The 56128-nt window shown below is 43.2% G+C and overlaps 2 long non-coding RNA genes across 4 annotated transcripts; one reads left to right on the top strand and one right to left on the bottom strand.

Annotated features, from left to right (window-relative positions):
* The first annotated feature begins 19461 nt into the window (after positions 1-19461).
* LOC116092372 lies at positions 19462-42907 on the top strand. Of its 3 annotated transcripts, none has more exons than XR_004119228.1 (4): positions 19462-19517; positions 33666-33841; positions 42198-42264; positions 42676-42907. It is a non-coding gene; the product is annotated as an uncharacterized LOC116092372 (long non-coding RNA). The 3 variants fall into 3 exon arrangements; XR_004119226.1 differs by having other exon boundaries at positions 42153-42264; XR_004119227.1 differs by lacking the exon at positions 19462-19517 and adding an exon at positions 21382-21473 and having other exon boundaries at positions 42153-42264.
* On the bottom strand, positions 20038-21278 carry LOC116092371. The gene is made up of 2 exons (XR_004119224.1): positions 21166-21278; positions 20038-20179 (listed from the first exon to the last, which is right to left on the bottom strand). It is a non-coding gene; the product is annotated as an uncharacterized LOC116092371 (long non-coding RNA).
* Positions 42908-56128: the final 13221 nt, after the last annotated feature.

The following is a 56128-nucleotide window of genomic DNA, read 5'->3' as shown; positions in this document are numbered from 1 at the left end:
TCTCTCTCTCTCTCTCTCTCTCTCTCTCTCTCTATCTATCTATCTATCTTTCAGACAAGGTGTAGCTATGGCTGGCCTGGAACTCACAGAGATCGTCCTGTCTCTGCCTGCCAAGTACTGGGATTAAAGGTGTGTAGCACCATGCCTGTCCTTTAAGTATATTAGCTGAAGCTCTTCCTCCAGCAAATTAAAGGTTCGTTCACCGGTATGTGCAAAAGTGGCTTGGTTTCCATGCCAAAGGATGCATCCGCCTGCTATCAAGAGGGAAGCATTTCAGAGCAGAAGCTCTGAGGGATCTGCAATCATGGAAATAATTTCTCTGCCACAACCAAAGGTGAGCATGGCTAAGAAAAGTCCAAAGTCAAAACCAGAGGAGGGAATTAGAGGCCTAAGATATTGAGAAGGTTATTATATGAGTATCCAGACAGTCAAACAGGAATAGTGCCAAGGAGAATATTGAGAACAGAGATGTCCCCCCACAAAGAATGATGCTCCAGGGGTACATGATGGCCAAGTAGGTTTGGTTTGATATATTCTTCTGTGGACTTCACATAGAATATTTCCTGTATGCTCTTGTGTTGAATGGTTTATCTCCATTTGCTGATGCCATTTGAGATGTGATTAGAAACTTGAGTAGATGGGATCTAGCTAGGGGACACAGGTCACAGGAGGCTCATGAATGCTATTCCTGCTTCCTGTTTGCCATGAGGTAAACAGTCTGCTCCTCCCACTGCCACTATGTTCTCCCTGAGAAGGATTCCAGAAACATACACTTCCTGGTGCCCAGGGATGTGGCCAATGGGAGAGTGTCTGGATTGCATATATAAGGCCCAGGGTTTAATGCCCTGAACTGAAAGAAGAAAAAAGTCATTTTGCTGAAGATTTTGTCACAGATATGAAAATCCTGACTAACACACATTATGAGCACACAATATACAAAGTTGGGGGGTTTAGGAACAAGGTAGAAAAAATATTCCTGGGAGTTGGGTATGCACACCTAATCCCAGTATTTGTGAAGCAGAAGCAGGAGGATTGCCAGGAGTTCAAGGTCAGCCTGGGATTTGTGTGGGTTCCATGCCAGCCTGGGCTAAAAGTAAGACACTGTATAAACAACCTATTGGTATTACAAAGAGTTTGCATGAGTCCTTGGATGTGGCCTACATTCCCACTTAAGCAATAAAGACCTAACTGATGTTGAGTTTAACCACAGCTATTGCATGCTGGTGGTGCAGGAGGTCTTGTAGCTGATTAACTGAGCAGTAACCAGCTGAGCAGCTGACTAAGGCATGCTCCATGCCTCAGTTACATTCTGTTTCTCACCTCCAATTTTATAAAATGTTGTCTGATCACATTGCTGTCTAGAGTTCTTAGAACTTTTATTGATTCTAGGAACTGCCAGATTGGAGATCCTGTTTCTGCTTTATTTTGTTTTTCTTTGCTCCGATAAATGTCTTAAATTAATTGGTCCCGGGAACATCCAAAAGTAGCAATGGGAAGCAAAAAAATACACCCCTGCAGTGTTAGTCCCTGGGATGCTAATGAGGGATAGGGAAGCCGAAGGAGTCACCACTAGAGGGCAGCAGAAGACGAAGATGCCACAGGCAGAATCAAGTTCCCATAGAAGCCTTAGGATGAAATAAACTCAGATCATCTGTGGATTACAATGGTTCCATAGATACCTTTGGAAAGTGTATGTTGAAAATAATGTTTAAAAACAATACACATTTTAAAACTTTCCCATACTTTGAGAGGGGATGTGTTAGTTACTGAGGGAGCTTATTTTGGCTCAAAGCTTCATGGCAGCACAGCACTAGCAGGAAGGAGTGCTTGGAGCGGCTTGCTTCACAGACACGGAAGCCTCTGGCTAGGCTATTTCCACCTCAGCAGATCTGGAGGTGAAGATCTAGACTGAACTGGAGGTAAGAAAGCTTTCTCTGGATGTTTATATCAGCAAGACAGGTCCTATGTCTCATAGATCCCACAGCCTCTCAAAATGGTGTTATCAGCTAGAGACCAAATCTTCAAACACATTAGCCTGTGGAGGACATTCTATATTCAAACCAAAACAAGGGTCATGCTAGATTAGAAGCAGCCTTTGTATGATTAATTGATAAAATCAGAGAAACAACAGACAGAGTCTGTACCAAAAACAGAAAGAGAGAAAAAGATCTGCTTGCACAAGCAAGATGACAGGAGAACCAAAGACAGTGTAAGCTAGGGCTGCTCAGATTCAAAAGGAGACTGGTAGTCAGTCAGACCTGGCCCAGGATACAACCACAACCCCAAGAAGCCTGCTGGGGGCTGTGCTGTGTAATGCTGTATTGGTTAACTTTCTGCTGCTGTGATGAAACACCATGACCAAGGTAACTTCTAGAAGAAAAAGTTTATTTTGGCTCACAGACTCAGAGGGTATAGTAGAGTCCATAAGAGCAGTGACGCATGACAGCAAGTCACAGGTATGATGGCCAGAACAAGATGCTGAGAACCGACATCTTGAACTGCAAGTGCTAAACAAAGAGTGAATAGGAAATAGGGTGAGGCTCTGAGCTCTCAAAGCTCACCCCAGGTGACAAACTTCCTCCAGTAAGGCTGTGTCCCCTAAACTTCCCCAAGTAGTTCCCCACCAACTGGGGAACAAGCATTCAATGCCTGGGCCTCTATAGCATATTTCTCATTCAAACTACCACATATTCCAAAACCTGGAAACCCAAAAGAAATGGAAAAATTCCTAGACACATACAACCTCCCACATTGAGAAGATATGAACCACATAGATCTATAGTGAATAATGAAATTAAAGCAGTAACTTGCCTCTCAACAAACAGAAGCTCAGGCTGGATTCATTCACAGCCAAATTCTACCAGGCCTCAAATAAGAACTAACACCAGTGTTCTCCAAGTTCTTTCATGAAATACAAAGGCAAGGGATACTCCAAGCTCAGCCAATATTACCCTGAGACCAAAGCTGGATAAAGATAAAAACTATAGATAATTTTTCCTGATTAACACAGATACACTCTCTGTAAGTGCTAGCAAACTGAATTCAACAGCACACTGAAAGTGTGACATGCCCGGAACAGGCTATTCTCACTCCTGAAGGGAAACAAGGGTGTTTCAGCATATGCAAATGAAGCAGTGTAATAATGTGGTGGTTTGAATAAGTTTGGCCCTCATAGATTCATGTGTTTGAATGCTTGGCCATACTGAATGGCACTATTAGGTAATGTGGCCTTGTTGGAAGAGGTGTGGCCTCCTTGGAGGAGGTGTGTCACTGTGTAGGTGGGCTTTGAGGTCTCCTGTGCTCAGGCTCCACACTATGCCAAAATATAGTCTCCTCCTGCCTGCCTTTGTATCAAGATGTAGGACTCTGAGCTCCTCTAGCACCATGTCTGCCTGGATGCTGCCATGCTTCCCACCATGATAACAATGGACTAAACCTCTGAAATAGCAAGGCAGCCCCAATTAAATGTTTGCCTTTACAAGAGTTGCCTTCGTCATGGTTTCTCTTCACAGCAATAAAACCCAAACTAAGACAAATGGTGTTTAAATATAGAGGTAGGCCCAGGAATCACATGATCATCACAACTGATCAGAAAAGGATTTTAACAAAGTTCAAATCTTCTCACGACAAAATCCTCTGTAGAAAATAGGAGTAGAAGGAACATACTTTAACACAATGAGAGCTGTACAAACAAAGTGTCTAGCCTACCTTAGACCAAGTGTGGAAGGCACTGAAAACTTCTCCCCTAAAACCAGGACTCTCCCTTCTCATTCAACATCATGAGTGAATGCTCAGCAAGAGAAAGACAGAGAAGGGAGGCAGATGAAAAAGGAAGAAATGAAATCATCTTCATCAACACTCTACCAGAAACGTCTTAGAGGTCTGAGGAGACTGCACAGCCATCTGCCACTGCCCAGAAAGCTGCCAAGATGTGGGCACCCCCAGTGAGCAGAGGCAGGGACAGAGGCACATGGCAGCCGCTGCTCATCTGCCTGTCCTGACCTCCCTAACTCAACCCTAAAGAATGTCAGCTAAGTCCAAGGGAACTCTTCCTCATCGTCTCTACTTCAGGGTCCACCAGCATCCTCTAAAACCATGGTCAAGGAATAGGTCAAGGTCATTGTTGGGAGTCTGGAATTAGTTCTGGGTGATCTGAAGGATGTGGTCAAAGAACTTAAAGAGGTAGCTAAGCAGACTGATACCCTGACCTCTGACCCACAGGTTAAGATGATTGAGAGCTCCAAAGCAGACGTGCTGAACAGTGACTCCAGTGGCACGATGGCCTCCAGCAGAGAGAAGATCAAAGAACAGGCCAAGTCCTTGCTTCTTAAACTTCCAGCACCCCTCTGCTATTTTCTTGATTCTGAGAAAGCCAAACACGTCATTACTGCCTCCAAGGTAGTTGGGTGCATCATCCTCCTGCACCCAAACCACAGAAGGTCTGGAGGAAGCCCGGCACGAGACGTGGGAAATGAAAAAAAAAAAAAAAAGGTTTTTTTCCCGTATATATATAAACATAAAACAATAGGTAAAGAGCACTTTGCACTCAAGCAGTAAATCCCATATTCACCAAAATGGCATAAAAATCACCGGGTAAGTATACAGTATGCCGCTTCTCTCCCAGGTTGCATGCAGTTTTCGGTGTTCCATCATCAGAAACTTCAGAACAGGATGTGCTGTTTACAACTGAGCTATGACAAACTGAACCCTTAGGATTTCAAGTGTTTGGATTTATTTATTGTAAGAGGTGAGATATCAAGTATTTGATTTTGTTAATAAGGCCAAAACCAGTTCATTTCATTCATGAATGAATAAATTCATCTACACATTGATGAATTCTCTTTGGCCTATTGCTTTTTAATAATTTTAATACCAAAGGACTATTTCATTATTTTTTTCTAAAAACATCTTTTAATGGTTTTGTATTATTAGTTGCTGAAAATGATAACAAATGATGAATCATGTGTCAAAACGTGTGATAAAATATTTTGAGCGTTTAAAATATCACTGCAAAAATATCATGGTAAATAATGAGAAAATGGATCTTTCTGGAGACCAAAATGAAGTAGAGGTTTGTTATGTAAGAACTGAGGTAGGATGAAAGTTCTAAGAGTTTGGACAAGATCACAGCAAGTGGATATCAGAATTAAGTATCATAATCCAAGTGACAAATCCATATTTGCTCATTATACACCTTCATCATGGTATTTCTAGAACTGTCAAAAGCCTTGCAGGTTGTCAAACATTCTCGCAGGACATACTATAAATAAGCATATTGAAACACTACGCAAAACCTAAATATGCTTTGCCTCCTGCCTGTGAGGCATTCTCTGAGTCTCCTGAAAGGATCCACATTTATAGGAGAGATACTGTAGGCAGTTGTGGTCAGAAGATATGAGAGTCGAGAGTGTGGTGTGGTCAGAGGGTGTGGTCAGAAGGTGTGGTCAGAGGGTGTGGTCAGAGGGTGTGGTCAGAGGGTGTGGTCAGAGGGTGTGGTCAGAGGGTGTAGTCAGCAGTGGTCTTTACCTTTTTCTTTCTCGAGTTGAAGAGTCCTTTGCTGTCTTAGTTATTGGCTGTTCCACAAAAGAAACTTCTCCTTTTACTGCCAAGTAAAATTTGCTTTCCTCAGAACCATTTACCAACTTAAGAAACTTACCCCAGCAGCAGTGACTGGGTTTAGGCACTGTTTTGCCTTGTAGTTAAAACTCAAGTTTCTCTCCCCTACAATCACTATGAGGAAAATGCCTTGCGGGAAAATGTGGTCTATTAGTGGGTAACAGTGATCTTGTGTTTGTGGAAATTAGTTTACTGTGTAATTCAAAGAGTGCAGTGACCTTCTCAAATGACTGCCTTTTGACTTAATCCTTGGATTTTTTTTTTTTTTTTTGGCTGCTTCAGAGAGGTAGTCTTGTAACTTAGAATAATGTATTTAAGCAGCTTTCTATTAAAATCTTACCATGTATTTTAGACAGAATATTAAAAGAAAATAGAATCTTTTTTTAAAATCTATTTATACTATCTATAGTATACACAGTACACTATAGCTATCTTCAGACTCGCAAGAAGAGGGAGTCAGATCTCACTATGGGTGGTTGTGAGCCACCATGTGGTCGCTGGGATTTGAACTCAGGACCTTTGGAAGAGCAGTCAGTGCTCTTACCCACTGAGCCATCTCGCCAGCCCAGAAAATAGCATCTTTAAAAATGAATGATCAAATAAACAAGGACTAGAGAATGCCATGTTAATTCTTCTAAAGGAAGGAAATGCCTTAGATGTGGCACACACTCTCAGCGCAGTAGAAGGATATAAAATAAACAAAAATTAATAGTTTTTAAAAAATATGCCAATAATAAGGTTGTTGTGTAGAAAAACCTCATATATGGTAGGCTCAAAGAAGTATAATAGGTAGGAATGAACTCAAGCAAGGAGGTGAGGAGCCTTTAAATGAAAACTTAGATCGCCAGGAAGACATTGAAGAACATACAAGAAGATGGAAGACTGCCCATGCTCACTGATTAGTAGAATTAATATAACAATAGCAATCTGCAGGTTCAGTGCAATCCAAATACAAATGTGAATCATATTTGTGCTGGATAGTTATATGTCAACTTGACACAAGCTAAACTCATCCGAGAGAAGGGAACCTTAATTAAGAAAATGCGTCCATAAGACCAGGCTATATGAAAGCCTGTAGGAAAGTCTCTTAATTAGTGATCCACAGGGGAGGGCCCAGCCCATTGTGAGTGATGCCATCCCTGGGCTGGTAGTGGTCCTGGGTTCTATAAGAGAGCAGGCTGAGCCAGCCATGATGCAGCAAGACTGAGTAGTGACCTGAGACATGGCATTAGGTTTCCATCCCTAACCTCACAAAAATCAACTCAAAGTGGGTTAGAGACCTTAAACTAGAAACCGAAATGCTGAAACACTAGAAGAAAACACTTCAAGATAATACAAATTTCCAATCAGGACTCCAATAGCACAAGAAATTGCCTTCCCCTACCCCAAGAATGAAAAATAGTGTTATATGAAATTCAAAACCTTCTGCACAGCAAAGAAAATATCACCAGGATGAACAGGATGGGAGAAAATTTCTATCACCTATACTTCAGGTAGGATATGAATATCCAGTCTGTATAAGGAGCTGCAACAACTCAAACAAAAGAAATGATCAACCTGTCTTCAACTGAGTTGAAATGCAAATGGACTATAAATATTTTAGTAAGTGGTCAACATTGTTAACCCTGGGGAAAATGCAAATTAAAACTACTTTGTGACTCTAAGTGGAGGTGCATACCTTTACTCCCAGCACTCAGGTAGATCTCTAAGTTCAAGGCTAGCTTGGTCTATAAAGCCAGTTCCAGACTAGCCAGAGGTATAGAGTAAGACCCTGGTTTTGAAACAAAACAAAACTCTACTATGAGATTCCACCTCACCTCAGTCAGAAGGACTATCAACAAGAAAACAAAGAACAACAAATGCTGGTGTGGGGAAAGAGAAACCATTGTTCACTGTCAGTGAGAGTCCCAACCAGCATAGCTGTTGTTGAAATCAGCATAGAGGTTTCTCAGAGTGTCACAAATAGAACTATTCAGAGATGAATAGGTAAGAAATGTGGCATGCACACACAATGGGCTTTTATTCTGCCATAAAAAAATGATGAAATTGTGTCATCTGGAAAGCAGATGAACTGGAGATTACTATGTCAAAGAAAATGATTCAAAGAATCCAATATTACATGTTTTACTCAGATCTGTGGAATCTGTGTGTGTGTGTGTGTGTGTGTGTGTGTGTGTGTGTGTGTGTATGTGTGTGTATGTGCTTGTGTATACACAAAAAGAGGAGAATGGGAAAAAATAGAAGATGAGAGGAGAAAAGAGAACAAGATGTTGCACATTCTTTGTCCTTTGTGGAATGGAGTGGAGGTGAGCAGGTTAGGCATGGAGGAACACACCTATAATTTCAACACTCAGGAATCTATGGTAAGAGAATTACTACAAGTTAGATACTGGCCTGGGCTACAGATGAGGCCCTGTCATTAAAATAAAATAAAATACACCAAAAGCCAGACTGATACTTTGGATTTTGTCCTGTTTCTGGGTAGTGGTGGTCAGTACTCCAGTGTGACATATATATTACTGAGGCAGGATGCTTACTGCATTAGGTGTACTAAATGCATTTTGACCAATGATACTTTCAATCTATGGTGAGTGTATTTGGGCATAACACTAGAGCTAGGAAACAAGTTCATGCAACCATGGCCACTCTAGGGACAGTACTAGCCTCTGGAGCACAGGGGTAAGAAGTGAAGAGGGAATCTAAAAATGCAGGCTCTTGGAACACAGGTGGCTCAGTCTGGGACAGGGGGACCCTCGGGACCTGTACTTTAATGTACAATTAATAATGGTTGATATTGTCAACATGACAGGACCTAGAATCACCTAAGACTTTGGTTGTATTTATGAGGGAGTGTCTAGATTGGGCTAATTGAGGTAGGAAGTCCCACCCTAAATGTGGATGATACCATTGCCTGGGCTGAATAAGAGGAGAAAGCAGACTGAGCACCAGCTTCCCCCACTGTCTGCTTCCTGACCATATGACCAGCCACCTCACATTCCTGCTGCTATGACTTCCCTGCCATGATGGGCTGGACTGTGAGTCCAGACAAGCTCTTCCTTCCGGAAGCTGCTTCTTCAGGCATTTTGTCACAGCAATAGAAGGTAGTACAGGCTTTCTTGTGCAGTGTAAAGGACCAGAATCGACTTGGTTAGCGTTCCTGAGGGAGGGGTGTTTAGAGAGGTGAAGGAATGACTCAGAGTCAATTGTGGGTACAAGCTGACAGCTCTGTAGTCTGCTCAAGATAGCCCTCTCTGGTTGAGACGGCGCTCGGCTCTCTTGCTAGAAAAGAACTGTACAAGCTCTCTGAATAGCACATGGGTTTTCCAACCAAAGTCAAAAAGGCTGCTAGGAAAGATTCTTGGATTTTCTGACCAAAGTCAGAAATACTGCTAGAAAAAAAAAAATTCTTGGATTTTCCAACAAAAGCCGGAAATACTGCTAGAAATTTCTTAAAAGAACTGTGTTCATTCTCCAAGCAGTTCTCTCTGGGTATCTCTTTCTTGCATACCAAAACCTAGCCTTTTATGTACATATCAATTCAGTCAGTTATTCAAGGTTCCCTTTTGATTATCCCATCAGTCAGCATCTTATGACGTTAGCCACTTGATTCTTAGGAAAAGACAGTAAGTACATTAAAAACATAATAAAAAATTTTAAAAAAATGACAATTTTGAGATCTGCCTGCCTTTGAAAACACAGACAATAAGCTAGCTGGGTGGATTCTTGCTCTATTCCCATCATTTGTGGATCCAAATTGGATCTGTCCCAGGCTGTCCTTGAACTCAGGAATCTGCCTGCCTTTGTAAGCACAGGAAATAAACTTAGCTGGGTGGAATCTTGGTCTGTGATCACTACTCCTCAAGTCTTTTTATCTCCTTCCATAATATCTTTCTAACAAGCTGGTTCATAGTGCAACTGCCTCTGTTCTTGTAGGTCCATGAAGCCCCTCATATAATTCATATTGTATTCTTATATCTTGCATAGTTGAGAAATTATACATTCTTTTTGTTTTGTTTTGTTTTGTTTTGTTTTGTGTGTGTTGAAATTCTTTTTTTTTTTAAACTTTTATTGCATGAAATTATACATTGTTAAACTAATGTTTTCACAGTTCTTTCCCACAACCTTAAGGGCTGTCCTGAAGGTTACAACATTTACCATTTTGCTTAAGGACATAGGATATACCCTTGCCTCCTGGACCCACACTGTTTTATCATGGAGTTATTAGTCTTGGCAGGGAGAACATTCCCTGATAATTTTGTTAGGGAAAACGTTTCCCAAAAGAGGAACATAAAGTAAATTCTGTACATTATTATAAGAACAAGCCTCACACCTAGCAACTATCAATACTCATGGAGGCCGACACTCTGCTAGCTCTGCTCCAGGAGCAGAAACTGTGTCACACCATCCCTTTCTGCATGACAGGATTTGGCAGTGCAGGTGGAGCAGTGTCCCTTAGACACTGCCACAGGGATTGTGGAAAGCTTGGGCTTTGGTTAGATGAAGTTTCTTGAAAGAATAGTTAACCTCTGTTAGTTTTAACTCCTTGTTAGCAAGCTTGGCATCTAAAAGACCACTGGTTTGTCATAAGGGTTAAAAGAGTACACTTACAGGCCTTGATGGTGCCTTACTGTGGGGAGCCGTGAAGCGGGACAGGCATTCACCATGGCCTACACCTTACAAGTGTTAAGCGTAGTGTGCAAGTTTTACATTCCATGCTGAAGTGGGAATTTCTGGTTTCATTGGAGATTCAGCTGTGTCAAGTGATTTTTTTTTTTCTGGAAACTGCCTTATGAGAGGATGTTTTGCTGAGAACAGACACTTGGTGTTTTTTTCTGGAAGCTGCTTGGTGAAAGGGCATGTGATGTTCTGCTGGAGAGGAGGCCTGAGAGGACATGTGATGTTTGGAAGGAGTATAAGTGTAACCAGCAGACAGTGGACAACATGCTGGCATTGGTTCGCCTTGCTGGTCTTCTCTGATGATGCTCTGGCATTGGTTTGCCTTGCTGGTTGTCATTGGGCTTTGCTGATGACACTCTTGCATTAGTACCTTGCTTTCTTTGCTAGTCTTCGCTTATGGTGATATCATAGAGAGAAATGCACCAAAGAACTTGTGGTGGTGTTCTGGCTGCTTCTTGCTGCTTTAGCAGTCTCACGCCTATTGGTTTCTTCTGAATCAAGCTGCTGCTGTTGATTCGTGTTTGGTATTTTGCTAGTGGTCTAGACTGCTGACAATGAAGATTGGAATCATCCCAAAGAACTACTTCTAAAGAGGTCTACATTCCACTTGTCCTATTAGCCATCTTCCTCCCCTGCCATTGGTCAGTGGGCTATATGGGGAGGTTGAAGCATTTAAGAATCCTTAGTAAAGTAGGTTTGAAAAATCCAAGCCTACACCTGCCATTGCTTTTGGTTATGAGAATAGAGCAGTGTGCAGTCAGAGTCCCAGAGAGACCACTCTGAGGTCCTGGAGAACACCAAGTATCTGCCAAACTCAGCCTAGACGTCTAGAAACCATCTGAAAGACAGAGCTGCTTGGATGGCATGGCTGCCAGATGTATTGGAGGGGGAAGCGTGCAGTGCTTGCTTAAAGAACCCTCACCAGGAGCTGGTGGGATGCTCAACAGGTAAACCCTCTGCTGCATACACCTGCTGAGCTGTGTTCAGCTCCAGGAACCTGTGTGAAAGTGAAAGGGGAGGATCCACTTCACAACGTTATCCTGATTGCTATGTGTGCACCCTCTCAGAGAGCGGATGTATGCCGTTTGATGGCCTTATTCCTGGGTAAGCCAAGATGAGAAAAATATGTCAGAGGTCTGTTGTTGGTTAAAATTCGAGATAGGATCAAAGAACTCAGTGTAAATGTCCCAAGTTCAAAGCTGACCCCGGCATCACCAGTTTCGGAGAATGTAACATTGAGAAAATCATTCTTGGGCTGGAGAGATGGCTCAGCCATTAAAGGCTGGGCTCCCAACCAAAAATATAAGAGAAAAATCATTCTTGCCCCTCTGTAGAAGGCCAGGTTTAAGTTCCAGCCTGTCCTAGAATATCCTAGGATGCTGTCCTAGAATCACTGCACACAGCTTACCTGGGCTCTGGCTGTGTAAAGTAGTCTACCATGGAAACCCATGGTCATGGAGACCACCACAGTCTGCAGGAGGAACTGATGATACCTTAGTTTCCCATATTCTTCCATATACCACCAGAGGAACTGAGAAACCCAGAAAAGCCAACTGTCATTCAGAAGTAGGCAAAAATGGGCGGAGTCATATCAAGTACAAACACTGTATGTGGGCTGTATGGCTCACCATGAGCATGACAGGAAAGCAGCATGCCCCCCCCCAGCCCCCAAGGTGGTGTCACTCAGGGTGGAAATGGCCTTGCTGGGGAGACAAAAGAGGATGAAGAGGCCCAACTGTTTCTGTGGCTTTTTATAGGACAGCCAAGGATGGACTTCATTCATGTGTGGAAACATGCCAACCAAATTCCACGTGCTGATTGATTCTCGAGTTATTTTCTGTAATCTGTGTTTGACCCATCATTTAATTGAAAAGAAAAGACAGGCTTTTCAGCACCAGTTTTGTCTATGGTAACTCATCCCTCCCTCCTTCCTTCCTTCCCCCTTTCCTCCTTTGGTGCTGAGGTTCAAAGCCAGAGACTTCTGCTAGGTTAGCATAGGTTAGCATTCTGCTACTGGGCCTTACAGCAGCTTCTTTAGTTAGCAGAGCTTTCCATAAATAAAAAGGCTGTACTCATAAGGCAGATTTAAATGTCCACCATATGTGTAAAGCACTTCTTAAGGGGAGAGGGGACTGTCCTTGGTGGGGGGGTTATGTTTTCTCCTCTCTGAGGAGAAGCTCATCCTGTCTGCCCCTTGGAGTTATAACTTGCATCAAATTAGGCAACAATTAAGAAAACAGCTTAAAAACAACAAAGAGATGCAAGCAAGTTGGCAGGAAGAGTTATTGTTGAGATATGAGCCCGGGGCTTCATTTATTAGCAACATCAGTAGCATCAAAAACAAAGAGGAGGATAGATAAAAAAGAAAGAGGAAAGGAAGGGAGGAGAGAGAGAGAGAGAGAGAGAGAGAGAGAGAGAGAGAGAGAGAGAGAGAGAAAGGAAGAAAGACCCAGACTGCAGGCAGCCAGAAAAATAACTACACTTCTCAGAGCCTCAGTTGAGGGAAGTCTTTCAAAGTAATAGAAATTGAACTTTGTGAAAAACAACCCCTGTGGTCATTGCCATTGGAATGTCAATCAATATTTATATGGCTTCCCATGGTGAGTCAAGGACTCTTTCCATAGAAGACACAGAGCTTTGATTTTCAAGGTTTAAATAATAGACACAGAGACACCGCCAAAGAGGCACTTATTAAATATCAGTACAGAATCAACTTTAAGAGAAGAGGCACACTGTTCCCTCTTCTGCAGAGACTCCCACAGAGACTCTGTTCTGCAAACCCTGGGGGATCCGCAGGGATTGGATAGTTCCTTGCGGCTCAGGTTAAACTCAGTAGGTTGCAGCCTTTCTGGGACAGGAACAAGTCAATTTCTATTCTGCCAACCTCACACTGCCTAAGAAAAACCTAGCTCCATCCAATGGAAGCTTTGTGGGAGGGTTGTTAACAGCATAAAAGAGTACTCAGAAGTTCACCCACTGAGACTTTCTGGTTGCTGGTGTCAGGGGTAGCAAACTAAATGCACAATGATTGTGGCAGTTAACCTGGCCCTCTGACTCCTCCTCTTGGTCCCATCCTTTGCTCATTGACCCAGATTCCTCACCTCTTACCATGCTCAAAGGTACCAGACTTTACAGCTCAGCTCATCTATTGGACACCACCAACAGACTCAATGTTTCAGAGCCACTGTCAAATTAAAAAGAGTGGCTTGGCTTGAGGGTAGGTAGGGGAGCTCAGTGTAGTATTGGTATAGAATTAATATACCTTCGAATTGAGGAATCACTCCATCACTTGGAGATCAATAAAGGAAGAACTCTTCAAAGGCTGATGCACCAAAAGGAACCAGTTCTGAACAGAAATCCAGATCAGCTTATATAGTTCTACAGCCCCGGGGTTACACTTGGAACAATTAAACATTTCATAGAGACAGAAATCCCAGAGTTTGGTTGCTTGGACAGACGGAGATTTACAATGTAAAATATTGTGGTTATCCAGAGACCAGGGCTGCGCTTGCCGGGCAGCTGTTATGCAGGGTAGTCCTGTCTGCCCGTCAGATTCCACTCTTCCTAATCAGAGAATCAGCTAAATTCTGTTTTGTGTAACTTAATATTTCCTAAGCAAGTGTAGTTAATCCTCTACAGCATCAATTTATTATTCTCAGTTTCTCCTCCATCAGTACGAGAGCCTTGCCACCTGATGAACCAGGATTTGAGTATCTGCACATGACCCCAAATAACCCATTGCTCACTTTGAGTCAACTACCGACTGCCAACCTACTCAAACTAAGAGATTATGTTATCATTGTTCTGAAACCTAAATTTTGGGGTAAAATGTTTCATATACATATTAACAAGGGAATCTGCAGCCCTCAGGGGCAATACTCTTTGGAAACTATGCAGCTATAGCAGGTGTTTAATATTTCTGTGCTGCTTGTGAAAAGAATTAGATTAATTCAATCCTAGATTACTAATTCCCCAAGAGTTACTCCCCAAAGCAAAGCAACTCCTCTTCCAGAGAGGGTGACAATCTTGAACACAAACAGTTTCAATGGAGAGTTTACAAATGTTATGCTCGGCACATGATAAAATGAAGCAGACATAAAAGCAAAAGCTAAATTTTCTACTGACTAGAAGACATCCCTCACCGGGGGCTTATACCAAGAGAAGCGTCATGCAGATGGTGGCTATGTGTATATGTGTGTACGAGGGTGGGGTAGGGGATCAAAAGTTGGAAGACCATAAATGGGCCAAAGGAAAGGGCCGTCTACCCTTTACCGAGTCTGACTCGGCTCTAGGAATTTCAGAGATCAAATTCCCTCCCCTTGATGTTCTCTAGAGGAACCTGGACTTCATATAAGGTAGCTGGGGAGTGTTACAGTCCCCGTATACTTTTCTCAGAAATGCTGTTCATGGACTTGGCTGGAAATCACTCTACTTGCATTTTCAAAGTGGTCAGAACTGAGGACATGTAAGGGGTTAAAAGTGCTCTGGGTAAGAGGCCAAGCTCCCTCACTCCCTCGTAAGTTCTTGATGTTAGAAACCCAGGAACTCCTGGAATATAAAAATAGGGGGAAAGCCTCCCAGGAGAAGGGAGACTCTTAACAGCTATCTCAGGTTTGGGAGAGGACCAGACAGGGCAACCCAGTGGGACCCTGTCTTAAAACTTTAAAAAAAAAATTGAAGTGAGTAAGGATATAGTTCATTGTTAGAACAATTGCCATTTACATGCAATGACCTTCGTTTAACTCAACTACCACACACACACTCACACATACACACACACTCACATATACACTCTCACACACACTCACACTTATACACACATTCACATACACACACACTCACATACACACACACTCACATACACACACACTAACATACACACACATACATACACATTCACATACACACACATACACACACTCATATACACACATACACATACACACTAACATACACACACACTCACATACACACACATACACACACACTCACATACACACATACACATACACACATACACACACTCACATACACATACATTCACATATACACACATACACACTCACATACACTACACATACACACACACACACACACACACACAGAGGTAATGAATGCCGAGGAGCCACACTGGCTCCAGCACAAAGTCCCTCAACAAACCAGGACCCTCTGTAGCCTGGTCAGCGGCTTTATGACTTGGTGATCTCCCTGTCTTTCTTTTAACTGTCTCAGGCTCCTCTATCTTTCCCTCAGGCACTAGATCGTCCACATGGGTCATAGCCGCTCTAGGAACTCATTACCCAAACCCTGCTGCTGTGGGTGCAGAGTGGCTTGGCAAGATGAAGCCTCCAGCAAGCTGCCTGGGAACAGATATCCCGATGCTGAGTTCCTAGAATCCAGTTGCAGTGTTAGCTTTCCTTGACATTTTCACAGGGCCGTTTCTGCTTTTGCATATATCAGAATAATTGACAGAGACAGGCAAAAAGTCACTGGGGATGGAAGCACTCGAATTAAGGAATATTTTATTTTCTTTGGGGTTCTGAGAGCTTAGGGGGAAGTGGAAGAGATAGCAAATAACAGAGACCAGGCTGCTGCAATTAAATGTGATTTAGCACAGCTCAAGTATCACTTTCAGATAGTGCCAAATTAAAGCATTTAAGGAGATCGCTGGAAAGGGGACTTTTTTCTTATCTAAGTGAAATGCTGGCACAGGAGGCCTCCAAAGGGAAACTGCCTGCCAGAAACTGTTTTATTGGGTTGGCATGTTTGTACCAAGCATGTCCTTAGTGTTTTTGAATCTTATATTGTCTGCAAAATTACCACTTTATGAAAATATCCTCAGAAATTCCCTTGCAAAGAGCAGAGGTAGTTAGCAGCCTGCTTCCAAAATAGTTTGTCCACATTTTAGAAACATAAGGAATGTTTTCAAGAATACTTTCATGAAACCTTGCAGTGTCTCTTCTAAGGAAAAATCCTTATTATTCCTGGAAATCAGAGAGATGGCTTTTAAAATTCAATTTATTTAACAGTTCATTTTGTATAACTATTAGGAGGTTTAAAAAAATCCCCCCCTTTCCTTTCTTTCTCTCTTCTCTCCTGCCCTCCTTCTCTTCCTTCCACCCTTCCTCCTTTCCTTCCTTCCTTCCTTTTTTGTTCCTTCCCCCCTCCCTCCCTTCCTCCCTCCCTCCCTTCCTCCCTTCCTTCCTTCTTTCCTTCCTTCCTTTCTTCCTCCCCCTTCCTTCCTTCCTCCCTTCCTTCCTTCCTTCCTTCCTCCCTCCCTCCTTCCCTCCCTCCCTTCCTACCTTTTTTCCTTCCTTCCTTCCTTCCTTCCTTCCTTCCTTCCTCCCTCCCTCCCTCCTTCCTTCCCTCCCTTCCTACCTTTTTTCCTTCCTTCCTTCCTTCCTTCCTTCCTCCCTCCCTCCTTCCCTCCCTCCCTCCCTCTCTTCCTTCCTTCCTTCCTTCCTTCCTTTCTTCCTTTCTTCCTTCTTTCCTTCTTTCCTTCTTTCCTTCCTCCCTCCCTCCCTCCCTTCCTTCCTTCCTTCCTTCCTTCCTTCCTTCCTTCCTTCCTTCCTTCAGAAAGGAATAGATTTGAATTGGAGACACATCTCCCTCAGCCTCTCAAGTGCTGGGACTGTAAGCATATACCCGACTTAGAGATAAATACATCTGAAGTTTGATCTTGTGGCACTGATATATGCCAGAGTCTCCCAGTATAATTTTTACTCTTTTGTTTAAAAAAAGGTCCTACCATAGAGCCCAGGCATGGAATTAACAATCCTTCTGCCTGAGGCTTCCAAGTGTTGAGGTGACAGGCAAGGGCCACAATGCTTGTTTTCCAATGTGATTTTATTATAAGGTCGGGAATGGTCTTAGAACTTGGATTGAATGAGATTTGTGGAATTGTGGCTGACACTACTATAGTTATATACATGTAGGGGAAAGTGCGGGAAATTTTTAGTTTAATATGTGAATTTTGAAAAGCAGTGCACACATACAGAAGGAAGATTAAGCCAGATGACATGTACTTAGTGGGGATGATTGGAGGTGGTGGGGTAGGATCAGTGTGGCTCAAATGTCTAAAGTTATATTTTCCTGGAAAAAAGCAATGGAGAGATGCAAAAAACAGTTGTCAGAAACCAAAAATTCCCCTAGGAGGTAGGTCCTAACATGGATCATAGTTGACTGATTGTATGAATAGTATTAGGCAAGCGTCATTTTTTTAAAATATAAAAATATTTGGAGTATGGAAAGCTTACTGATGACATTTTATATTAGGATTTTTCCTTTTTCTTTAAAAATTAATAATTAACCTTTAATTTAAATAAGGTTAATAGAAAAGTGCTCATCTTACTGTTATGTAACATTTTCCTCCTAATTGAAAAAATTTCTCTAGGAAGGAAGGATTATGAATCTCTAGAGGTAAACAACTCACAAATCTCAGGAACTTCCTGCAATTACTAAGATTTATGAAGTCTCTCCCCAGGTTATAGATGTAATAAACACCTGCTAAGGGAGAGTCTCTGACCATTTGCACTACACAGGGTGGGTTGTGGCTAAGGCAGGCTTTTCGGTGATATAGCTGTCTTTGATTTGCTTCTATAAGGAATCCCTTACACATACTCTTATAGATAATCTCAATATCTCATTGGTTTACCAAGTTGGATTTTGGAGTAGTCATTACTTTGGTGTCTGATTCATAGTAAACATGCATTTAGTTGTGTCTCCTCAGGAAGACTCTCCCACAACAAGTACATATGAACTTGGATCATTGAGTTTCATTTGATAATGGTTTTATGTGTGTCAATGTGAATAAAAAGTTTAGAATTATTTTAACATGAAATATTTTATTTAGGTATTTTGACTAGCTATAAAAAATAAAATAGCATTATTTATTATTTTAGAATTTTAAAATTTATTCTTTGATAATTTCATACATGCATAACAATAGACCTTCTTCAGCTCTCCCTCCCACTTTCTCTGGCCCCCTTAATATGGCCCCCTCCCTTAAGATCCTCTTTAATGCTGCCTCCCCGTACATGGGTATAGCATCAGCCACCCGAGTTTGGGCAACCTACAAGTGACCACACTCTTAAAGAAAATGACTTCTCCCTCAGCACCCCTCAACACCATCTTAGTTAGGGGGAGGGAGGGCCTCAGGAGCCTCTCCCAGACATACTAGAATGTTGACTCATCTCAGAAAAGAATTTCAGGACAAGGGACAAGTCAAGATAAAATTAGTGAGGTTTTTTTTTTTGGCTGTTTGTTTTGTTCTGTTTAAGTACAGTTAACTTTAAGCTAGGGAGAGAGAAGGGGAGAAGGAGGGAGGGAGGGAGGGAGGGAGAACCACAGATGCCTTCAAAGGCAGTATCCTAATGTATGAATCTATGGTTTTCTAAGTTATGCTCTTCAAAGGCCGTAACTTATAACAAGTAAAGACTAAGCAAAATTTAAAATAAAGTAAAAAAGCTGGAGAGATGGCTCAGAGGTTAAGAGCACTAGCTGTTCTTCCAAAGGACCCAGGTTTAGTTCCCAGAACCCACATAGCAGCTCACATTTGTCTGTCTGTAACTCCAGTTCCAGGGGATCTGACACTCTCAGTTACAGGTTACAAGCAGGCAGAACACCAATATGCATAAAAAAAAAAAAAAACCAAAACAAAACACAGTATACATTTATAAACCCACAACCAGACAAACTTATTCCTCTTGAAGAATTTCCTTCTGTTAATGAATTCTAAGTTAGGTTTATGAAGCACATTCTTTAGATTTAGGGATGAGAGAGGTGTACAGGCACAACTAAGATCACCAGCATTCTGGCCCTAGGAAGCATAGTTGTTGTTGTTGTTGTTGTTGTTGTTGTTGTTGTTGTTTTGTTGTTGTTGCAATTAGCATCTTTGTTTTTGACATCTTTAGGAAAACTGTGCATTTTCTCTGTGGACAATCCATTGTGTCCCAGGTGTCAGGGAATATAACCAGATTCTATAGCAGGACTTTCTCAAACCCGCCAGCAATATAAATAATGACACAGAGGCCTTAGCGGGGCAGTCTACCCTAACCCTATCCTCCCTGCATCTCTCTCATGCTCTGGAAGTTCCACCCTCCACTTCCTGTCCAGCTATTGGCTGTCACCTCTTTATGACAGCCAATCCAATCCAATTCTAGATTGCAGAAGGCAAGCGAGGGAGGAACAATACCAAGGTCCTGCCAGTATTTAGCTCTTTGCAGGTACAGAATTAACATTGAATATACAGAGACATACCCTCACACAAAGTACCCTAAAAAGATTCTGGAGTGAGTGTCCTCCTCTTTCCATGACCCTTCCCTTTCCCCGTTGATTTTAGCTTTCCTTACTACTATGGTGTTTTAGCAATCTGAGTCTAAATTAAGGTGTAACAGTTTATGGAGTTGCTTGTCCTAATGGCTCTTAGATACAGACCTGGAGGAGGAGGACTCGGTCCAGAGTCTAGGACTCAGTGTAGAGTCTATATCTAGGATCCAGTCTCGCAAAAGCTCTTTAGTAATATAAATCTGACATTCAGACCAAGTGGCAAAACTCAAAAACTGAACAATTTTAAGTCTACCCTCAAAAAGGGAAATTGCTAGCAACTTCCACCTTTAGTGGGTGGAAGGGACGATAAGGCTGGGGAGTACAAAATTCAAGAAAATTGTCCTTGAATTTTGCAGGTCTGGAAGAATGAGCCCCATACCTATATGGTTTGGGAAAGAAAGGTACAGGCTCCATTCCTGGGCTCCACGTTTTGACCTTTTATCATTGAGTACAAGAGATGTGTACGATTAGTACCAGCATTCCTGGGCTCCAACAGCCATGTCACCTCTTCATGGTCTTTTCCTTTGGTTGTTTCTCTTCTAGTTTGTTCAGGAGAATGCTGTGAGACACAGAAAAGGAAGTTCAATCTTTTTCATTTTATATATTTTGGATAGACAGTGGTAGATCTTCTGATGATGAGGCTGGGGATAGAAGAGGACACAGTAGATGGTGAGATGCTAAGTCATGGCATCAATACTTTTTAGGCATCTAGACAAAAGATGTGTGGTGGTTAGTCCATGGCAGGGAAGTCAGAGGGGTTGGATGAAACAACTGTGTGGCGTCTGTCTAGGTCTAGACAGAGGAGTAAAGTGGGAATCCTGCCCCTAATACTCCAGTGACGCCCTGGTGAGAACAGAAATGGTCCCAAAGTTGCCCCACACATGCTCCCAACATGACTTTTTGTTTGCTTGTTTGTTTGTCTTCCAGGCCAGTAAAGATTGTGTCTCAATAGAGTAAATGCCAAGAGAGAAGATGGGGAATTTCATGGAAGTTCCTTTTAAACTTTTAGCACAGTGGTTCCCAACCTTCCTAATGCTGTGACCTTTCAATACAGTTCCTCATGCTGCAGTGATCCTCAACCATAAAATTATTTCATTGCTACATCAGAATAGCAATTTTGCTATTATTATGAACTGTAATGTAAACATCCGATATGCAGGATGGGCCGATATACTACCCTTATGAAAGTGTCTTTTGCCCTCCAGGTCATGACCCATAGGTTCATTAGTCATGCTTTAGCAATATGTGTCAGCATTTGGCGTGAGATGTCTAGCTTTCTTTTGCTTTGAGTGCTGTGGTAAGTGTACACCATCACAGGGTAGACAGGGCAAATGCTCTCCTTCCCACCAGTTACCAGAGAGTCTTTCTCAAGTTTCCCATTCTTTCTCATCTGGTGTTTGTAAACACAGTATGGAAAAGCAAAGTTCCTTGTAGACTTCAAGTGTCTGAAAATGAGGATTCTCTGTGAAAGCATCTTGGATTATCAAGGAGACAAAGCGTAATAACTATTCTATTACTTTAGTCTCTAGTAAAGTCAACTCTTACATTCAAGAGTCCCATTGTAAGTAAAATACAGGCTGCCACAGCAAGACAAGACTCGGGCAAACTGCCCAACAGATGGCTAAGGTCTATGTGTAGCAGCCAAGGGCCAATGGAGCACACAGAGGCTTTTGTTTGGGTTTTAAGTTGGAGTCGTGGATACAGAATAATGACAGAATGATAGGAATTCTTACTACAGTTCCATGTGAGACAAACTTATGACTCTTCTCAGGCTTGAGTGCACAGTCTTCCCTGCTAAGCCTTCAAAGCCTTGGTCACATCCACTGACTGGAGAGAAAGACTGGGGGCCCAGAGTAAGGATTAGGGAACGTTCTTATGCGGTTCAGTCTAGCCAAGATCTTGATTCTCTCTGACCAGCAGGCAGCCAGAGAAATAGCAGAGGAGAGTCAGTATAGTGAGCAATTCATGCTCGATTTTATGTTACTTTGACTGGGCTAAGGGGTGCCCACATAGCTGATATTTGGGGGGGGGTGCCTGTGCTTCTAGGGGAGATCAGTGATTGAACTGGTAAAGTAAGTAAAGGCTATCTACATCTTTTTTGGTGGGGGAGTTTCTCTGTGTAGCCCTGGTTGTCATGGAACTCACTCTAGAGCAGGCTGGCTTCAGACACAGAGATCTGTGTGCCTTTGCCTCTTTTTTTTTAATTGGATATTTGATTTATTTACATTTCAAATATTTTTTATCCCCTTTCCCAGTTTCCCCTCTGCAAACCTCCTATCCCATCCCCCTTTCCCTGCTTCTATGAGGGTGCTCCCCCATCCACCCACCCACCCACTCCCATCTCCCTGCCCTGCCAAACCTTTAAGGAAGGAAGTAGAGTAGGTAGGTAGAATTGTCTTTGCTGTATTAACTAATATTAAATGAGAATTTTATTTATTTATTTTTGTTTTGTTTTGGGGGGGGGTTGTTTGTTTGTTTTTTGAGACAGGGTTTCTCTGTGTAGCCCTGGCTGTCCTGGAGCTCACTCTGTAGACCAGGCTGGCCTTGAATACCAAAATTAGTTAAATACTTAAATTTTTCCACATATAAAATGGAACTATAATAAGCCTTATCTTGTGATAGCGTTTTATATAATGACCTTGAGAAAGAAATTTTACTTTCTTAAGATGTAAGCCCCAGTGATTTTAGCACATCTCCAGGATTATGGAAACATCAATGCTTAATTTTAGATTATGGTCATCAAATTCAAGAAACTCCCTGCCATTAGCTAACAACCTTGCTTTCTATTTATGTGTGTTTGCAATTCCCAATTCTTGCCTTCAGTATAAATGGAAATATGAGAAAATCACACACTTGTGTCTATGATGATGGACCTCTGCCTCTGCCTCATGAATGCTCAGATGAACGGCATACACCAGCTCTGCCATCTGTCTTTTCTAGCATGGTAGGCATCGTCCAATCCACTGAAAGCCTGAAGAGAACAAAACAGTTGTAAAAGTAACCTTTATTCTCCTGTAATAATTGTTGTCTCAGAGGCTTACTGCCTCAGTCTGCTAACCTAGGCATAATCCTGGAAGCTTCTAGCCTCTCTACAACCTTGTCTAGGCCTAGAATGTTATCAGCCTTTGAAACTTACTGCTGAATAAGCTCACCCTTTCTACGTATTTCTGGTCTCTGCCTGGCTGATTCAACTCATCTGTTCCAGCTCAAACTTCTCTCCATGCTGACTGATTCATTCTGGCTTCTCCTGAATTGCTCTGCTTGACCTCAAATTATCTCTGTCAATCTGTTCTAATCTTGGGGTTCCTTCTTATTCTCTGACTCATTCTGCCTTCACCTGTGTCTAGCTTCTTTCTCCAACCCATCCCTGTAAAACCCTCCTGGTAAAACTGCCTCCATCCTTTTTTTCTCTGCACTGCTCTCTTAAGGAGCTTCCCTTTCTTTGCTGTTCTTGTGAGAGTTGGGCATATCCTATTCCGTCAAATGTTTCTCTGATTTGTCTCTTTGTCTGCTACTCAATTAGACATCCCTTTCAAATGTGGTGCTTCCTTCTGCAGATTAACTTTTATCTCCAATGTTTGGGATTAAAGGTGACATGTCTAATTCCAGCCAGAGTTCCATACTAAGGCTGAACAGGTTGTTGTTTTTTGCTTTTTGTTTGTTTGTTTTTCAGTAAATAACATAATCTCAGGGTTCACAGTGTAATCAAATAAATATCCTGTCACAAATGGTGATGGAGGGGGATATTTGCTCTCTCTGCTTGAGCTAAGATCTAATCTTTGAGCCCTGATACTTTTGTGCCCATTGGCCCTCAGGTCAGGGACTTACACCATCCATCCCCTAACTGTTAGACCTGTGTACTTAAACTAAATGACACCAGTGGCTTTCCTGATTCTGAGGAAATAGCACAGAGGGGAGGTGGTTTTGCAGATGGAGATGTGAACCTTGCCTGGTTCTTTAGTTTGGGGCATTATTATATTTCTGGAAGCTGTCATTTCCCACATACATGGTATCATAAAGAAAGGGTCTGCCCACTCTAGTGCTTGCACCCTAAGCTCACAGTAGGTCAGCCCTTGACTCTCACATTTTTCAGTCACCACTGTCACTCTTGGATGATGTCATCCTCTGTGCCTGTAAAGTTAGGTCTAATGTGTCTAGAAAAGGCTCCCTTTGTAGATCTCATTGTCTAGAAGCCTGAGAAGGGCTACAGTCCTCAAGGGGAGCTTCTCTCTAGCTGGCCCACCTCACTCTTCTCTTGCTGTAGGAGTTGGCACCTTTGGAGCCATAGCTCCCTAGGGAAGACCTAGACACCTCAACAGATAGTCAGCATGGCAGTAGAAGAACACAATTTGTCAGTTAAAGGTCTGCTGTTGCCCCCTGAATGGAGCCTTTTCATCAATATTCAGAGTGTTTCTATTTAAGAGGTGGAGTATATACCAGTAAAAACTCCCCTACTCTCTTTAGGCTCTACAAAACCAACAAGCCCACAAGCATAGTGTGATTTACTTTATTTCTGTTAAAATTTAAATTTCTTCTTTTTTAAATTTGTTTTTTTCTTTTTTCCTTTTTTTTCTTGGATATTTTCTTTATTTACATTTCAAATGTTATCCCCTTTCCCAGTCCCCCCACCCCCGAACCCCCTCCTCCCTCCTTCTGCTTCTATGAGGGCGTTCCCTGACCCACCCACCCACTCTCGCAAAATTTAAATTTCTTTATTTTTATTTCCCTTTTTTTTTTTTTGAGACATAGTAGCCTCATGTGCTCAAGTTGGCCTCAAACTCACTCTACAGTTGAGGATGACTTTGAACTCCTGATTTGCTGGATTCTAACTTCTTAAGTGTTGGCATCACAGCAAAGTACCATCATACCAGGTTGGCTAAATTAAAATTTAAAATTTATTCCCAGCACCATAAAAATAATTGTCTAAGAGAATGTACATTGTAGATGTTGTATCTTTAAATACATCCTTTAAAAGTATTTATTTTAGGTGTATTGGTATTTTGCCTGCAGGTAAGTCTGTGCATTACTTGAATGCTTCATGCCTGAGGAGACTAGAAGAGTGTAAAGTCTGGTTATGGACTGCTATGTAGGTCCTAGGAACTGAACTGGGTTCTCTGGAAGAGGACCAGTGCTCTTAACCACTGAGCCATCTTTCTAGTTGGCATAGTTCTTTTTTTTATTAGATATTTTCTTCTTTATTTACATTTCAAATGTTCTCTCCTTTCCTGGTTTCACCTCTGTAAAAAAACCAAAAACCAAAAAACAAAAACAAAACAAAACAAAAGACCCAAAACCCTATTCCCTCCCTCCTGCCCCTGCTCACCAACCTACCCTCTCCCGCTTTCTGGCCCTGGCATTCCCCTACACTGGGGCATAGAGCCTTCACAGGACCAAGGGCCTCTCCTCCCATTTATGACCAACTAGGCCACCCTCTGCTACATATGCGGCTGGAGCCCTGAGTCCTACCATGGCTTAGTTCTTAATTACATCTTAAAGAATTGAATTTTCCTTTCTCATAGACTCCAAGAACATTTTCCCCAGCTCCCCTACCCTCCTCTCTTTTTCACTGCTCCTAACTCTCACCATTGTTCTAAACAATATTATTTCTGTTTTCATTTTATGAGAACACAAATAAAAGTAGCTTAATTAACTCAATACTTTTTTTTACCATTTTAACCTATTGTCATGCAAATAGCATAATTTATTCTCTGTATAGCTGAGAACTTTTCCATTGAATTTATGGCACATTTTATCCCTACTTCTGTTGCTGGATACCTAGCTTCACTGGTATGAGCAGTGGGGCTAAAATGTTGATGTGTAAATGTCCTTATAATGTGTCATTTTAGAGTCCTTTGAGTTAATATCCATTAGTGATATAGCTGGGTCATGTGGATCTACTGTTAATTTTCTAATAAGTGTCCATACTGACTTCCATGATGGCTGGATTAGTTTATATGCTGTACTGGCTGGTTTTGTGTCAACTTGACACAGGCTGGAGTTATCACAGAGAAGGGAGCTTCAGTTGGGGAAGTGCCTCCATGAGGTCCAGCTATGGGGAATTTTCTCAATTAGTGATCAAGGGAGGAGGGCCCCTTGTGGGTGGTACCATCCCTGGGCTGGTAGTCTTGGGTTCTCTAAGAGAGCAGGCTGAGCAAGCCAGGAGAAGCAAGCCAGTAAGGAACATCCCTCCATGGCCTCTGCATCAGCTCCTGCTTCCTGACCTGCTTGAATTCTAGTCCTGACTTCCTTTGGTGATGAACAGCAACGTGGAAATGTAAGCTGAATAAACCCTTTCCTCCCCAATTTGCTTCTTAGTCATGGTGTAGTACAGGAATAGAAACCCTGACTAAGACACATGCCCAGTAGCTCAAGTGCTCTCTTTTCCCACATCCTCTCCAGCCTTTATGTCTGCCTTTATGACTGGGGAAAGATGGAATCTCAGTGTAGGTTTGGTGGCGGTAGTGTTTTTTATATATGGGTATTTTGCTTGCATGTATGTCTATGTACCACATGTGTGCTTGGTGCCCAAGGAGTCCAGAAGAAGAGATCAGATCCCCAAGAACTGGAATTACAGATGATTGTGAACTGCCATCTAGCTGCTGAGAATCTAACCCAGGTTCTCTGGAAGACAGCCATTGTTCATAGCCACTGAGCCATCATCTCTCCTGGCCCCTCAATGAGGCTTTGGCTTGCATTTCTCTGGTGACTGAGTGAGGCTGCTCCCTCTGCTATTCAGAAGCTATTTAATTTCCCAGGGTCCCATTTGTCAGTTGGCCTTATTTCCTGAGCAGCTGGAGTCCTGTTCAGAGTCTTGTTTCTTAAAAATATTCTCCCTGCTTTCAGGTCTTAAGTGAAAGTCTTGCGTGTTTTTGGAGTTGATTCTTGATGGTGAGAGCTAAGGTACTAGCTTTGTTCTTCTATATGTGACTTTATGGGTCCTGAAGCACCACTGGTTGGAGAGGCTGTCTTTTTTGGCAATGTGTATTTTTGGCATCTTCGTCCAGTCTGGATCTTCTCTTCTGCTCCATTGGTGTGCATGCCATTGCCACTCATGGTCCTGTTGGTGGCAGATAGAGGGCTGCTCCCTAGAGAGCATGAAGTGGGGGTGGGGATCTGAGCAAGGGACCTAAGGAAACCACACCTTCACGGGAGTGAAAGGTTCCTTCTCATTAGAGGGTCTGGCTATAATGTGATCCCTTTTCCTGTGTTGTACAAAAAGAATCAAGTCAGAAGGGGCATTTTTTTTTCTTTTAACAATCTTGACGAGCAGCAGTTATCCTTCCTTCTTCTTGATGTTAAACATTGGCTCCTGAAAGACAATGGAGCCAATGCGTGAAATGACCTCCGATGCCCCACAGTCTCAGAGCATCTGTATTGATCTGGTGCATGTCCTCAGATGGTTTTTGTTTAAAAGAGTATAAAATAAATTTAAATGTCCTGTTTTTCTGAGAATTCAGAAAAAGCCATGATATTAGCTGGGATCAAGGGCAGGTTGATAAAACCAGCTAATTGCCCTTTGGCATTTGTATTTCCTTAAATTTAGTTTCAAAGAGCTCGTTATCTTTGTGAGTATCTCCTGAGAGTGTGAAAAACTGGGGACTGAGCACACTGTGATGGTTGCATGTGATCATTACTAAATGTGATGTTGTTCTTTAGAACTTGTGATTCCCCTTTTTTCTCTGATTTTTTTTTTTTTTTTTGAGACTGTATGGCTCAGGCTGGACTCAAACTCACTGTCTTTTTGCCTCAGCTCTACCCTGTGACCACATCTAATCCTACCATCTCCTACAGCTCTTGCTTCTAAATACTATGAGCAGTCATTTGGGGACTAAGTGTCTAACATGTGAACTCTGTAGGATGAGTTCAAGCCACACCGCCTGGTAAACACACCTACTATAGAGTTTGGCCCACTGTGGGCTTGAAATCAAAGAAGCATGGTTCTCCTCAAATCAGCATCCCATTGTGCCCTGATTGTTAGGAGACCCCAATAGAGAGCCACAGTGGCCCATACCAGCCTGGAATAAAGCTTCCAAAGAGGATTGTGGGATTAATCCACAGTGCATTTCATCTTTGAAAATCTTCGGTAATCTTGGATCTCTTTTTAGTTAGACAGAAGAAATGTTTGTATTCTTTCTAATGAAAATCTATTAGCACAAACAGGCTAAGCAGCCAGCCAGCTATTAGTATTTTATAGTTTCAAATATATCAGCCGAGGGGCTGCATTGACTATGCAAGCAAAATCGTGTGTTCTGTACATTTGTTAAGTCCCGCTTTTGAGGGAAATAGTAAATGCCACAAAACTTCAATTCTTCCATTCACTTATTCTGAAACATTAGAATAAATCCCTCAATCCAAGCTGGTCAATAAACACATTACTGTAAGACCAAATGGTAAATGCTGCTGAGCAGGCTGGTGAAGGGTCGACTGGAGAGTAAGTACTTAAAGAACATTGGAGAGTTTTCTCAGGGAAGCCCTTCAGACGGAGGAGGCCTTTGCTGTGGGAGCTTCGGCATCTCTCTCTCTCTTTTTTTTAAAAGATTTATTTTATTTATTTTATGGGTATGAATACACTGTAACTGTACAGATGACCGTGAGCTATCATGTGTGTGGCTGCTGGAAATTGAACTCACGACCTCTGCTGGCCCAGTTAGCTCCGGCCCCACTTGCTCCAGCGTTAATTCACTGTAGCTGTCTTCAGACACTCCAGAAGAGGGCGTCAGATCTCATTACGGGTGGTTGTGAGCCACCATGTGGTTGCTGGGATCTGAACTCAGGACCTCTGGAAGAGCAGTCAGTGCTCTTACCCGCTGAGCCATCTCGCCAGCCCAAGTTTCGGCATCTCTAAAAAGCATGGCTACTTAGTGTTTACTTGTTGGCTTTCTACTGCTGTGATAGCCACAGGCAAAAGCAACCTTCATCTCTCTTCTTACAGCCTGTCATGAAAGGACGCAAGCTCAGGGAGCTAGAGGAAGGGTCCTAGAGGCAGGTCCTGAAGCAGAGACCCTGGAGGAGCATCGCTTACTGATGTGTTCCTCATGGCTTGCTCAGTCTGCTTTCTTATACTACTCAGGACCACCTACCAACGGGTGGCCCCACCCACAATGGGCAGGACCTTCCCACATTAATCATTAATCAACGAAATGCCCCCACAGACTTGCCTATAATCAATTTGATGGAGGCATTTTCTCAATTGAGGTTCCCTCTTCCCAGATAATTGTAACTTATATCGAGTTAAAAAAAAAAAAAAAAAAAAAAAAAAAAAAAAAAAAAAAACCAAACCAAACTAAACCAACCAAACAAACAGAAAACTAACAAACACATAGGTGCAGGTCAGGATTTCTTTCTGTTAGCTGCACCTCATTGGAAATTATAGAAGCATGCTCTCATTAATTCCTCTACTTTAATTCACAGCCTATCTCTTATTTCACACACCTCACGACGGCCTGCTTTGAATATACTATTAGCACTTTACTATTAGCAAATTTGTGGCTGATGCTGCTTCAAAGCGTTTAAATGAAAGTGAACATTTCAGGCGACCCAGCAGTCCCTTCTGCATCCCTTCCATACCACCTGCTTTATATTCACCAAAGTGGTCCATCTGCCTCTCCCATTTCCCTAGTGACAGATAGGGCTGGCAGCATTTACAAGGCCCCTCGGCCCGATACAAGGATGCTCAGCTCCATGCTCCCACACACAGGAGTAGCTTATGCTTCTTCACTCTCCTGAAATTTCTCCTTCCACCATCCCACTCCATAGGACCCACAGGAAGAATCTAGCTTGGTAGCAAGCTGGTGAGTTATAACAAATCTGTTCTTCCATGTTCACTCATTTCACCTGGAGTCTTCCCGGAGGCTGCACTTGAACACAGAAAAATGAGTTAGGAACTGGCAACCTGGGCCTTGAGGACATTCTGATGACTCTTAATGTCACACAGTCTCAGGGAGGTTGTTGTGAGTTCAGGCAATAAACTTATGTCCTTTAGTATAAGTCTGGACTCAGGGCTGCCTGGAGACAAGACCTGGACACTTAGCAGGGTTGGTTAGAGCTGGATTCGGCCTGCAGTCTGCAGTGAATCTGCACTTGTATATACAACAGAAAACTTCACTTTCTAATTAATTCTGTCTACATGAAGGTGGTTCATGCTGATAGAAGCATAAAGGAGCGATATAATCCTTGTCTGTCTTTCAAATTGACTCGGATGCTTATTTGTGCTGAATCTGTAGAGTAGGGAATCATCCTGGACGTCCACCCACGTACAATTTCAATTTCTGTGCATTACAATAAAAGGTTGGGGTTTCTCCTTCTGTCCTCTTTCTGCTCTTCTTGCAAACAAGTTGAAATTATACCAAGGATGCTCTTAAACGATCGGTCCCGATACCCAGTCATCATATTTCCACAATCTAAGAATAGATCTGGATTTGGTGTTTTTTTAAAAAGTCTGGCTTTAAATAAAATGCTGGATACTGAAATACAATTTAAAAAGCAGCACTTTCTTCATCCAGGTTGTCCCAGAGACACATATTTTTCACTTTTTAAAATGTTTTTCTGCAACTACAAAAGCACTTTCTGCATAACAGTGTGCTTTCCTGCCGACACCATAATGCTATAGTGTCTTTGTTCTAAATGTTATCCATTCCCTGTCTGGCTGTGTGAAGAGTCAGCTTTGCAGCCCTACCAATCACTTCTCAAGGCGGAAGGCCATGTTTCATTTTGTTAGAAGTAATTAAAAAAATGTTTGCTTTTACGTGTTTGGGTGTTTTGCCTGCTTGTGTGTCTATACACCACATGCATGCAGTGCCCACAGAGGCCAGCAGAGAGCATCGAGTCCCCAGGAACTGGAGTTACAGATGAATGTGAGCCACCACGAGGGTGCTAGGAAGTGAAACCAGGTCCTCTGGAAGAGCAGCCAGTGCTCTTAATTGCTGCGCCATCTCTCCAGCCCCATGCTATGTTGTTTTAATTTACTAATCATGATTTGCATTGTTGCGATTTGGTTTTTGTGGGGGCGGGCAGTTTACAAACAGGACCTCCTCATATAACCTAAGATGTCTCTTGAACAAATGGGGTTGCAGGCATGTGCCACCATACCTGGCCACTGACTGCTTTTTAACATTGCTTATAGCCGAGGTTTCAATGTGAGGGTGTCTCCTCTTCTGAAAAGTTTTCTGATACAGGGGTTGCCACCATCCTTTTAAATATGCCATGACCCCAACAGATATAAACACCTTCTCCAGGAGGAGTCTTGCTTCAGTTTTCGGTGTTTCATTGCTATGCATGGAACCCAGGCTTTATCCATGCCAGGCAGGCACTATGCCACCCAGCTAGAGCCCTGGCCTTCATTTCACTTTTTATTTTGAGATGGAGTTTCACCGAGTTTCCCAAGCTGGCCTTCAGCTTGTTCTGTATCTCAGGTGGGTCTTGAGCTTTTGACCTTTCGTCTGCATGGTCCAAACATCTGGAAAGGCCCATTCCATCAGCTCTTGCCTGAAGCCTTAAGGACACACAGAGACCACAGGGCCTCTGCCAAGGGCTGCCCTTATTGCTGTTACCATGGCTGCCAGTGTTCATGCATTACTCAGAGGCTTGCTTTTGCGTCACACTCAGAGTCTTTTTCTGCATGTAGATTGTCCCCACGCTAGCAGTTGGCCACAGGTGATTAGTTATTATTGGTTTGGGTTTTTTTCTGCCGGACTCATGCATAGTATGAAAGCGATCCAACAGGATGAAGCTTCCAGGTGAGTACCAGCTTGTTTCCCTCACTCTATGACTAAAGTATGTGATGCCTTCACCAATAGAGTTTTACTTTCAAGTTCTAGATGAACCAAGAACATTGGCATGATAACCCGTAATGTTTTTGGGGGAGGTTGTCTATGAGAATTCACTAGCTAACAACTGAGATTTCTTTTTGTTAGTTTATGGTATCTAGTAGGGGCATTGTCACCCCACTAAAGTGTAATTCAATTTAAACTTTAAAAAAGTATATTTGTGTGTATGTGCCCATACCTATCACTAATAGAAGTGCTAAGAACTTGTAGATACAAAGTTCCTAGACTCTAGATGAGAAATGACTATTCTTCGGCTAATGGACATAGTATTAAACCACATCCTAAATACTTACCATTATACTCACAGATTACTATATCTCTGAACCTTATCAGAGGACCTTCTTTGCTACTATCCAGAACTTTACTCTGAATAGTAATAGAGAGACTCACAACTGGTCAAGATGCAGAGAATAAGAGACTTCTCAATACTCAGCTCAGCCCTAAATGGGATGTCTATATCATACCCCTTTCTGCCCAAGGCTTAGGGATCATGGCCCATAAAGGGATAGAAATATCGTAAGAGTCAGGGAATGTGAGTAATTACAAGAAAACAGTGTTTGGGGACACAACTGGGCAGTCGTACATTACAATCTCATAGCAATTGTGGCAGCAAGCACAACCTCAAGCTAGACAAAATCCTAGCATGAAGAGGGGGGTGGCGGGCACAAAGTCCCACCCACAGCTGGCAGAAGAACTATTAGCAATTGCTAGCTGCTGGAAGAGGGAGGTCAGTTTTCATTACTCATGTGGCCCCTAGTAGGTCAACCATATTGCAGTGGATACCCTAATTATAATGCCAGGAGGAATGCTTACAGACCCATCCCAGTAGAGCAGATGAAGAAAGGTTGTATTTGTCCTGATTAGGGAACTGTCAGCCAAGCAACTTCACGGCAGCCTGACTGCTTCAGACTCTTATCTAGCACTCTGTGGAGACCTGGGCAGCCAGCTGCAGAAGACACTACAACAGTTGAAGACACATTCCAATCAGGCTGCCCTGCTCCAGAGGGATGTCACTGGCCTTGGAAAGTGACACTCCAAATAAGATAAGCCTCAGTGATTGCTGGGTATCCCCATCACTGTCTCCACGCAGGCCCGAGCGGGAGGATTTTCCCCTGGTGGCCTGGAAAAAGGCAGTCTCCACCTGCAAAGCCATAGCTCACCACATCTACAAGGCCTCCTCTGCCACATAAGGTGACACTGTCACAGGTTCCAGTGATTTAGGTGATGACATCCTTGTAGCATCGTTGAGCTGCCTGCCACAAGGATAACTTCTGGTGATGGTGATTCCAAAAGCCATGCTCCTAAAGGGCACGCAACCAGATGGGTGGGCCATTTGGTGCAATAATGGTATGAATGCCATGGGAGTGACCAACTGCTTTCTGCTTAGATTTAAGCAGAAATCCTCTTACCAATTTTAAAAACTTTCATGCCAGTATTCCAAAGATGAACTTGGGATGGGAGGGAATCACTGAACTCCCTCATTTGTTTCTATTTCAAGTGTGACCACATTGAGTAAATCTTTCTCTGTTTTTCACTGCTACTCATATCTTTAATTGATGTGTTTGGAACTGGTGACTAAGCCTAGAGCCTACACTGTGAACCTAAATGCTCTGGTAACACTAGTTTCTAAAAATCTAGAGCAATAGACTCCTGGCTCTCAGGCCTTAGAGCTCTAAGTTTCTTAGGGCATGGAAACTCAAAGACCTAGGACCGAAGATATTAGAAGAGCTTCCCCTCGCCTGCTCACAAGCTCTACTTGTTATAGATTAACCGGTAACCGGGAGCTGTCCTTCCTTCACAACAGTCCAGGGGTACAGAATGCTCTCATATGTCATGCCTGGACCATGACATCACCTCGGAGCTGGGAAGTGTAATGATCTCCCTCCAAACCTCAAGGCTAAGATTGGGAAATTGTTTCTCCATAGACAACTGGTTTCTTAATGGAAAGTCCAGGCACTTTCTCCAGGGGATGAGGAAGGAGAACTGTAAAGTCAGCGAATGTGGACTACTCCAATATGATTGAGTTATGAAGCCAAGTATTTTATAGTACAGAATTTTGTTATCATGTTTAGCTGAGTCTAGGTTTCAGTGAGTGATAGAGACCTTTAGTTAATTTGTTCAATTGCTCACCAGAGCTCTGAGGGCTTTTGACGCCCATTGCTTTGCTGTCTACCTACATGACCATCTATAGCTCACCTTCCCCCTTTTCCTCTTACCTAGGAAGTGTTCTCTCTTGCTACTGACATGGCTACAGCTGCTGCCTGCCTGCCAGTTGTGGAGCAGCTGGCCTGGTGACAGAAGGGTGGAATGGCCTCTCGAAACAGTTACAGCACCAATTAGGTGATGGTAGCTTTGCTGGGAGTCAAGATGTACTTTGAATCAGCATCCAGTATATGGTACGGTTTCTCCTAGAGCCAGCATTTATGGGTTCAGGAACCAAAGGATAGAATTGGATAGGTTCTACTATCATTCCTAGTGACCCACAAGGAATATTTTTTTTGCTTCTAGTTTCCAGGACTTTAAGTTCTGCTGATATGGAGGTTTTGGTTCCAGAGGGGGAAGTGCTCCTGCCAGGAGACACCACAAAAATTCCATTGAATTGGAAGCTCAGACTTCTTCCTGGCCACTTGGGGTTTCTGATATTCTTACACCGATAGGCTAAGGAAGGAGTGGGTGTTAGAAGGGGTGATTAATCCAGATTACCATGGAGAAATTAGATTGCTTCTCTACAGTGGAGGTCAGAAAGATTGTGTTCTTGAGTCTGTAACCCCAGTTCCAGTGGATCTAACGCTCTGGCTTCCACAGGCACTAGGCACAAGGGGCAGACATGGTGCACATTCTGACAAAACACCCATTTACAAAAAGTAAATAACTTTTAAAAATTGTAAATAAAGAAGAAAGGTAACTTTCAAAAAATTCAACCAATGACCTAACTCCAGATGCCGAAGTCCCAAAACAAAAATGCAAGTAATATGAGAATTCCAGGCAATGTGTCTCCTCTTAAAATGACAGTCCCATAGCAATGGCTCCTAATGAGAGTAACTTAGTTGGAATTCCAAACAAAGAATTCAAAAGAAAGATTATATATATATATCAAAAGAAGTCAAAGCAGAGGAGCTTTGAGGTAGCTCAGGAGGGAAGAACATTTCTCTGTAAGCATGAAGGCCTGGGTTGGAATCCCCAGCACTCACATAAAGAAGGCAGACGCAGTTGCCTGTGTTTGTTGGAGGAAAGAGAGAAGAGGATCCCGGGAGTTCACTAACCAGTCAGCCTGTCTACTCTACACCCAACTGTAGCACTCTTTTAGGGATGAGGGCTCTAGAAACATTTTTTTTAAATTAGTGAATGATTTTCAGGCTGAATGGGTGGATCCAGAAAAAACACAGTTCCTCCAGGATATATGCATGTTGTCTGAGTTTTAGTTTCTTCTCTAAGGGTTAATTAACATTTCCCAGTGACTGAGATTTTGTAACAGTTACATTCCTTCTGGGAAAGAAACACTTCTTGTCCCCTGGGGTAACCTGGGAGAAAGCTCCTTGCACAGAGAGAGAAGGAGCACCAGGCATTCCTCAGGATAGGACCACAGGGAGGCCAGAGAGCCCTTGACTTAAGGCTCTCTTCATAGCAGCATTGGGGTTAGGGTGATGTTTTCTGAGCCTCCGACTCTCCCTGTCCTCCAAAACAAGGACTGGAGAAGGATAATAAAGCTTGTGCATGAATACCCACCCCCACCCCACACACCACAGACACAGATAGACACAGAGACACACACAGATACACATACACAGACACACTCCCAGACACACAGATAACAGATACACACAGAGAGAGACAGAGAGATCTAAACTCTTGCCTACACCAGTGTCATGCACTATAAACTGTGCTTCAGGAGTGGCACAGGGCTACTTTAAGCCTGTAGTTAAATTCTTTCTGAAACCGTTAAGTAAATTACTCAATTTCTTCTTTTTTTTTTCTCCACACCAGTTTCTTATCTTGCCTCTCTTTAGTTTACTCATCTGTTTAAGTCTTTAATTTAAAAAATTACCCTCAAGCAGAGGTAGCTATCACCAGAATGTTAATTAGTATCACTGACTGGCATTTTAAGTAACTGAAAAGCACTGCATAGGGATAGGGGAGATCTGCTATGCAGAGACTTTATCCTCAGACAGAGGCGAGGGACACCGAGGAGTGTGCCACTTATATTTCTGGGATGTGTTTTGTTTGTTTGTTGTTTGTTTTTTTAACTCTGACGATACGTTTTTTTGCAAGCTTTTCTATTTTGTTCAGTGCCATCTGGCAGATGGCGGAGTGGGGGTGTTTATGGAAACTGATTTTCAGTGTTCTAGTGGACTGCCCTCTCTTACCCGAGGCAGACCTCTCCCTTGGCTTCTATGGAGATGAAAGTCATGGCTCAGAGACCAAAGGGAATGGATCTCCAGTGGAAGCCTCCTTCAGAAAGGTCTCCCAGAAGAGGCTCTGTGGCAGAACAGTGGGTAATCAAAATTGGCTGCAACTCAATGCCATAGAAATGCCTTTGTTTGCAGGATGGACATTGTACAACAGGAAACTACATGCATAGAGGCATACCCACACTGCCTAGAGTGGAATATGGCTCGATTAGGAAGACTCTACATTATGGAAATTAAATGCTGGAAAATTGCACTCTGGGTAGCCCACCCTAATCAAACGAGGACTCTTCTAAATTGGAGATGCCCCAGCCCATCCTCACCCCTTGTGTTTTTCCCTGCCCACTGCTCTGCTGAGTGTGCTCTATAACCTTGGTCTATCTCTACTCTGGTCTACAGGTAGACCCTGTAGACTCATTGCAATGTGGAGGCTGTATTGGAGAGGGAACTTCACTTCTCTTTGTTTCTTTTTGTTCTTGTGGATTCAGATCTCCAGAAAACCTTAAGCCAGGGCAACAGGGCTTGCTACTTCCTGAGGAATGAGGTAACTGACCCTCCTCAGGGCACTTATTCTCTCTGTGTTGGGACTGTTAGAGGATTCAGAGGCTATGATTTCTGAATCAACTTTCCAGGGAAATTCAAAGGCCTCTCTTCCCTGTTTTCATGAGCAAGTCCTAAGGCTCCGAGGTCTTCTAACAGATCTTTCAGTGGGAGGGCCCTCCTCCCCTATCAGTGAAGTATCTCTAACCAAGGAAACTCTTTCAAGAGATATGAAGGCTGGAGTGGCCTTACTGCTTAGCCCGTGAGGGAGAAAGGACCACTTTCTTTACGCCCATTCAGTTCTTATTCCCAGTGCACACCACTAGCAGTCACCTCAAGTCCACTGTGGATGCCCCACCAGGAGATCTACAAGATAGGAGACTTGCTTTTTGAAAATTGCATCTTAAATCCCTTTTAAGTATCTTAGACTCCTTTTCTTTTGGAGAAATTAACATTACTGATAACTTATTTAAACATAACACAGGCTCCTTCCATGCATTCAGACTTACCATAGAGGTAGACAGTCTACAGAACTAGAGTAAATTCGATCTTAAGACTGAGACAGACATATCCTGTGGTCCTTAAAAACACCACCGAGTTTCTTGCTATAAATTGACCCATGTTTCAGCTTTCTGCCTGATCATTTCCCTATTAGCACTAACAGACTTACTATTAGCATTTCTAAGTCTACATTGCAAGCTTCCCTTTCTGAAATAATATTCCCCCGAAATATTATTCCCCCTCCACAGAGCCTCAGACAACATTGAGGCTAAGCTTTATGTCTACAAGATATAAGTGTTCTACCTTATTTCTTCTGAGAGTCACTTTGACTCAAAATAACTTTCTTTCATTGTGCTTGTTAATTTTTCATTGTATGTACTTATTGCATGTGCTACGGTGGTTCATGAGGATGTTTTTACATGGATGTGTATAGCATGTTGTGCCTGTTTCACCTACACATGCCTACCTTTCCCTCAAGCCTCCCTCCGCCCATTAGTATCCTCCCTTCCACAAGTCATTTTTATTTTGTTTTCTTACTGGATGACATTCTAACTGGGCCGAGATGGAATCTCAATGCAGTTTCAATTTGGATTTCTCTCGTGGCTATTGAGAAGAACAAGTTTCCCAAGTTTATTGGCCATTTATAAGCATGGGAGATCTTTCTATTGTCTAGTGTCTTTTTAGTTTCTTTCCTCTGTATTCAGGGTTAGCAGAGAAGAAGTTCTTCATTTTCCTGCTAGGGTTTACTACAAGGAATTCTCTTTTCCTTAGGCTATTGTGAATGGGGTTGTGTCCCTTATTTTCTATATCAGCATGTTCATAATAACAAAAGGACATATAAAGGCTACTGATTTTGTATCCTTCCACTTTGCTGAAAGCTTTGTAGGATCTAAGAGCTTTCAAGTGGGGGTCTTGAAGGGCATTTATGTATAAAATCATATCACTCACATGTAAAAGTAACTTTTATTTGCCTGATGTAATTGTCATCTTGGAAGCTTATTGTATCTGCCTGGAACTTAGGCCTAGTTCTAGAAGCTTCTAGCCTCTGTACAATCTTATCTAGGCCTAGAAGGTTTTCAGCCTCTGAAACTTGTTGTTGGATAAGCCCACCACTTTCTAGTTCTTTCTGATCTCTAGCCAACTGGTTCAACTTAGCTAATCTGGCTCAAAACTCCCCTCCAAGCTGACTGATTTAGTGTAGCTTCTCTCAGTTCTTACTGAATTGCTCTGCTTGGCCTCATACTTACTCTTGCTATTGTTCTAATCCTCTAGCCCATTCTCATTCTCTGGATCATTCTGTCTTCACCTGTGTCTAGCTTGTTCTCTCTGTGTGACCTATCTCTATAACCATTCTGGTAAAACTGCCTCTCTTCTTCTCTTTCTTCTTATTCTCATCTTCCTCCTTCTCTTTTTCCTCCTCTTCCTCCTTGTCTTCCTTCTTCTTTCTTTCTCTGGCCTGCCTTCAAGGAGTGCTCCTCATGGTTTTTCTCAGCCTACTTTCTCATAGCACCTAGTGGGCTGGCCTCTCCCACATCAGTAACTAGTTAAGAAAGTGTCCTATAGCCAGATTGTATGGAGGGAGTTTCCCATCTTCTTTCAGCTTTAGCTTGTGTTGAGTAGATATAAAAACTACCTGGCACAGTATCACATCCCAGTGATTCTGGTTTTGCATTTATGCAGAATACGATTGTCAGGGGTTGGGGGGGTCACTAACTGAGGCTTGCACAAAAATTCCAGAAGAACTCTGAGGAGGCTAGGCAGTGTGTAACAGAGTTGAACTCCCTCTATGTAGTTCCTGGGAGCTGTAGGTGAAACCTAAGTGGCAATAGAGAACCCAGGATGTTGGAAATACAGGGACCATAGGATATACATCAGAGAAAGCTTCAGGCATTGAATGGAGCTAACCCAACAAAGAGATCCCATATGCTGTGGCAGGGCTGCTCCAATAGGCTGCTCAAGCCTAGTGGAGTTTACATATGTAGGGAAAGGATGAAATCCTGAGTAAATGTGTTTTGTAGACATGTGTACAACCATGTCACAGACCCAATGCCTTAGATCTACAAGTATGGCAGGCCCTTCCCCTGGTCCAAATACAGATATTGATTAGTGTGTGCAGAAAGCATCAACCACGGCTTCTTCATCCCCAAAGAATACAGCCCAAGACTGCTTCCCTACAGAGACCCACACACTCTGGAATTAGCTAGCCTGCCCCCTCATTCAGCTCTCTATGCTGGATATAGTAAATGTGCTGAGTTTCCAAGCTGCCAATGCATCTCTATTAGAGGATAGATCCCACCTGATCCCAACTTTTCTGTACCTGTTCTTTCTTCATCCCCAACTGCCTAGTCAGGCCAAGCCCAGAGCTACGTAGGTCACAGCACTGCATGCCACCACACGTCCAGAGTGCTAGACCTAGACTAGACTAGGCAAAGCAGGCTTAGTGCTTTGCCTGGCTGGGTTTCTGGTTCGCTTTGGTCTGATAATTCATTCATATGCCTTCATTCCTCCGTTTTGGAATGAGACTGTTTACTGTGTACCTTGTCACTGGAAACATGTAACACTTCCAATTTTTAATTAAAAATATTCATTGCTGTTGTTTTGAGACATGGTTTCATGTCACTCCAGTCAGTATGAAATTAGTTATTTAGCTGATATTGGCTTTCTTGCCTCTGTCATCCATATGTGGTTTTTTTTTTTTTTTGGTTTTTCGAGACAGGGTTTCTTTGTATAGCCCTGGCTGTCCTGGAACTCACTCTGTAGACCAGGCTGGCCTCAAACTCACCAAATGTAGTCTTACACTCATATACCACAATACTTGGCTTTTTTAAAAAAGAAAGAGAGAGAGAAAGAAAATAGAGGATTCAAATTAAGGGATTGCCTTAGGTATCAGAGGAGATACTGAACTTTTGAATGTGTGGGTGCTTCCATTCTGATGGCCTGGGCTCTTTGCTTCATCCAGATAGAATCGTGCATAGGTAAGGAGACACATTTCAAGCACGAGCCCTTGTCTACTTGTGTCCTTCAGTGTTTGGCTTTAGCAAGTGGCTGTAGTAGGCCAGTGGGAGCTACAGCAGGCAGAGCCCTCTGTTGCTACAGTTCACACGCAAGCCTCAGATACCCAAACCTGTAGCCCTACAGGTTCTTCAGTCCTTGACTGAGACTTCTGGGCAGACCTGGGTAGCAGGGACTCCTCAGGTCTTGACAGCAGCTAGCTCTTCTCCTGGAGTGTCTGAGACCCTTGTCCTAAGAGACTTGTGAACTCTCTGGAATCCTTTTAGGACCAAGGCCTGTGGTTTCTCTTCTCTGGCTCTTTATATCCTTCTGCCTCAGCTCTCCTAGTATCTCTCTACTTCCACGACCTTCCTTCCTTTCTGCCCTGGATGCTCTCAAACCGTTCAGTTGCTTCCCCGCCACCCCCCAACACGACCCCCCCCCACACACCTGTCAAACAACTGGCTGCCTTACCCGATTCACAGCTCATCCTGCCAGCGCCTCAGCTGCTCCTCCACTACTCTGCTCACTCGTTCTCCACGTTACCAGCTCAGCCTGCACTACTGAAGTTAGAAAAAAAAAGACCACTAGAGAGAATCCTTCATTGACTGTTAACACCTGGGAAGCACAGTCCCAGGAGACTAAGCGAGCCCAAACAGCATCTTCACAGTCCAAGAAGAGGTATTTGGACCAATCATAGCCATTTGTTTTGCGCTAAAGACAGTCTTGCCTCTTTGATATTACCCACAGTCTCTTCCTGGACTACCAGGGGAAATAATGTCCCCTTCTGGTCTAACTGGAAATGACTGCAAGACCATCTAGAGTTCAGGGAGACTGGAGATAACTCACAAACAGACAAAACCGGGCATACTGTGTTCCAAATAGCCTTGGTTGATGCTGGGTCCTCGGGAGTTAGAACAGTCAGCCGTGGCTGTGGTATAGTCTCCTCGAGGCATCGGTGGAGTGCTTCAGAATGCTGCTGCTGCTTTACCTTAGTCTCTCTGCCTAGTTGACTGACAGCTGTGGGGAGACCTACACAGCTTAGGGACTGACCTAACTGGGGCAACAGGGAATAAGAAAATGTCAGGCACACATGCAGAACAGCTGGGATCTGGTGGGTAGTGCTTTTTGATGAAGACACACCGGCAACAGTCCAGAAACAGCTCACTTTTTATAAATGGCAGTAATGAGGAGGTAGGTGAGCTAATCTGTGTAGGAGTTAGATGGGGGTGGGGGGAATAGTCTCAGGTACAGTCATCCAGGAGAAGGAAGCTGCTACTACTGTTGGGAGTTTCTGAAAACTTCATCAATATCTGGAGGAGGAAGTTGCAGTTGATACTTTCTGCAGTTTTATCATCATCACTATCATCATCATCATCATCATCATCATCTAAAGATCAACCATTTCCCAACACCCATATTTGGAAGGCTTTGACACTCCCATGGGTCTTTGACATGGCCATGTCAGTAATACACATCCAGTCAGGACTTTATCAGCTCCCCACACTTAACACCTGCTCGATGCCCCAGAGATGGGTAGGTCCTTCTCAGCTGTCTCATTGAGACTTCAGAGACTGAACTTGATCATGAAGTGAGCAAGGAGTTCCAGGATGTTATGATGTAGACGATCCCCCCAGGCTGATATGTTTGAAAACCGGGTCCCTGGCTGATGTACTGGTTTGGGATGTGGTAGAACCATGGAAACTGTATCCTGGATAGCAGAAGTGGGTCGCTGCAGGTACAATTTGGAGGTGATATTTGCTTCTGGGTCTGGCCTAGATTTCTACTTCCTGACCCTCTGAGATATAATAAGCCACATCACAAGTTCATGTGAATGGAGCCACCCCAAGCCCCTTACCTTCTCGGCCATTCTGGATTCATATCCCTTGAAGATATGCTCCACAGTAAGCCGTTACCCTTTTGTATTCTTTCTGTTAGGTATTTTGTGACTGCTACGTTAATGCTGGAAGGCACTGATTATAATGGGGTCAGCCTCATTGTCTTCTGCAGGTTCTCATGAGTAGCCCCGGTGTTGTTTACTACTGCTCTAAACCAGGCATCAATGTCCATCATAGGAGGGGGATAGACCTCAGTTTGTTGCTTTAATAATGTTCTGTAACAAACAACATTCCAACTCAGAAGCCTGCTGATTTAAACTCCTGACAGATCACACCACAGCTATTGGACTTGGTTGAAATGCACTAGATACAGTTAGATCAAGTTCCCAATCAGGCCGGCTCAAGACCACTCAGGGGCCTTTCCATTCTAGAGGCAGCAGTGACCTGAAACACGTTCTTTTCATGTCCAAGAACAGGATTAAAAAGGCCACACAAGACCACATTTAAATTCTCTGCATGCAGTCTACATGTCTGATGTCAACAGTAAGTAACAAGACCCAAGTCTAGCATCCATGGTGTAGGAAACTCCCCACCATGGACAGGGAGGGGGAAAGAGTATTTACTGACCCACTGTACAACCAGCCAAGAGGGTGGCATGGGACACGGTGTGGGCATATTGGAAATGAGTGGCCATTTAAAAGGAACCATATGAGAGTCAAGACATCCCTATCACATATTGCTGAGCCCATGGCCCATGCCAGGTACTCACCAGGTACTAAGAATACACTATATTGTCACTTAAAGTGCAGTCCATGACAGCCAAAATGTCATCAGACTATATAGTCCTTAAAAATACAATAAAGAGATACTTTAAACTGGGGAAAAGGATGTTGCCCATTCCTTCACTGTTGGGTATCAGCCATCAGCCCCTTCAGCTCCTTCCTCACCCTCCAGGTGTCAGCTGCTTTCCTGTGCCAGGGAGTGGGACATAGGGATGCCAAGGAAGTGCTCCCACAAGATGCATGTGGCAATTATGCCATCAGCCCCTGCTTCTATCCTGCACTTGGTGGTGTTTCTCTCCAAAAGAAAATGAATCAAATTACAGGGAAGGCTCCTGCCCCACTTTGCACTGTGATCTGTGCCACAGCAGTAATTAAATATCTAATTGCCAATGTTACAGAGTAAACTGGAGGATCCGTGTATGATTTTCCCTAATAGATTGGGCACAGTCACAAAGCAGACCCCACCATGCAGCTCAGGGGCAGTGGGATGTTCCAGGAGAGCCAATGCCATGGCCTTGGATCTTTGCTGATATCTCACTTTATAATGGTTCATCATGAAAACACAGTCATTTCTTTCCTCTTTCATAGCTTGACACCCAGCAGCACCTAAGGAGTGAAGTGGGGTTTGATCCATCCCCCCAGCAGGCAGACCATACCTCTGTGTGCACTCCTCTAAGCTAGAGAGTTAGCCAAGGGCTGCTTGGAGGTGTGAGGAAGAAGCTGCAATCACATATGGTAAGACCCAAGGCAAGGTCCCTCTCATTCTTGACCACAGATAGGAATGGAAGAGGAAGGGAGAGAACAGGAGTAGCAGTCAATGGGTGGATGATCTTAGCACTGACAACTTCCAAATGCAGAGAATGCAAGAGTTTTCATAATAAACTTGGTGATTCCAAGCAATCACACATCATGCCATAAAACAGAACGTCTTCTTTGAAGCTGATTCCCTCGATTTGACACATTAAGCATTTAGACAAACAGCTGATGGGCCTCTTCTTGAACCCTCAAGTGTCAGGGTTGGTCTGCAGCTTCTTACTCATGGACTTCTCACAAGCATGGTTACCCAGCCACGGGACCTTATCTGGACTACACTGCAGATCTCATTCATTCACTTGTAATTTTCTGTACATTCAAAGTAGCTCAAACTTGCCAGCACACATCGCTTTTTAAAATTAACAGTGGGGAAAAGGGACAAATTAACACCAACACTTTCATGAGTTATGAAAAACCTCATAGTCAAGGAGCAAAGAATGAAAGTGGGGGAGGGAGATTTCTGGAAATTGGGACTGGGGAAGGTTTCGAGAAAGAGCTTCTTGCATCAGAACCCTGGGGGTTTCAGCAAAGCCCTGTTTAAAAGCCTTACTCTATTTTGGCTTACAGAAGGCTTAAACTATTGGATTGACTAATATATTAGCTCACAAAAACCTTGAAATATAGGATATGACCAAATGCAAAGTTACCAAGGCCAAAGTACCAGTGGCCCAGGGTTAAGTGCCTCTGCACAGGAATCCACAGCAAGCAGTATCTGGCAAAGGTTGTGCAGAATAAACTGTTCTGGGGTTGTTGATCTGTCATCCCTGGTGCCCAAGTGTCACGTAACCATCAACACTCCTGGCATCATCTGGAAACTGCAAATGGTAGGGATCCTCAGGGGCTACCCCTGCCCCGCATGCACCTCCCCTCACCCATCCTTGCTGCCAACTCAAGGGCTACTCTGAGGTCCTCTCCAGTGATTGCCCTGAGAACATTTGCTGTCAGTCGCCAGTGATGCTTGCTTTCAGTTTCAATTGCTTTTGGCAGTTTATTAGTCAAAGTTCCAGAGGAAGAAAGCCAGTGGAATGTGCACAGGTACAGAAGATGTATCCAGGGGAACTGGCATGGGCAATTATTGAGGGTGATAAATGTTAAAATCTGCAGGCTGGAGGCACAGAAGAGCTGACTGTGTGGTTCTTGCTTGAGTCCTGGGAAGAGCCAACATTTTAGTTGGAGAGTATTCTTGCTTGTTTGTTTTGTCTGATTGTTGTTTGCTTGTTTGTTTAAAGACAAAGTATCTCTCTGGAGAGTAAATGTCTTGGAAGTCATATGTAACCCAGGCTATCCTCAAACCCACAATCCTCCTGACTTAGTCTCCTGAGTGCTAAAATTGTAGATATGGGCTGAGATGCTCAGTTAGTTTGAGTCCTAAGTCAGAGAAAACAAAAACAAGTCCTATCTCAAGAAAAGACAGGAAGGAGTCCTTGGCATTCATGGTTGGTTCTGCCCTTTTCTTCTAGTCAGGCTTCAGCTGTTTGAGGCCCACTCACCCTAGGTAGACACCCCTGTTCACCCAGTCTATCTCCTTAAATGTTAAACACATGTGTGTTAGAGACCAGCCTGGTCTACAGAGTGAGTTCCAGGACAACCAGGGCTACACAGAGAAACCCTGTCTCAAAAAAACAAAACCAGATTAGATAGATAGATAGATAGATAGATAGATAGATAGATAGATAGATAGATAGATAGATGTAGGTAGGTAGGTAGGTAGGTAGGTAGGTAGATAGATAGATAGATAGATAGATAGATAGATAGATAGATAGATAGATAAAGTTCATCAGAAAATATCCTAACAGAAATACCCAGTAAAATGTTTGACCCAAATGTCTCCATAGCTGGGTACTCCCTACCCCAGGTTAATTAATTAAAATTAACTATCATAGGCAGATTACTGGGGGGCAGAAAACAAAATCTTCACTGGCTAGAAATTATTCCTTCTGTTTCTCTTCATTACTCCACCCTATCCTCGAGTCTCCATGCCACCCCAGCCCTATGACTCGAGATCCTGACCCTCTTCCATCCTTGACAGACAGATGGTGTCCTCATAGGGCACAAGGACAGGGGTACTGTTCCCTAAGTTTCCTTGTGTCCATACAACTGATGGATCAACTGATCTGTGTCTCTCCACTTCAGGTTCTGTCCCTTCCATCACTGCATTGGCTTCATAGTGAGACAATTAATGGATCAACTGATCTGTGTCTCTCCACTTCAGGCTCTGTCCCTTCCATCACTGCATTGGCTTCATAGTGAGACAATTGATGGATCAACTGATCTGTGGCTCTCCACTTCAGGCTCTGTCCCTTCCATCACTGCATTGGCCTCATAGTGAGATCCTTGCTATAACAACAAAACTCACACCTAAAATCCTACAGTGCAACATTTTCTAGCACAATGACTATGAAGCTAGCACTAAGCAAGGATGCTGGTGCCTTTGTGTGATGAAATTGTTTGAGAAGGATGTCACTGATTCTTTGGCCCCATCTGAACATCTTTGGAACAGGGAGAATGCCTAGTTTCACCCCAGGTAAATTCTACTCAAAGGTGTGGAAAACATCTGCCCTCTAAAATCTCACTTAACCCGAGTTGCCCAAATGGCACACCCTTGTGGAGGAGTCCCCCCAAGTTGAACATTTGTGACATACAGTTAGTCTTCCTATCATTTGCTCTTTTCCACTTCACCATCCTTATGAATGGGTGTGACTTTCACTTTATTTTTGTGGTATAGTCTTACATTTTTGTGAGACAAAAGGGATTTCCCAAGACAGAGTTCTGGCTGCTATCTTGGTGTCTCCAGGAAATGAAGACCTGAGCTACAGCCATGGCTCTGGGATTCATTAAGCTATAGCTTGGGTAAGTTGTGCTTCTTTCCCTAGTCTGAGGGCCAGTCTCCTTGGCTGGAAGGGAGGGGCTTGCTGTGTATTAATGGGGCCCTGGGGCAGGATGATTAGGGTCAGAGTCTGTTGTATTTAATGTTCACTACCTATGTCTGCTGCTCTGTTCCATCATGCCTAAGTTGGAGAAATTGGTCAATACAAGCTGCATACTAATGAGTCTGTTAGCCTTATATATAATAGTCAGAAGCTGAAAAGAACCCAGGTGTCCCTCAACAGAAGAATGAATACAGAAAATGTGGTACATTTACACAATGGAGTACTACTCAGCTATTAAAAAACAATGAATTTATGAAATTCTTAGGCAAGTGAATGGATCTGGAGGATATCATCCTGAGTGAAGTAACCCAATCACAAAAGAACACACATAGTAGGCACTCATTGATAAGTGTATATTAGCCCAGAAGCTCAAAATACCAAAGATACAATCCACAAACCACATGAAACTCAAGAAGAAGGAAGACAAAAGTGTGGATACTTAATCCTTCTTAGAAAGGGGAACAAAACACCCATGGAAGGAGTTACAGAGACAAAGTGTGAAGCAGAGACTGAAGGAATGACAATCCAGAGACTGCCCCACCTGGGGATCCTTCCCATATACAATCACCAAACCCAGACACTATTATGGATGCCAGAAAGTGCTTGCTGACAGGAGTCTGATATAGCTGTCTCCTGAGAGGCTCTGCCAGTGCCTGACAAATACAGAAGTGGATGCTCACAGCCATCCATTGGACTGAGCACAGGGTCCCCAATGAAGGAGCTAGAGAAAGGACCCAAGGAGCTGAAGGGTTTGCAGCCCCTTAGGACGAACAACAATATGAACTAACTAGTACCCTCAGAGCTCCTAGGGACTCAACCACTAACCAAAGAGTACACATAGTGGGACTCATGGCTCCAGCTGCACATGTAGCAGAGGATGGTCAAGTCAGTCATCAATGGGAGGGCAGGCCCTTGGTCCAGTGAAGGTTCTATGCCCCAGTGTAGGGGAATGCCAGGGGCAGGAATCAGGAGAGGGTGGGTTGGTAAGCAGGGGGAGGGGGAAGGAAACAGGGGGGGTTGGTTTCGGAGGGGAAACCAGGAAAGGGGAGAACATTTGAAATGTAAATAAATAAAATAATAATAAAAACAAAAACAAAAATAAAAAGCAAAAAAAAAAAAGTACTCTTCATCTCCTAATAAAGGTACAGTTGGTGAATGTTATTAAATATCGCTCCCCTCAATGTAAAACCTATATGTAAAAGAGAATACAGGCTTTTTCTGCCATGTGTAGACTTGGATGAAGACAGGCTGAAGAACTAAAATCTTGAGGCACATGCAGGTCTTGCAGAGCCTAAACATTATCCTTCTTCAGAAGAGGGTGGTGGCAGATGACCTCCAGGTGTCCCTAGGCTACATCAAACACTCAAGCAGCCGCTTGCTCTGCAGCATTACTCGGGTCCCTCCGAGGTCCACAGAACTCTCAGGTGAGCTCCTGGTTAGTCCTGCTGTCACTTGGGTGGGGACATGGAAGAATGGGGTTTGGAAAGCATGCTCTAGACCCAGTGTAGACAAGACCCTTCCCATAGCTGGCCTCATGTACTTCTCATACCTCACACACAGTGTGGAGCATTTGAGTTCTAAAACTGTCCACTCAGGAGTTGGTCTTCATTTGTTCATGTCCATGTGAGATGGATCCTACAGGAATCCTCTGGTAAACAGCCTGAGGGGGTTTGCTTCATTCTTCAGCTGTCTCCACTGAGAGGCGAAGTAGCCTGGGAAGGAACAGAAAAGCCTATGGGAGAAGTTGGAATGACCTATATATCAACCTAGCCACGGCCACGTGACTGAACTCATGTACGAGAATATCTTTTGTGCTGTCTTATGATGTGGTCACTTCAATCTCCTCTTCCTGAACGTACAGTATTACACTTCAATTACATTTTTTAAGGAAACATAATAAGACCTAGAGGAGAAAGTCAGCAAGCACATTCAGGCATCTAAGCAGGATACCTGAGGGAGAAAAACAACCTGTGGCTTCTGAGGAAGTGAGAGAAATCCTAGAGGTGGTCAGGGCTCTGCTTCCACTTCCACTGTGCGTGTTCATAGCTTTGGCTTTGACCTTACTTGAAAGCAGGTGTTAAAGTTAACAGCAGAGACAGAGGAGCTCATTGCTTCTCCTACAATCTGTCCCCACAGACACAGAAGGCAGTCCTTCTCCTCACTTGAGTAATCCCTAGCAAATTACTTCAGGATGGGCTGAGGGATCACAGCCTGCAAGACTTCTGATGAGTTCAGAATGGGAAACCATTCGGTCCCCTTAACAGCTACTTAAGTGTTTGCTGTTAGGGATCCTCTGCCCCAGACACAAATGGTGGGTTATAAATTATTTATGGACCCAATTAGAGACATAATAGGAGTAGGTCTGGATGGTTGCCATGGCACTAATGCATGCGAAGTTTTCATCTTTCAGTTAAGCTTTTCTCAGCTTTCTGTTACACTTTGATATTCTAAAATCTGCGCTCCAGAAGCCTGCAAAAGAAAAATGTTCAGGACTTTTTCTAAAATGTTTCTAAAAGTTTCTAAAATGGAGCATTCATTAAGAGTCACGGAGTATGCGTGGATTCATCCTGCTATTGATTCATCACGTCCCCATAGGCATTAGCAAGAGGGACCAAGCACACATCCCTCATAAGAAAGGGCAGTGAGGTATGTAAATTCCCTCTGTTCTCTGATGGCACAGGTCTTTAGAGTTCCTTCTCTTGGTAGTATTCACAGGTGAGGCCTTTTGCTTCTGGACTTTAAAAAAAGTCTCACAAGCACCTTCTGATGGTCTCGTCTCTTTACTAGATTACTAAATTAACTTTTCCGGGTCTTGCTTTGTTTGGTTCCCAGCTGTCCTTAACACAGAAGAAGAGATTAGCTAATTTCTTCAATATAAATCTATCTTTCCATCCTCTTTGAAAACTGGAGCCCCTTCATCTTTATCATACCTGGTCCTACATTGACACACTTGATGGCAACAACCTGCCTTCAACTACCTCGACATCCCTTTCAGGGTCACCCCAGTTCACATGGAGTTCTTTGTCTGGACCCTTCATTCTCAGCCCCTTCCTGTGATCTCTGTTTTCTCCCTCATTAGGCCCATTGTTGGGCCCAGAAGCTTAAAGGATACCAGTGTGTATGGTAGAGGTATATTTAAAAGTCTGTTAGTCTCTCCAACAGCTTTCCACAATGCAGTCATTTTACTAGACTGGCCCAAGCCCTTCAGCCTAGGAAGTTCATTTTATCATTGTTCAGAGGGCATCTGAACAGATGCCCACAAAGACCAGAGAGGCTGACCTCCCGGGATGGAATGTTACCACATTCATTTGGTATTTGTTGCCAATTGTCATGGTAGATTCAAATGTCCTCTGAGGAGCTTGGGCCAAGAGCCAGAAGTTTGATCTAGATAACCAGAAGTCTTTCAAGAGCTAAGTTGAGGTGGTCCCTATAGCCATTTCCCATAGATACTGTCAGCCCCATCTCCCATGGATACTGCCAGCCCTGTCTCCCATGGATACTGTGAGCCCTATTGGCGTTTTGCTGACCTATAGGTTTTTGAAGACCATGTCCTCATCCTCATCTAAATCTCTCTATCCTGGCTGGGCATACATTGCCATGGAAACATCAGTAACATTGTAGTGGTTCCTGTGATTCTAGATACAGCTCCACCTCCAGAATGAACACAAGCTACTGAGGCCACCTAGGAAAGCTGCTTCACAGGCACTATCCACTCTCCCAGCAACATCTGACTCCCAAAGACTGCTAAATGCAGAGATAGAAAACTTTCCCCCTTGTCTTAACTCACCTTGAAAGTTGTGTCAAGTCTAGATGTCTCGGGGAGGTTGACTGAGACATTTGCCACAAATGCATCAACAATAACTTCATTAACCTGCCCTTTTTTGATTTCTCCTAGCAATAATTCTTGTCTCAGAGCTGATTTTCAGGAAAACATGGCCTGAGAATATTGCCATTCTCAAACTAAGCTTAGTGGACTTCAACCTGGCTTAGAAAAATGTATTTTATAGCTAAACTATCATTTGAAAGTGGCCATTTTCTCCTTTCATCCCTCACAGGGGTCCCCTTAATGGCTCTGTGTCTACTGGCTTATCCATTCATTACTTCATGCCTCCATTCAACAAGTATCACTTGAACACTATGCTTGATGAACCATACAAGAAGTACATAATTTCAATTCTTAAATATAATTGAGAGATGATGTAATGTGTTATTTAAAAACTTCTGTTATAACTTATGTTATTTAAAAGTTTTAAAGCCTACAGACATTTTATATCTCTTATCTTATTTGTGGCCACAGCTTAATGAAGTCAGGACTGAAATTTGCATGTTCAGATGTGTTTAAATGAGCTGCTCATTTTTGGTAAGAACTAAGTTGTGTCTGGAATCCATTTATCTGAGTACAGGCCCAGGAGGCTTTTCAGAACGACATTTCAGACTTCAGACAGCCAGATGTGAAAAATTAAAGAGTCTGTAATTAAGTGATACATGGTTAAGCTGAACAATATTCTAGACAGACAAAAAAGGGAAGGGAATTATGTGAGGGGTAATTCCAGAATTTCTCCTGCATTTCTCTATGCTTATGGTGATAACCACAGACTAGTTAAGTCCATGTCCCAGCCTGACAGATGAACTTTAGAATTTGGATTCCATTTTGTATTTGTTTGATTTGGTTGCTCTTGTTTTTGTTTGTTTGTTTGTTTTGAAATTCTCATATGTAGTGAAGAGTAACTTGGTTCCAGCCTCCTGAATGGTAGTAATATAGGAGTGTGCCACCATACTAGGAAAGATTCCTGTTTTAAAATGGTGTATCAGCATCATTTTAGCCTTCCTCATAAGTTAGTCTGACATCCTCCGTCTGACTAGTATAGTGGCTAGGAATAATCATGAAGTTCAAAAGCAGAGGTCAAAGGTTTCAATAAGGTGAAAGGTCATCTCAGTTGTTAAGAGGTGGCATCAGGAGAATGGGCTGTCTCCAAAGTCATGACGTAGAGCTTGACTCTGGGAATGAACGTCAGAGCTGAAGTCACTGGAGATGATTCTGTCAGTAAAATAAGGACCCTGAGTGACCGATGGCCTACCTGTAAGAAAGTGGAAATCATTCAGACTGCAGCAGATGTCGGGGGACAGAACAGGACTGTGGGTGAAATGTTCTGGTGAAGACATTGGTGAATGGCAATGACGGGGAAGGGAGAAAGGAAGGGACTCTCAATGGGACAGGAGATTTCTAGAGGAAAAGATTGGAATCTGTCAGTGGGGACAAAAAGAACACCAAACCTGCTTCCTGGACCTGAAGACGCTGTTCTACGAAAGGAGAAAAGACAGGGAAACCAGCTACCACTAAAGAGGGCTATCCCGAGGAAAGTCCACTTAAGTCCAGAAGGGAGAGGAGTGTTCTGGGAAGGCATTGATGACATCAGAAATTTGGCATTATCTCCAGCACACATAGGAAGATTTAAGGTTAAGGAACATGTTAGGGACAGACATAACAGTATAAGAATGAGTCTGGGTGACAATGGGGTACTGAGGTGACTTAGCATTAGAAGCCCGCTGCCTGTTGCATGTCTCCACCTGGATATCATATGGTACCTCATGCTGATCTGCCTCTTGGGCTGTGGCAACCTGTTCATCCAGTGTACAAACGTGACAAACTGAATCACTGTAAAAGCTATGTCACCAACTCCTGTTGCTTTTGCTTATTGACTACATCCTTCCTCTCCATTTCTCCTAAGTGTCTCCATTATTCTTGCCCAGACATTGCTTTACTATCTCAAACTCTCCACACTATGACTGAATAGGAAAGCACACCTGACTCATTGCTTTTACCTTTAAAGCCTCTCTGGCTCCCTGGGCACTCAGCAGAGCTTTACAAGGACCCTGCCACTTGATCCCACTCCCCTTTCCAGTCTCACTTCCACTTAACTTTCCAACTTGTTATTCCCCATGATTCTCCCAACACCACACAGTTCCCTACAACAGACTTGGCCTGTATTCCTGATGCAAAGATACAAAGATATGCTGGGTTTGCCTTGTTTATCAGAATGAATTTTATCCTGAGTTGCTGGTCCTTGTGGCCAAATGGAAACTGGCATCTAGAATGGCCTATGGGACCTAGCATGGCCTTATGGGTCCCAGCACAACCTTGTGGAATCCAGAGTGGCCTTGTAGATCTAGCATGGCCGTGTGAGAGCTAGCATGTTGTTCAGGAGCTGAAAAGCCACCTGGATACCCCCAGAGTATCCTCTTCTCTGGGCACAATTACTTAGCTCACCAGTTGTCTCTCACTACCATTAGCTTAGCACTCCGTCTCTCTCTAGATGTTTCTGGCTTCTGTTGTCACCCTCTTCCTACATAATCTTTGTCTGATGCTCTCTGTTGTCAATTGCTCATTATTTTGTTGCTGAGAATTAAAAGTCTCTCAAAGTTCAGGAGAGACAGCTTAGTTGGTAAGTCCTTTGCATATACCCAAGAATGAAGACCTATTTCAATGCCTAGAGGCAAGTTAAAAAATTAGTAACAATCTAGGCACAGTAGTTTATAGTTTTAATCTCAGGAAGAAGAGGAAGGGAAACAGGAAGATTCTTGGGGTTTACTCTCCAGTCATCCTACCCTAATCAACAAGCTCCATACCTGTAAGTCTGCCTTTCAATAACAACAGAAAACCAAGGTTGGCATTGCCTCAGGAGAGATACCCAAAGTTGTCCTCTGGCTTTTACTCATACATTTACACAGATGCATCATGCAGACACACACACACACACACACACACACACACACATACACACACCCCACACCACACCTACAGGATCCGGCACACATACATATATAGATGGACAAACACCACATGCACCTACAGGATCATACACAGACGCATAAATAGACAGACAGACAGACACAAACACCTACACACACTCTCCCTAAAAGTCAGCATGTTGACTTGTAGGGGTGTGAAATATGGAGGAAGGCCAAGAAAAAGAGTCACTAACTCTACACATTTCTTGGTCAGCTCTTGGGCAAAGCTAGATAAGAGGGGCAGTCTCTCCTAATAAAACCCTGTCTGAAGCTTCCAGAAGGACAAGAGAGCAAAAGGCTGAAGAGGAAGCTTAAGCATCTAAGCCAACAGCACATCCCAGGAACACAAGGGAGCCACAGGGTCAGAGAGCTCCAGAGGTCAGAGGTGGCTTGAGAGCTTACAATTATAGAGCTCTGTCCTGCCTGCATGAGCGTATCTAAGTAAAGCTTCATGGGGGCTGCAAAGGTGGTGGGCCACACTTGGTGAGCAGTGTACTTTGGGGCTTTCATTCATAACACTTAAATATGATTTTATTATTATTTATGTAATGCCCATGGGGTTTTGAGCTAGCAAGTCTCAGACTAATTTGAAAAAACAACCAACCAAGAGGTAAAACCACAGAGAGGTTCCCTAGCTCAAGATATCAGGATGCCCTCATGCCAGGCTTCTGGATGGCTTGCATAGTGGCTACCATCCAATCTTATAGCTAATTCTGTTTCAGGTTCTGAAGCCACAGCAGGTGAACATGGTCATTGGTGCATGAGCAACTGCTGAAGATGCCTATGAGCTTGGCTGACCCAGACAGGTTCTTTGCTGTGAAAACGCAGGCTCCTTTCTTCTTCATCATCTCCTTTTCCTGTCACTCAAGTCACATACCATCTCTTTTCCTTACCCATCTCCCCTGACACCTATCTAGCCACTCTGCCATCCTCATGTTCCCATGGTATCCTTTGCATGTCTCTGTTAAGATGGAAAAGATGATTCCATAGAGGAAGTGCTGTCTAAATAGTAGCCCTGAAAGAGTGGGAGAAAGAAAGACTGGAGGCTATATGGGAGGATCTAGATCAATAGATAGATCCATGGGTCAATCGGTAGGTAGGTAGATTAATAAGTAGATAGACAGACATATAGACACACAGGTAGGTAAGTGGGTATATCTATATCTATATTTATATATATATCTATATATATCTACATGTATATGAATATGTATATGATATATATACATATATACATATATATATATATGGAGAGGGAGATGGACAGACATACAGACAGACAGACTATGGCTTTGACTAAAAATCTCAGAAACATGGCACAGAGTGGGAGTCTATCAGGGCTATGAGACAGCTGTAAGCACCATGTATCTTAGAAGGGAAGGGGTGCAGGGGAGATCGGATGGGCACTAGAGACCTCCATAAGTAATAACATCTGGAAAAATTCAGCCCAGACCTCCCTCAAATTCACTAATCCCAGGCAGACCAACTAGCTCTAACAAAGCTGATTTAGTTTTAAAAAAGGAATAAATTGAGAGTGAGAGCCTCTTAATTAACAATGAGAACGCCAAACATCAGGCAGAACAGTAAGCTCATGGAAACATGACCAGCACACTCTTCCCATGCAAATGGGCTCAGGCATTAAGGCAATTTATAAATAGAATAAGGTGATGCGGCAATGCTACTGGAGCAAGGAGATGGGGATTTGAATATGTAGTGGCATTCATCCCTGATCCTGAGTTCAGAAGAAGCAGATGACACATTCAAATTGGACAGCCTGGGACAGTGCAGTGGCCTGGTTCTACCTTAATACCTCTAGTCATGATAATGAAGGAAGGGGTGGCACTGGAAGCCAGAGGAGGTGTCCCACAGAAGTCAGGGAGGAGATCCAGAGCCCCAGATTAGCGCAGCCAGCATGGAGGAGAGCCAGACCTTACTCATCTCTCTTTTTATCTGTTGTTCATGTTCTCATGAACTAAATGCAAAGCCAGGGATTGAGGAAACCCATGGACCCAGTCCACTGAGGCCAGTGGCCACAGTCATAGCAGGATGGGACACCCAACAGAGAACAATAGGTATATTATACTGCACGGGTGACAGCTTGCTTCATCTATGATGAGAAGTGCACAGGATCTGTGAGCTGTGCTGAAAGGATATTACAGGTCCTTCCTTGTGGCCAGCTCATCCTCCTTCCTGCTGAGGGCTCTGCCCTTTGTTATATATTTTCTCTATGGAGTTTCTTTGAACACAGATTATGATCTTTTCTCTCTGCCTTGGCTTGCTCTGGCTGGCATTGAAAGGCTTTGTTTCAGGCTTTCCATTTGGGGTCCTAAAATGATTTTATTTCTAGAGAGCATTTTGTGTGTACCATTCCTATCCACTATGGGTTGATACATATGCTTTAACTTTGAGAAAGAAACTATACTTTGTGTCCTTTCTAATGGCTTGGACTCAAATTCTGAACACATCAGAAATGGAAGTTGCTAATAGTAGCCACTGGTGATTAGATACTTGAGAGAAACTAGTTAGGAAATTATTACAATAGTGATAGGAAACTGTAGGAGGCCGGCCCGCAGCGTTCCTACTTGCGTGGGTTCCACGAACCGGGAATTTGGAGACCTGCAATAAGAGGGCAGAGAAAGGAGACACACACCAGGAAAGTTTCCTTATCGAGGTGTACTTTACTTCAGTCAACATGAAGTATATATACTTAGCTACAACACAGGTATGCAATTAGCATTTAGGTGAGAACAGACATCAAAGCTCAAACTCTGATACAAAGGATTCCAGGACAGGGAAGAGAGATCAAAGGTTCACGGCTTCCTAGGGAACTGGTATCTGGTTCTGATTCATTTACATAGGCTCCAAACCCCCAGCGAGTTGAGTCGAGTTGTCATATCTGGTGTCCGTAGGAGTTCTTCCGTGAGCACAGCAGGGCTACCACATATTCACCCTAACTGTATAAAAATATAATGGGGAAATGCGATACGATCCTGACACGAATACACGGGCGAAGCGGTGCGACACGCCTTCCAGCTCCACCCTACAAGGCGATAACGCATAGTGGGGATCCGGGCCAAGAAACGTCTGTTATTC

This window comes from Mastomys coucha, unplaced genomic scaffold (assembly GCF_008632895.1).
Source record: "Mastomys coucha isolate ucsf_1 unplaced genomic scaffold, UCSF_Mcou_1 pScaffold15, whole genome shotgun sequence".
NCBI lineage: Eukaryota > Metazoa > Chordata > Mammalia > Rodentia > Muridae > Mastomys > Mastomys coucha.
The sequence above is the reverse complement of the archived record's forward strand: the minus strand, read 5'-3'. Positions and strand labels throughout refer to the sequence as shown.